Raw genomic sequence first — 72,089 nt, 5'->3', positions numbered from 1 at the left:
CCAATAGGGTAGTTCCCAGAATATAGATTTCTTCTTCCACATGGCTACGTGGTTGTCGGCGTCATTCGGAACAGATTGTGCACCAGGACCCTTACCAAAGATTACTTTTATATCTTTGAACATGTCATATATATCAGTACCTTTAGGGAGGGTTGGCTTCCTCCGTGTATCTGCCTCGCCTTTGAAATGCTTTCCTTTCTTTCTTACGGGATGCCTGTCTGGAAGAAATCGACAATGCCCCGGGTACACATTCTTGCCTATATGTATACTTTCAGTCTCGCCTAAACAGTGTGTGCATGCGCTGTATCCCTTGTTTGACTGTCCTGAGATGTTACTAAGAGCGGGCCAATCATTGATGGTTACAAACAGCAACCCTCGTAGGTCAAATTCCTCCTGTTTGTACTCGTCCCACACACGTACACCTTCGTCAGCCCATAACTCTAAAAGTTCATCAACCAGTGGCCTCAGGTACACATCAATGTTGTTGCCGGGTTGCGACGGGCCTGGGATAAGCACTGGCATCATAATGAACTTACGCTTCATGCATAACCAAGGAGGAAGGTTATAGATACATAGAGTCACGGGCCAGGTGCTATGACTGCTACTCTGCTCACCAAACGGATTCAGGCCATCTGTACTTAGACCAAACCTTAAGTTTCTTGGGTCACGTGCAAAGTCCTCGTACTTATCGTCGATGTTTCTCCACTGCGACCCATCAGCGGGTTGTCTCAGCATATCGTCTTCCTTACGGTCTTCTTTGTGCCATCGCAGCAACTTGGCATGCTCTTTGTTTCGGAACAAACGTTTCAACCGTGGTATTATAGGAGCATGCCACATCACCTTGGCAGGAACCCTCTTCCTGGGGCGGTCGTCGCCCTCAACATCACCAGGGTCATCTCGCCTGATCTTATACCGAAATGCACCGCATACCGGGCAGGCATTTAAATTCTCGTGCTAACCGCGGTAGAGGATGCAGTCATTGATGCATGCATGTATCTTATGCACTTCCAATCCTAGAGGGCAGACAACCTTCTTTGCTTCGTACGTACTGCAGGGCAGCACGTTATCTCTTGGAAGCATCTTCTTCATTATTTTCAGCAGCTTTTCAAATCCCTTGTCAGATATTCCATTCTCTGCCTTCCATTGCAGCAATTCCAGGGTGGTGCCCAGCTTTTTCTGGCCATCTTCGCAATTTGGGTACAACAATTTTTTGTGATCTTCTAACATGCGCTCCAACTTCAACCTCTCGTTTTCACTTCCGCAGTTTATCTGTTCTTCACGAATGACCTGACGAAGATCATCATCAGACTCATCAACAATGTCCTCAAGTTCAGGCTCGTCTTCCCCCATTTTAGTATCACCGTGTTCACCGAACATAGGATAGTTATCATTATCCTCTTCTTCTTCATTGTCTTCCATTACAACCCCTCTTTCTCCGTGCTTGGTCCAACAAAAATAACCGGGCATGAAGCCTTCTTGCAACAGGTGGGTGTGTATGGTTCTTGAGTTAGGGAAATTCCTCTTATTCTGGCATTTTTTACATGGACAAAAAATAAATCCATTCTGCCTGTTTTTCTCAGCCACATTGAGAAAACTATGCATGCCATTAAGGAATTCGGGACGACGTCGATCACTGTACATCCATTGCCGGTTCATCTGCATTATATAAATTTATCAAAAACCATTATGCTAAATCATCATGACTAAATTAATTAATTAATACAAAAAGTTGATCACACGTTAAAACCAAAGTAGCGTAGTGGCCATACATATATAGTTCTCATAAAAACACACACTGAAACCAACCATAAAAACTCTCTCTAATTAATGCATTTAAAAACAACAACAAATGCGATCAAAATCGCAACAAAGGTAACAATTGACCCGACGGCATAATGATACCAAGCCTCTTTACTAATTGCATATTTTCTAATCTTTCTAATCTTCAGACGCATTGCGTCCATCTCGCTCTTGTGACCATCGACGACACCGGCAAGAACCTTTTCCAAGGTCATCTTCTCTCTTTCAGTTTTTTCCAACCTTTCTTCAGTTTTTTTCAATCGTTCTTTCAGGGCAACATTTTCTTGTTCAACTAAGTGTAACTTCTCACCAATAGGGTCGATTGGCATTTCCGGTTCCACTACCTCCTAGATAAAAATATCTATGTCAAGTTGGTCGGCGTAATTAATTGTCATATAATCAGGAAATGAAAATATGTAGTTATAAAAGATAATATACCACATCCGAATCATAGACTGGACGAGGGCCAACGAGGACGGATATCAAAACCATGACGCTATACATATAAAAAAAATCTTACACAATAAGAAAATTATATACAAGTAAATATGTAAATCATACAAATCAAAATTTGTTTTGGTAAATAAAAACAATAGGCTTACCAAGGTTGTGTCGGTGACGGGGCGATCGACGGCGGTGAGGAAGGGGACAAGGCGCGCGACACTAAAAAAAACCACAAATCATAATTTAATTTGAGCTCAAATTGCATATGTATACATAACAAATGATGAACTCTCTCTAGCTTAGGCATTTCATCAAACACCTAGCTAGCACAACAAAAATGAAATGAGCAAGAAAACGAGCAAAACTTGCAATGCCGGAAGAGGGAATGTTGATGCTAACCGTAGGACCGATGGGTGCCAACAATCTTGACAAATGGTGGAGAAAAATGGGGATGGATTAGAGCTCCCAAGAGGAAGGAGAGAGCAAAAATGGAGTTGAGCTCGAGCTAGAAAAAATGGGTGGAATATAGGGTGCTCAGGGAGGAAGGAGAGGAGGGCTTTAGGACCGGTTTGTGTCAAAAACCGGTTCTAAAGGGTCTGACAGCGGGGCACTGCAGTTGCTGCAAAAATGAGAAAACCTTTAGAACCGGTTTGTGATACAAACCGGTTCTAAAGGGTCTGTCCACTGGGCCCCCTCCCTGCAGCAAACGGTCCAAAAACCTTTAGGACTGGTTTGTGTTACAAACCGGTCCTAAAGGCCTTCCGGCCATTTGCTGCAGGGAGGGGGCCCAGCGGACAGACCCTTTAGAACCGGTTTATATCCAATCCGGGTCAAATGTTGTTGGCTCAATGCCCTGTTTTCCACTAGTGCTCTATGTGACTTGGTGAGACCAGCCAATAAATAGTTGAAAGAATTCCTTATATAACACTATTTAAAATCATGTTCCCTATTTGACATTGGTAAAATATTTATTTCTTATCTATCTCCAACTCTAAAATCTGTTCCCAATATAACACTTTTGTTCGTTTTGTGAGCAAACAGTGTTAAATTGCACATGAAAGGACAAAATTACCCCTATAACTGGTATATGCCATTCTTTTAATCCTCTTTCTCATGCCTATGTGTTTTATTTTTGTTTGAAGCGGTTTTGTACAGAGCTTTGTCTAAGTACTTATACTTGGTATTGTAGAAAAAACAACATACAATGTCAACGTTACACACGTGTACTAGCACATTACTACTTCACGTACCCATCCATGCATACAGGCATTGTGAGCAAGTACATGGTGATGACATGCATGACCATGGCCATCTGTACGTACCATAGTATACCTACATACCTGAATACCTGCAGCGGTGGCTGAAGACACACATGTATACGTATCGAATACTGTGCGTGTACTGGCAAGCACACATACATATCGTAATACTCATACACCTGTGCATGTATGGTTAAAGAAAAAAAACAAGTCCACGTACTGTCTGGCAAGATACGTGATTTTTCTGTTTGCTGGCCTGTTGATAGGGAGATACTACAAGGGAGAGCAGAGCACGCACCTAGTTAATGATCAGATAGATGTTTAAGGGTAAAAATGTCATTTCATGTGCAATTTAAAACCGTTACCTCAGAAAATGGATGAAAATGTTATATTGGGAACAAAATTTAAGGTTGGTGTTAGATAGGGAAGAAATATTTTTTCAATGTCAAATAAGGCATCCATTTTATGGTAGTGTTAAATAAGGAATTCTCTCTAAATAGTTTAGGTTAATAATATTAAAGTTGATCTATAATTGTGTACTGGCAATTGGGCTTGAAATTTATGATCTCTGTTTTATGAATAGGTAGTATTAATTGACGAATGTTCCGTTTTATTAACTGTTGAGTGACTCACATTACCTGTTGTCTTTCATGTATGAAAATTAATATCAAGCCACATTCTTACATTATATACTTCTCCTTCCTTTGCTCAGCTCAGTTTACATGAGCTGACGGTTAGTGTTTTTATGCTCGTCAATTGGCAATTGATAGTCATCTTGTTTATTACCTCTCTCGTGTTGTTCTTTCTATAGCTTTGACACATCGATGCTTGTTTAGTTTCTGTTATGTACTGTAGGCAGCATAAAAGAAACACCAGCATGGTTCTAAAATCTTTCTATTTGTTGCAGGTCCTGACAACATGGAGCACCTGAAGAGGATCACCGAGGAGATGCAGAAGCAGGTGGCTGCTGCAGGCGCCATCTAGCCCAAGGAGGAGAACGACTTGGAGTTTGGATGTATTATGTAAACCTGATGTGAACCTGGGAGATGTATTGTGTTATGTAAACCTAGGAGATGTATTATGTGATGTTATATGATGGATGATTTTAATTCGACCTGGAGTTTTCCTAATTTGAATATGAAATAGTGTTGGAATTAATACGGGACAAATTATTGGGTTGAAAAGGCCCAACAAATAGAAATGAAACCAAGTTCTGGAACAAAAAGTTGCTGAATTCAAAAATGAAACTAGATCAAATGTATTTGGGCACTAAAAGGCCAGGGCCCAAATTATAATGATAAAAAAATACTAAAGTGGTTGTAAATAGGCTAAGGCCCAAAAAGAAGCCCAATAAGAAAAAGCGCAAAAAAATAAACCAGCCCATGTGATCAATTGAAATGGGTTGGGCTGATTTCAACCATGACGTTTTAATTTTGTCGTAATTTTTCCACGTAGGACTGCCACGTAGGACTGGGTTTTGATTGCCAACGACGATTTAGGATCGTCGTAAAGGTTATGACAATCCAGGAATCATCGTAAAAGTTACGACGATTTTGATCAAAACGTCGTTGCTGTTCATTTGTGACGCTCCGTTTTTGACGCTTGGTTTTTTGTTGTGAGATCGTCGTAAATTAAAAACCATGACGATGTAGCGACGAAAAAATGGCGTCATGTATTAGCATATTCCTTGTAGTGGGTTTAGGGTTTAGGGTTTAGGGGTTTAAGGTTTAGGGGTTTAGGGTATAATCCCCGTCAAAACTAACTCGATTACATGATAGATCTCATCCAACTCATCACCGTCCAGCAAGCCTACGAGGAGTTTACTCACGAACGGTGAAGAGAATCATGGAATTGGCGATGGAGGAAGGTTGATGATGACGATGGCGACGATTTCCCCTCTCCGTAGCCCAGAACGGACTCCAGATCTGCCCTCCAGATGAAGAACAGGAGGTGGCGGCGCCTCCGTATCGTAAAACGCGATGAACTCTTCTCCTTGATTTTTTTTCGGGCGAGACGGACTATATAGAGCTGAGATTGGAGGAGGTGGAGCCACGTGGGCCCCCACAAGCCTGGTAGGCGCGGCCGGGGAGGTGGCCACGCCTCCTGGGCTTGTGGCCCACTGGCTCACCTCCTCCAGTGGATCTTTGCGCAGGTATTTTTCATATATTCCATAAAAATTCCTCGTAAATTTTCAGGTCATTCCGAGAACTTTTATTTCTGCACAAAAACAACACCACGGCAATTCTGCTGAAAACAGCGTTAGTCCGGGTTAGTTCCATTCAAATCATGCAAATTAGAGTCCAAAACAAGGGCAAAAGAGTTCGGAAAAGTAGATACGACGGAGGCGTATCACCCCCCGGTCTCGGTCCCCCTCCACCTCGGGCTGGTGCTGAGCTCCCCCATTCGGCCGGTTTGAACAACACATAATCAGCAAACAAGGTATCACCCCACTCAAAGTTGGACTCATCGTGCTCCCTTTCTCCACAATCCTCATGCCATTGGACAAACTCTCCGTAGTTATAACAAAAGGTTGGTAGTTTCTCATACTTGACTTGGTACTTGACCCTTTCATCCCCTTTATTTTCGGTGACAAACCTCTTGATCTTTGCATTGATGTCAATGCTCACCCTAACTCTGATAAATTCTCCAAAGAACCCCGCAGGAGCTTCAGCTGCACTTCTTCAACCTCACCAATTCGAGAGGCCAAACCTTCGACAGCCCGCTCGATGATAAACTTGTCCGGTAGGCCATGGATCTATGCCCAAACGGCCAGCTTGACGAGTTTTATTGCGTCCGGGTTCTTAAAACCATCGTACTCCTTTAGGATCAGCGCTTGCTTCGTGAACAACCATGGCCCCTCGAACATCGCCTTGTTCCAGTTCCCAAGGCACCCAAATTGAACCGTGAACGTGTTTTCTTTTATCTTCCTCCACACTACTAGTTTTGCCCGGTTTTAGGCCGCCCTCATGTCGCCATACAAGGCATTAGGACTAAAGGATTTTGTGGTGTTAACCCGTGCGATCGCCACCCACTTCGCCAGTTCCATCAAATCCGGCAGCTCCTCCTCCCAGATGAAATCGTCCTCTTCCTCTTTCTGAAGCATGAGACGAGCCAACAACTCTTCTGCTGATTCCTTGTGATGTCGCACCCTCCGCCATCTTTAGTAGATACGATCTCATCGCCGTAGACCGCTCTGAGGAACCCTCGTTCAAGGCTGGATAGGATCACCAGAAACCCCCTTAACCAGCCCGAGAGTCAGGGAATGCCGCAACACCAACACAGAGGCGAGAGGTAGTGATTCCAACGGTAATCTAAACTACTATTAAATAAGCAAACTAAAACTTTCGTAAAACCACCCGGTAGATGTACCCAGCCTAACTTTCACCGTCAGATTAGCCCCTCTGAATAATATCTAATGGTTACAATTAATTTAATCCCGGGCTATGTGTGCAATTAGTAATTTACTAGGACTGGACGCACTCCACCTGCAGAGAAATATTCCACGCGCGTCCGCGTACAACGCTTCGTCAACGCAAAAGGGATTTCCAAATCGCAAGCATCATGTTGCCTCCATACGTCTCGGGGGAGAACCCTAGCCGCCATTCCTTCCCTCCCCTGCCTCTTCCCGCCTTGCCGTCGTTGGATGGCGTCCCGGGGAAAAGCTATGGCCAACCCCAAGTAGGGAGATGATGGGGCACCTGGTTCCTATTGGCAAGGCACCTGGCGAGGGCACGCGGTGAGCACTTGGTGCAGCGGCGCTGAGGCACGGGCTGCGTTGCGCAGGAGCGTCGCCGGCGTGAGTTGCTGCATGTCTCAACGGTGACGCGGACAGGGAACCATGGTGCGATCTGACCACGCCCCGCCCTGCTCCATTCCATATGCATTCGTCATGTCTGCCCAAGCAAAGGACGAAGTCCAGCCCTAGCCAACAAGCTGTTCGTGAGACACCCACGGTAATATACTGACACTCCCTATCTTTAATCTACATTTTTCTGTTCATCCAATTTCCAAGAAGTCATTTGCATTCCCAATTGTAATATGTGGGAGAAGTTTGAAGAAAGAATCATCAGCTAATTTGAGTGAATTTCATATTACATGACGACATATGCATTAATTTTTTGATAAAAGCAAGAACCAATCCTACTTAATATATGCAAATTACAAGATAGCAAGACATGAACTACTTGATGTACATATGGTCAGTATTACAGGATGGACAATGCAAATCCATTGATGGACTTGCGTCCAAGCGACATAGGATCTCCAACAAAAAACTAAACTGGAATAAACTTTTGGCTAACTGAACTTTTGGGACCTAACTTACAAACTTATAGTTTGGTAATATATAGAAGAAATGAACTTTTGGCTTGCTGAACTTGGTGTTTCTTTTTGCAGCATGATGGTTTCAGTAGTACGGTCAAATAGAAGGCTGGAGGAATATTTTTGAAATGGCAAAGGCGTCAGCAAGGAAATGAGATAAGAGGTACTAAAAATCCATCTATATGTTACCATCTGCTATTAGATTGTACTATTCTTTTTGCAACATGATGATTTCAGAAGTGCAGTCTTTCAATTTGTTTGTTTTTCTCTAGATATATATGCAAATTGGACATATATATGTAGGTCTAACTTGTTTCTTCATATGGGACAAAGGTGTCCTCTTCATAATGGTCAGAGACACAACTGCCAGCTTGACAAATTTGGGTCTTAACTATCTCTTTTGTTTTTTGCCTTCACTGTTAATTCTTTTGTCAGATATCTTATTTCTTAAAGTCAGACTCCAATGTTTTGCTTTGGATATGTGCATTTTATATTAGTCAAGACGTGCATTGACCTTTGATCCTTACTTGAGAAGCTTTAGTAATTATCTATGTTTTATACGACTGACAAGGTATCAATATTCTTCTCTTTCAGCTATATTATATACGACTGACAAGGAGAAGAGGCTATTGATGGAATCATTTTTTGTTGTTTGTCTTGTTTCCTGATATTCGGTAGCATTATAATTAGCAATTTGTGAGTTAGTTTTCCTGCATCGCTATATTAGAAGTTCTCTACATGTAATGGTTACTGATTTTGTGAGGGTCACTATTTTTATATGGTACCTGGGTTGATTTAGCTGAGAATGATTCACGCATTTGAAACTTTTCATATAAGACATGATAATAACATGTTGGTTAGGATAAGAATCTCTTTTTTGTTGCCTATTTGGTTCAGTTAACATCTCTTAGTAATCTATGTTGTATGTGTATCACTTCCTTAATATTTGTAGCCTTGATATCATCAGTCAACTATGTGATGCGCACCTTCTGCCTGAGCAGATGAACCAGCCACTGCCCTGGATGTTGCATCGTCCTCCAGTCCCACTATGGTACTTCTGACCAAGCACATCAACCCAAGACTAATTGCGCTATTGTTGCGATCGGGTAATACAATATTGGTATATATATGCCTTGTATAGTGCCTTTTTGCATTAGTTTCGCTATGTCTACGGAGTGTGCACATGAGTTTCTTGTAATCTTTACTCATTAATAATAGAAGTGAGCATTTTTGTGTGTTTGAGTTATCCATTGGATCAATGTATTGTCTGGATTTTAGGATGTTCATTTTCAAAATGATATTTGTATTATGTTTGAATTTTGATGCAAGTTTTAACATGTTAATTGGATCATGATGACTTGTTTTCTCCACATATGTGTCACGCCCAAGATGCGACCCTATCCTCAATTTGGCACGAGGGCCTCGTCAGGGATAGAAGCGCATCTCGTCGTGTCGCAAGAATGGATATCGTTACAAGTACATGTACTGAAAAGAAGAGATATACATCGAGAGATGGCTTACACTTGCCACAAGCTACATCAGAGTCAAATCAGTACATTACATATTCATCAAGAGTAAGAGCAGGGTCCGACTACGGACGAAAACAAACGAGAAAAGAAAGAACGACGTCCATCCTTGCTATCCGAGGCTGCCGGCCTGGAACCCATCCTAGATCGATGATGAAGAAGAAGAAGAAGAAGCAACTCCAAATGAACCTTTACCTGTACCTGCTATTGGTGTTGTTGTAATCTGTGAGCCACAGGGGACTCAGCAATCTCATTTCCAAAGGTATCAAGACTAGCAAAGCTTATTAGGTGAGGCATGGTTAAGTGGTGAGGTTGCAGCAGTGGCTAAGCATATGTATGATGTGGCTAACTTACGAATACAAAAATAAAGAGGGGGAAGATCTACGCAAAACGGACGTAAACTACTGATGACCAAATGAATGATCCTGAACACCTACCTACGTCAGACATAACCCCACCGTGTCCTCGATCGGAGAAAGAACTCACGAAAGAGACAGTCACGGTTACGCACATAGTTGGCATATTTTAATTAATTAACTTCGAGTTATCTAGAACCAGTGTTAAACAAAGTTTCCACGTTGCCACATAACCGCGGGCACGGCTTTTCGAAAGATTTAACCCTGCAGGGGTGCTCCAACTAGTCCATCACAAATTACCACAAGCCGCATAGAAATCCTCAATCACGAAGCTCGCGATCTCGTCGGATTCCTTAGTGGAAAACCTCAACTCTGAGATTACCCAAAGCATCACCGGAATCCCGATGCACAAGATATCTCGTCAAAGGTAAAACTAATCCAGCAAGGCCGCCCGACGTGTCGACGATCCCGATAGGAGTCGCGTACCTCGTTCTCAGGACACGACGGATGGGTCACACTAGGAGATACCAAACCTCGGGTTGTCCCGCGGTGGCCCCGTAGTCTGCCAATTTGGACCAACACTCATGCGGAGCACTGGCCCGGGGGTTGATTAAATTATCCTCGGGGTCCGGAAAGTCCCTATGCAATTTATTAGGTGTTTAGGCAAATGTAGTACCAAAGTTGAGCCTTGCCAGACCACTCTTAATCTAAAACGAATTATCAAGTGGGTCCCCATAACAACCCCGATTGTGTTAGGAGAGCTCATTTATGGAACATAACACCGGTAGCCGGAAACTAAGGGGGCAAAGGTGGAACAAAACACCAGGCTAGAAATGCCGAGCCTTCCACCTTTTACCAAGTATATAGGTCCATTAAGTTAAATAGCATTAATATGGTGATATAACAAGGAACCCATGCTTTCGCATGGAAGCATCTGCACCTGCAACTAGCAACGCTATCAACAGGGTTAAGCAAGCAGTAACATAGCCAATCAGTGGTTTGCTAGGTCGAACAGGTTGAACGTTTCATGGCATTGTTGAGAGGCTGATATTTAACATGTGGTAGGCAACGAGACATAACGACAGAAACGATAAAACTCGCATGGCAATGATAGTAATGGTATCTAGGGAAATGATCATCTTGCCTGAGATACCGCTTGGAAGAAGAATGCCTCCGTGAAGCAGACGAACCGACGTTGTCGAACTGGTCCACACAATCCGGCACGCTGCGGAACTCTATCGAGACGAAGCAAACCGGAAACAAAAATCAACACACGGAATTCACCACACGATGCACAACACAAATGATGCATGAGCAGCTGAAAACATGCAAGTCACGGCATGACAATCCACACAATCAAACACTACACATTAAGTGAAGTTCAATATGCAACGAGTTGCATATTGACGAAACTCCACGTTAATTTATTTAGTTCTATCCCGATTAGATACACGGCAATATTAAATGTGGCTAAACATGGCAAGAGGTGAAGCGCAATTAATCTACCTATCTAGGCATTTTAAATGAGGTCGGAAATGACATATAGCACCTCCGAGACGACCTCACATGTTAATTTACAATTCTGTCCAGATCTGAACTAATGCATTTAATTAGTTGTTAAACAGAAAAACAAATAGGTTCACGTGAGTCTACGCGTCATTTCAAGCAATCTACACATAAAGAACATCTCCAACGGAGCTACGGATCAAAAGTTACAAACACCGCAAGATATGATGGCATGGATGCAAAATGTGTGCAACGACGGTCACGAGCACTTCAAAACATACAAACAGCAAGAGAAAATGAAACTACACGAGAGTCTAAGCAAGTTTCATGTAGGACACGATCAAAACGGAGCTACGGTTCGAAAACTACGAGCAAAACAAGAAATCACTACAAACTGCCAAAATCAGCCACATAGCATTTTCTACGCCCCACAACTACGAGCTACACAACTCCGATAAACTCAAGTAAGGCATGGCACGAAAGAGGGTAAGACGCACTACTACAAACAACTAACAACAACTAGCATGACATCATGGATCACTAGGGAAAGAAGTCAGAAAATGGCATCCCACACACTGTTTCAGACTTAGTGAAAATTACACCTCATGAAAGTGCAGTTTTTGATTTGAAGCCATAGTGACAGCAGCAAAATCTATACCTACCGGGCTCCAAATGGCATGAAAAGTTACAGCATGCTAGAGAAACACAAGGGGTACAAATAACTCCATTGGACCAACCTCAAAAGAGCTACAGATCACAAGATACAAGCAAGACAAGACAGCAACAAAATATAACAGATTCCAGACTTAGAAATATTTCAGCTCCTCCAAATCAGCACTATTTCTAGCAACTTGAGAGCAAGCAAACCACACCTAAACATGCATTTCTATTGCAACCAAAATTAGCAGGGGCTATACTAAACACCCAAGAACAACTCTCTAGTTGACAACTCCTTTAAACGAAGCACGGAATAAATCCTACGAATTAAACAAAAGGGCATCACGGCAAAATATATCGCGAACTAACTTACTCAAAAGCTAAAACTAATTGCACAGACAAATCCAATGGATTTTTCTACCCGGGAAACATATAAAATATGTGGGGTTGCGCAACAAAAATAAAGTCACACATAAATGCGGGAAAATAACCTATATACGGTAAAATAAACTAGAGGCAATTCCCTACACGCAGAAATACAAATGACCGCTCTAAAATGCATGGAAAAATGGTCCCTAAAACATGGGCATTTATCTAAGGCATTCGGGCAATCCGTACTGCAAGGAAAATAAATATGGGACGTTCCCCTATTGGGACAGCATGCTAAACTAGGCGTTTGGCACGTAAAACTACGTCAAATAATTATGTCAGTTGTAAAATCGTGTTCTACTCGAAAAGTTACACGAGATACATATCTAAATCTTCGCGATCCGACTTACGGGTAAAACGTTACGGGCATTTTAAATAACTAATAATTCCTGAGATAGAATTAAATTCTAAACCTAAAAAACACTAACGGGCCGAACTAACTGGGCGCAGCATAGCAATCATGCTCATAGGATGAGAAATAGTGGCTCGGGGGGGCTCTCACCTTCGGGCCTGGCCCAGGCCGGCGAGGAGGCACAGCCAGGCTGGGGCGATCAGGGCCCACGCGCAGCGCTGGAGAGGAGAAGGCGGTGGGCCGGCGCGGATCTGGAGGCCGGCTCCTGGGCGGCGGACCTGGGCCGCTGGTGGCGCTATGGTAGGCCCACGCGCGGGGTCAACGGAGGCGAGCGGCCTCGTCACCCTGGAGCTCTCCCTCGAACAGGATCCTGACGCGGCGGCGGCTGGCAGGGCCGGGCAGCGAGGGCACGGCGCTGGAAGACGGAAGCCGGCGGGGCGAGGCCGGATCCGAGCGGATCTCGGCTGAGGGGGGGCGTTCCCGGCGACGGAAGGAGCGGGCGACGCGGCGAGGAGCTTCTCATGACGGCCGGTGGTGCAAAGCAGCGGGCCGAGGCAGGAAGGATGATGGAAGGCGGCGGCTGGGGCTCCAGCAGGGAGGAGCGACGCTGCAAATCGGGGCGGCGAAGGAGGGGGCCTCGACGGCCAAGGCAGTCGGCGGCGGCACGTCGACCAGAGGGAGGCGCTCGGGCAGGCAGGGCGTGCTCCTGCGGGAGGAGCTCGGGGAGAGGGAGAATCCCCTGTGGTCGCCCGGACATTGTCCACTAGAGTGGACATTGTCCGGTAGGTGTGATTTTTGGGCAAATCTGGGCCTTTGGATGGATATCCAATGGTCCAGATCTGACCTGAGATTGGATTTCGGGGAGAGAGGAGTTGGAGCTAGCAGGTGGGGTTTTTCTAGGGGGTGGCTGCAAAAATGACTAGGGGGAACCCTAGTGGAGTGAGAGAGGTCTCTCCATGGGGGTGGAGCTTATATAGGGTTGGTCTATGGTGGGGTGGACCTCATCCGTCCGATCGCGATCCGACGACCACGAACGTAGGAAGTGGCTAGGTGGCACTACTGACCTGTGTAGAAGGGCTATGTAGGGATGAGAGGGAAAACGGGCGGCACGGCAACGAGTTTTAAAACACCGGCAAACGTCCGACGAATAACCGGAGACGATGCCGCTACGGTCGACCGTTCGGGTACCAGACAGTCTCCGATTGCGACGAAACTTGACAGGCGGCCTACCTATATTAAAATAACACCGCACGTCAAATCTCAACCCAATCAGAGAAAGTTTTACGCACACTTTGAAAACAGGGTTTCGAACGATGCCGCGGGCGCGTGCGAGTGCGGTCGGACTCAGAACGAACAACGACGAGAACCGGCAACTAACAACGGATGCAAGTTTTGAAAACTGACGGCAACGGAGATGCCGATGCAATGCAGATGATGTGCATGATGCGATGATGACGCGACAAATAAAAATAGACACACGATGGAAACGGAAAGAAAAGGGGAATCTTCTGGAATGTCGGCATCGGGCTATCACAACTCTCCTACACTACAAGAGGATCTCGCCCCGAGATCCAAGAATGAAAGGGGGAGAGGATGAGAAAGAACAAGAGGTAAAAACCTAGTCGCTTCTTTGACAAACGAGTGAAACCAACGATCCTTGAAAGGTTGCAAGGCGATGAGGAGTAAAATGAGAAACAAGCAAGAATTCACGGAAAATTTTGGCAGCACTTCGGTGGGAAAATGGGACAAAAAATTCGATAAGAAGAGAGAATTATACAATATTCACAACAAACAAGTAAAATAGAGCAAGGGACACCATGATCTTGATAGAACGACAAGATTGACCCAAATGAGCAACATCACAATGCCTCCTGAACAATAGAATAGGAACTAGCTCAAGCGGAAGGAGAGAATGAAGAAAGGAATGACAACTATCATCACGATAGAATTGAAGAGCCTCCGGATAGAAGAATAGACGGAGTAGTTGGAAAACCAACAACGAAAAGAACAAGATAGTAGTGTGCTTATGAAAATCAACTCAACAAATATCAGGTGACAAACAACCACTAAAAGAAACAAGGATAGATTGGGAGCAACAAGAATCAAAACTTCTTACACCAAGAGGGTGCATGAGAACTGGGATTAATGACAAGCACCATGATAGCACAATCCATAGGAAAAGCTTTAGGTGAAATCCAAACCAAGATAGCTCAATGAAGAAATCATGGGTTGAAAATATCTCACGAACATAGAATTGGTGGGTTTAATTATCTCATTCTTGAAAGGAAAACTCTACTAGGCTCCTACACTAACAAGAATGCTATAATACCACCTCAAAGATAAAGGAAGAACAATGCACTTGGAAATGCAAGAGAAGAAAACTTGAGGTACTCCAATAAGAATCTTGAAGAACACTTCAACACAAATGAAATCTTGATGAACCACCAAGAAGGACCTCCGTTTACAAATGAATGATGCAACGATATGAAGGTAGAAAAGAATAAGACTATGACCTTACCAATATTTAGATGAAGCCTCACAAGAGATACTTGATAGAACTTGGAACTCCGGAAAAGAAAGATAGGAACACTTGAGAAAAGAATTGATATCGAGAGCCACTCCGGACGAAGAATTGAAATCATTTGATGAAACAAGAATAAGAATTATGTTATGCTTATCCTTCACCAAATTAAATTGATGACAAGCAACGGATTTAGCATACAACTTATTATTCTTGAAATAATCTTGAAGAGACAGAGAGATAATCACCACTTGAAGCATAAACGAAGGAAGCACCGATAAGAATTCACAATTGGATGGAAAAACTAAGAATTAATGAAGATACATGAAAATTAAGAGCTCATGAGCCACCTGAGAGAAAAACTTGAACAAAGCGCCGGAATAACCGAGAGACGAACGAAGAGACGACAATGGAGAAGAATTGAGGATGAAAGCTGAAAGCTGAGAACGAAGAATCTTCTGAAATGATGGCCTTCGGAGGAACGAGAAATAAAAACAACTCAGAGAAGCACCGGATAGCACGAAAGGGATTACTCATGATTGGGAATAATTCAAGACGATGCCAGAAGGCTAAAACGAAGAATCATGAAGATAATGGACCAAGATTGAGAAAAACACTCCTTCGACTGCAAGCTTAGAATGATGACGAGAACAACACCAAGAATTACTGAGACACTCCGGAATAGCGAAGAATGAAAGGTTGAGCCAAATAAGAGAATTAATTCTAATTGATCCTGAAGAAGGAATATGACTGATGAAATTCATACTTACGTCATAGTTGAAAAGAGTTAAAGATCTCCGGATGATTACAAGAGCCAGACAAGATCCTGGGAAAACCTGTGGGTTATGGGCCCACTCGAAGAAACCACCGTTAGAAAAGATTGCTTGGAAGATAGATATTGCACCGGTATGAAGAGAACTAGATGAGGTTGAGAACCTCGAAATACTTAAAAGAATTGAAAACACGAAACTTCCGAGATATCTTCAACACCCCGGATAGAAGAAAAAAATGAGGAATGAATAACCAAAATAGGTTGACAAGAAACTCCAACATAGGAAGAATTACAAGGGTGAAAAGGATATAATGAACACGGATAGCTGAATTAAATTCATCGGTAAAGATGACAAGAATGAACAAATATGACACGAAGGTCCTGAGAATCTTCACGTTGAATCACCGGTTACGAAAGAAAGAAGAGATAGCGAAAGCATCACTCAAATGAAATGCAGTTGGATGAAATCCAACCACTGAAGAAAAAGGGCGGGAGGGCGGGAAAAAACAAAGACAACTTGGGACGGATGAGATGAACTCCGGAATAAAATGAGAGAATGCTCTTGCAAAATTGGCGAGGATTGAACTCACTTGAGGAGAAGCACACCGGTTGGAAAAGAATTAACATCATGACCCCGGTCGACAAGAATTTATCAAACAATTGATTAAGCAAAAGGATTAGCACTCTCATATGAATATGAGAACACTGCTCAGAAAAGATCTGAAATCACCACTTGACATCGAAGCAACTGAATTACCACATTAAAACAAAACAAAGGGTGAGGATTTGTTGGAAGATTGTCCTATAAGCAACTACTTGAATTCCCACCTATGAATTCCCGAAATTTCTGGTCATGCAATCTGGTACACGGATACAAGGAGTAATATCACACAACTCCTATACTAACCCGTCACTTGTATCACATCCGTCAACACACGACCAGAATCTCGGACCTTCATCTACAATAGACCCTCGTGATCACAACGATACAAAGTATGGCAGTACTCCCGAACAATCTGCACCAGTACTGGGGACATCGGGGTTATCTCGCCACTACTAGTATTGAAGCAATTACGAACATCCTTCGTTCTGAGATACTAAGAAATCTGAATGATAACGATGTGCTCAAGAATCCCCTGGAGCTCAACTCCCCTGAGACTTAGAGCAGATAGGAGGCACCAAGACAGAACTCCATCACATCGGCATCATATAGATCTCAAAAATATCCGCGTGATCCTAAAAAAATTTGAGTGAGAAGAGGAGTAGAATAAATTATTACATCAAGATTCCTCACCAGAGCATAGAAGAGGAGAAAAAAGAATCCTACTCTCCGATATATAACTAGACTCAAAGCAGTTTTTCACTAGACTCAACTCGGCCAAGTTCGATCAATCAAGGGGGCTCCTAGGTCGGTACTGCTCTGATACCAACTTGTCACGTCCAAGATGCGACCCTATCCTCAATTTGGCACGAGGGCCTCGTCAGGGATAGAAGCGCATCTCGTCGTGTCGCAAGAATGGATATCGTTACAAGTACATGTACTCAAAAGAAGAGATATACATAGAGAGATGGCTTACACTCGCCACAAGCTACATCAGAGTCACATCAGTACATTACATATTCATCAAGAGTAAGAGCAGGGTCCGACTACGGACGAAAACAAACGAGAAAAGAAAGAACGACGTTCATCCTTGCTATCCCAGGCTGTCGGCCTCGAACCCATCCTAGATCGATGAAGAAGAAGAAGAAGAAGCAACTCCAAATGAACAATCAACGCGCTCGCGTCAAGGAACCTTTACCTGTACCTGCTATTGGTGTTGTTGTAATCTGTGAGCCACAGGGGACTCAGCAATCTCATTTCCAAAGGTATCAAGACTAGCAAAGCTTATTAGGTGAGGCATGGTTAAGTGGTGAGGTTGCAGCAGTGGCTAAGCATATGTATGATGTGGCTAACTTACGAATACAAAAATAAAGAGGGGGAAGATCTACGCAAAACGGACGTAAACTACTGATGACCAAATGAATGATCCTGAACACCTACCTACGTCAGACATAACCCCACCGTGTCCTCGATCGGAGAAAGAACTCACGAAAGAGACAGTCACGGTTACGCACATAGTTGGCATATTTTAATTAATTAACTTCGAGTTATCTAGAACCAGTGTTAAACAAAGTTTCCACGTTGCCACATAACCACGGGCACGGCTTTTCGAAAGATTTAACCCTGCAGGGGTGCTCCAACTAGTCCATCACAAATTACCACAAGCCGCATAGAAATCCTCAATCACGAAGCTCGCGATCTCGTCGGATTCCTTAGTGGAAAACCTCAACTCTGAGATTACCCAAAGCATCACCGGAATCCCGATGCACAAGATATCTCGTCAAAGGTAAAACTAATCCAGCAAGGCCGCCCGACGTGTCGACGATCCCGATAGGAGTCGCGTACCTCGTTCTCAGGACACGACGGATGGGTCACACTAGGAGATACCAAACCTCGGGTTGTCCCGCGGTGGCCCCGTAGTCTGCCAATTTGGACCAACACTCATGCGGAGCACTGGCCCGGGGGTTGATTAAATTATCCTCGGGGTCCGGAAAGTCCCTATGCAATTTATTAGGTGTTTAGGCAAATGTAGTACCAAAGTTGGGCCTTGCCAGACCACTCTTAATCTAAAACGAATTATCAAGTGGGTCCCCATAACAACCCCGATTGTGTTAGGAGAGCTCATTTATGGAACATAACACCAGTAGCCGGAAACTAAGGGGGCAAAGGTGGAACAAAACACCAGGCTAGAAATGCCGAGCCTTCCACCTTTTACCAAGTATATAGGTCCATTAAGTTAAATAGCATTAATATGGTGATATAACAAGGAACCCATGCTTTCGCATGGAAGCATCTGCACCTGCAACTAGCAACGCTATCAACAGGGTTAAGCAAGCAGTAACATAGCCAATCAGTGGTTTGCTAGGTCGAACAGGTTGAACGTTTCATGGCATTGTTGAGAGGCTGATATTTAACATGTGGTAGGCAATGAGACATAACGACAGAAACGATAAAACTCGCATGGCAATGATAGTAATGGTATCTAGGGAAATGATCATCTTGCCTGAGATACCGCTTGGAAGAAGAATGCCTCCGTGAAGCAGACGAACCGACGTTGTCGAACTGGTCCACACAATCCGGCACGCTGCGGAACTCTATCGAGACGAAGCAAACCGGAAACAAAAATCAACACACGGAATTCACCACACGATGCACAACACAAATGATGCATGAGCAGCTGAAAACATGCAAGTCACGGCATGACAATCCACACAATCAAACACTACACATTAAGTGAAGTTCAATATGCAACGAGTTGCATATTGACGAAACTCCACGTTAATTTATTTAGTTCTATCCCGATTAGATACACGGCAATATTAAATGTGGCTAAACATGGCAAGAGGTGAAGCGCAATTAATCTACCTATCTAGGCATTTTAAATGAGGTCGGAAATGACATATAGCACCTCCGAGACGACCTCACATGTTAATTTACAATTCTGTCCAGATCTGAACTAATGCATTTAATTAGTTGTTAAACAGAAAAACAAATAGGTTCACGTGAGTCTACGCGTCATTTCAAGCAATCTACACATAAAGAACATCTCCAACGGAGCTACGGATCAAAAGTTACAAACACCGCAAGATATGATGGCATGGATGCAAAATGTGTGCAACGACGGTCACGAGCACTTCAAAACATACAAACAGCAAGAGAAAATGAAACTACACGAGAGTCTAAGCAAGTTTCATGTAGGACACGATCAAAACGGAGCTACGGTTCGAAAACTACGAGCAAAACAAGAAATCACTACAAACTGCCAAAATCAGCCACATAGCATTTTCTACGCCCCACAACTACGAGCTACACAACTCCGATAAACTCAAGTAAGGCATGGCACGAAAGAGGGTAAGACGCACTACTACAAACAACTAACAACAACTAGCATGACATCATGGATCACTAGGGAAAGAAGTCAGAAAATGGCATCCCACACACTGTTTCAGACTTAGTGAAAATTACACCTCATGAAAGTGCAGTTTTTGATTTGAAGCCATAGTGACAGCAGCAAAATCTATACCTACCGGGCTCCAAATGGCATGAAAAGTTACAGCATGCTAGAGAAACACAAGGGGTACAAATAACTCCATTGGACCAACCTCAAAAGAGCTACAGATCACAAGATACAAGCAAGACAAGACAGCAACAAAATATAACAGATTCCAGACTTAGAAATATTTCAGCTCCTCCAAATCAGCACTATTTCTAGCAACTTGAGAGCAAGCAAACCACACCTAAACATGCATTTCTATTGCAACCAAAATTAGCAGGGGCTATACTAAACACCCAAGAACAACTCTCTAGTTGACAACTCCTTTAAACGAAGCACGGAATAAATCCTACGAATTAAACAAAAGGGCATCACGGCAAAATATATCGCGAACTAACTTACTCAAAAGCTAAAACTAATTGCACAGACAAATCCAATGGATTTTTCTACCCGGGAAACATATAAAATATGTGGGGTTGCGCAACAAAAATAAAGTCACACATAAATGCGGGAAAATAACCTATATACGGTAAAATAAACTAGAGGCAATTCCCTACACGCAGAAATACAAATGACCGCTCTAAAATGCATGGAAAAATGGTCCCTAAAACATGGGCATTTATCTAAGGCATTCGGGCAATCCGTACTGCAAGGAAAATAAATATGGGACGTTCCCCTATTGGGACAGCATGCTAAACTAGGCGTTTGGCACGTAAAACTACGTCAAATAATTATGTCAGTTGTAAAATCGTGTTCTACTCGAAAAGTTACACGAGATACATATCTAAATCTTCGCGATCCGACTTACGGGTAAAACGTTACGGGCATTTTAAATAACTAATAATTCCTGAGATAGAATTAAATTCTAAACCTAAAAAACACTAACGGGCCGAACTAACTGGGCGCAGCATAGCAATCATGCTCATAGGATGAGAAATAGTGGCTCGGGGGGGCTCTCACCTTCGGGCCTGGCCCAGGCCGGCGAGGAGGCACAGCCAGGCTGGGGCGATCAGGGCCCACGCGCAGCGCTGGAGAGGAGAAGGCGGTGGGCCGGCGCGGATCTGGAGGCCGGCTCCTGGGCGGCGGACCTGGGCCGCTGGTGGCGCTATGGTAGGCCCACGCGCGGGGTCAACGGAGGCGAGCGGCCTCGTCACCCTGGAGCTCTCCCTCGAACAGGATCCTGACGCGGCGGCGGCTGGCAGGGCCGGGCAGCGAGGGCACGGCGCTGGAAGACGGAAGCCGGCGGGGCGAGGCCGGATCCGAGCGGATCTCGGCTGAGGGGGGGCGTTCCCGGCGACGGAAGGAGCGGGCGACGCGGCGAGGAGCTTCTCACGACGGCCGGTGGTGCAAAGCAGCGGGCCGAGGCAGGAAGGATGATGGAAGGCGGCGGCTGGGGCTCCAGCAGGGAGGAGCGACGCTGCAAATCGGGGCGGCGAAGGAGGGGGCCTCGACGGCCAAGGCAGTCGGCGGCGGCACGTCGACCAGAGGGAGGCGCTCGGGCAGGCAGGGCGTGCTCCTGCGGGAGGAGCTCGGGGAGAGGGAGAATCCCCTGTGGTCGCCCGGACATTGTCCACTAGAGTGGACATTGTCCGGTAGGTGTGATTTTTGGGCAAATCTGGGCCTTTGGATGGATATCCAATGGTCCAGATCTGACCTGAGATTGGATTTCGGGGAGAGAGGAGTTGGAGCTAGCAGGTGGGGTTTTTCTAGGGGGTGGCTGCAAAAATGACTAGGGGGAACCCTATTGGAGTGAGAGAGGTCTCTCCATGGGGGTGGAGCTTATATAGGGTTGGTCTATGGTGGGGTGGACCTCATCCGTCCGATCGCGATCCGACGACCACGAACGTAGGAAGTGGCTAGGTGGCACTACTGACCTGTGTAGAAGGGCTATGTAGGGATGAGAGGGAAAACGGGCGGCACGGCAACGAGTTTTAAAACACCGGCAAACGTCCGACGAATAACCGGAGACGATGCCGCTACGGTCGACCGTTCGGGTACCAGACAGTCTCCGATTGCGACGAAACTTGACAGGCGGCCTACCTATATTAAAATAACACCGCACGTCAAATCTCAACCCAATCAGAGAAAGTTTTACGCACACTTTGAAAACAGGGTTTCGAACGATGCCGCGGGCGCGTGCGAGTGCGGTCGGACTCAGAACGAACAACGACGAGAACCGGCAACTAACAACGGATGCAAGTTTTGAAAACTGACGGCAACGGAGATGCCGATGCAATGCAGATGATGTGCATGATGCGATGATGACGCGACAAATAAAAATAGACACACGATGGAAACGGAAAGAAAAGGGGAATCTTCTGGAATGTCGGCATCGGGCTATCACAACTCTCCTACACTACAAGAGGATCTCGCCCCGAGATCCAAGAATGAAAGGGGGAGAGGATGAGAAAGAACAAGAGGTAAAAACTTAGTCGCTTCTTTGACAAACGAGTGAAACCAACGATCCTTGAAAGGTTGCAAGGCGATGAGGAGTAAAATGAGAAACAAGCAAGAATTCACGGAAAATTTTGGCAGCACTTCGGTGGGAAAATGGGACAAAAAATTCGATAAGAAGAGAGAATTATACAATATTCACAACAAACAAGTAAAATAGAGCAAGGGACACCATGATCTTGATAGAACGACAAGATTGACCCAAATGAGCAACATCACAATGCCTCCTGAACAATAGAATAGGAACTAGCTCAAGCGGAAGGAGAGAATGAAGAAAGGAATGACAACTATCATCACGATAGAATTGAAGAGCCTCCGGATAGAAGAATAGACGGAGTAGTTGGAAAACCAACAACGAAAAGAACAAGATAGTAGTGTGCTTATGAAAATCAACTCAACAAATATCAGGTGACAAACAACCACTAAAAGAAACAAGGATAGATTGGGAGCAACAAGAATCAAAACTTCTTACACCAAGAGGGTGCATGAGAACTGGGATTAATGACAAGCACCATGATAGCACAATCCATAGGAAAAGCTTTAGGTGAAATCCAAACCAAGATAGCTCAATGAAGAAATCATGGGTTGAAAATATCTCACGAACATAGAATTGGTGGGTTTAATTATCTCATTCTTGAAAGGAAAACTCTACTAGGCTCCTACACTAACAAGAATGCTATAATACCACCTCAAAGATAAAGGAAGAACAATGCACTTGGAAATGCAAGAGAAGAAAACTTGAGGTACTCCAATAAGAATCTTGAAGAACACTTCAACACAAATGAAATCTTGATGAACCACCAAGAAGGACCTCCGTTTACAAATGAATGATGCAACGATATGAAGGTAGAAAAGAATAAGACTATGACCTTACCAATATTTAGATGAAGCCTCACAAGAGATACTTGATAGAACTTGGAACTCCGGAAAAGAAAGATAGGAACACTTGAGAAAAGAATTGATATCGAGAGCCACTCCGGACGAAGAATTGAAATCATTTGATGAAACAAGAATAAGAATTATGTTATGCTTATCCTTCACCAAATTAAATTGATGACAAGCAACGGATTTAGCATACAACTTATTATTCTTGAAATAATCTTGAAGAGACAGAGAGATAATCACCACTTGAAGCATAAACGAAGGAAGCACCGATAAGAATTCACAATTGGATGGAAAAACTAAGAATTAATGAAGATACATGAAAATTAAGAGCTCATGAGCCACCTGAGAGAAAAACTTGAACAAAGCGCCGGAATAACCGAGAGACGAACGAAGAGACGACAATGGAGAAGAATTGAGGATGAAAGCTGAAAGCTGAGAACGAAGAATCTTCTGAAATGATGGCCTTCGGAGGAACGAGAAATAAAAACAACTCAGAGAAGCACCGGATAGCACGAAAGGGATTACTCATGATTGGGAATAATTCAAGACGATGCCAGAAGGCTAAAACGAAGAATCATGAAGATAATGGACCAAGATTGAGAAAAACACTCCTTCGACTGCAAGCTTAGAATGATGACGAGAACAACACCAAGAATTACTGAGACACTCCGGAATAGCGAAGAATGAAAGGTTGAGCCAAATAAGAGAATTAATTCTAATTGATCCTGAAGAAGGAATATGACTGATGAAATTCATACTTACGTCATAGTTGAAAAGAGTTAAAGATCTCCGGATGATTACAAGAGCCAGACAAGATCCTGGGAAAACCTGTGGGTTATGGGCCCACTCGAAGAAACCACCGTTAGAAAAGATTGCTTGGAAGATAGATATTGCACCGGTATGAAGAGAACTAGATGAGGTTGAGAACCTCGAAATACTTAAAAGAATTGAAAACACGAAACTTCCGAGATATCTTCAACACCCCGGATAGAAGAAAAAAATGAGGAATGAATAACCAAAATAGGTTGACAAGAAACTCCAACATAGGAAGAATTACAAGGGTGAAAAGGATATAATGAACACGGATAGCTGAATTAAATTCATCGGTAAAGATGACAAGAATGAACAAATATGACACGAAGGTCCTGAGAATCTTCACGTTGAATCACCGGTTACGAAAGAAAGAAGAGATAGCGAAAGCATCACTCAAATGAAATGCAGTTGGATGAAATCCAACCACTGAAGAAAAAGGGCGGGAGGGCGGGAAAAAACAAAGACAACTTGGGACGGATGAGATGAACTCCGGAATAAAATGAGAGAATGCTCTTGCAAAATTGGCGAGGATTGAACTCACTTGAGGAGAAGCACACCGGTTGGAAAAGAATTAACATCATGACCCCGGTCGACAAGAATTTATCAAACAATTGATTAAGCAAAAGGATTAGCACTCTCATATGAATATGAGAACACTGCTCAGAAAAGATCTGAAATCACCACTTGACATCGAAGCAACTGAATTACCACATTAAAACAAAACAAAGGGTGAGGATTTGTTGGAAGATTGTCCTATAAGCAACTACTTGAATTCCCACCTATGAATTCCCGAAATTTCTGGTCATGCAATCTGGTACACGGATACAAGGAGTAATATCACACAACTCCTATACTAACCCGTCACTTGTATCACATCCGTCAACACACGACCAGAATCTCGGACCTTCATCTACAATAGACCCTCGTGATCACAACGATACAAAGTATGGCAGTACTCCCGAACAATCTGCACCAGTACTGGGGACATCGGGGTTATCTCGCCACTACTAGTATTGAAGCAATTACGAACATCCTTCGTTCTGAGATACTAAGAAATCTGAATGATAACGATGTGCTCAAGAATCCCCTGGAGCTCAACTCCCCTGAGACTTAGAGCAGATAGGAGGCACCAAGACAGAACTCCATCACATCGGCATCATATAGATCTCAAAAATATCCGCGTGATCCTAAAAAAATTTGAGTGAGAAGAGGAGTAGAATAAATTATTACATCAAGATTCCTCACCAGAGCATAGAAGAGGAGAAAAAAGAATCCTACTCTCCGATATATAACTAGACTCAAAGCAGTTTTTCACTAGACTCAACTCGGCCAAGTTCGATCAATCAAGGGGGCTCCTAGGTCGGTACTGCTCTGATACCAACTTGTCACGTCCAAGATGCGACCCTATCCTCAATTTGGCACGAGGGCCTCGTCAGGGATAGAAGCGCATCTCGTCGTGTCGCAAGAATGGATATCGTTACAAGTACATGTACTCAAAAGAAGAGATATACATAGAGAGATGGCTTACACTCGCCACAAGCTACATCAGAGTCACATCAGTACATTACATATTCATCAAGAGTAAGAGCAGGGTCCGACTACGGACGAAAACAAACGAGAAAAGAAAGAACGACGTTCATCCTTGCTATCCCAGGCTGTCGGCCTCGAACCCATCCTAGATCGATGAAGAAGAAGAAGAAGAAGCAACTCCAAATGAACAATCAACGCGCTCGCGTCAAGGAACCTTTACCTGTACCTGCTATTGGTGTTGTTGTAATCTGTGAGCCACAGGGGACTCAGCAATCTCATTTCCAAAGGTATCAAGACTAGCAAAGCTTATTAGGTGAGGCATGGTTAAGTGGTGAGGTTGCAGCAGTGGCTAAGCATATGTATGATGTGGCTAACTTACGAATACAAAAATAAAGAGGGGGAAGATCTACGCAAAACGGACGTAAACTACTGATGACCAAATGAATGATCCTGAACACCTACCTACGTCAGACATAACCCCACCGTGTCCTCGATCGGAGAAAGAACTCACGAAAGAGACAGTCACGGTTACGCACATAGTTGGCATATTTTAATTAATTAACTTCGAGTTATCTAGAACCAGTGTTAAACAAAGTTTCCACGTTGCCACATAACCGCGGGCACGGCTTTTCGAAAGATTTAACCCTGCAGGGGTGCTCCAACTAGTCCATCACAAATTACCACAAGCCGCATAGAAATCCTCAATCACGAAGCTCGCGATCTCGTCGGATTCCTTAGTGGAAAACCTCAACTCTGAGATTACCCAAAGCATCACCGGAATCCCGATGCACAAGATATCTCGTCAAAGGTAAAACTAATCCAGCAAGGCCGCCCGACGTGTCGACGATCCCGATAGGAGTCGCGTACCTCGTTCTCAGGACACGACGGATGGGTCACACTAGGAGATACCAAACCTCGGGTTGTCCCGCGGTGGCCCCGTAGTCTGCCAATTTGGACCAACACTCATGCGGAGCACTGGCCCGGGGGTTGATTAAATTATCCTCGGGGTCCGGAAAGTCCCTATGCAATTTATTAGGTGTTTAGGCAAATGTAGTACCAAAGTTGGGCCTTGCCAGACCACTCTTAATCTAAAACGAATTATCAAGTGGGTCCCCATAACAACCCCGATTGTGTTAGGAGAGCTCATTTATGGAACATAACACCGGTAGCCGGAAACTAAGGGGGCAAAGGTGGAACAAAACACCAGGCTAGAAATGCCGAGCCTTCCACCTTTTACCAAGTATATAGGTCCATTAAGTTAAATAGCATTAATATGGTGATATAACAAGGAACCCATGCTTTCGCATGGAAGCATCTGCACCTGCAACTAGCAACGCTATCAACAGGGTTAAGCAAGCAGTAACATAGCCAATCAGTGGTTTGCTAGGTCGAACAGGTTGAACGTTTCATGGCATTGTTGAGAGGCTGATATTTAACATGTGGTAGGCAACGAGACATAACGACAGAAACGATAAAACTCGCATGGCAATGATAGTAATGGTATCTAGGGAAATGATCATCTTGCCTGAGATACCGCTTGGAAGAAGAATGCCTCCGTGAAGCAGACGAACCGACGTTGTCGAACTGGTCCACACAATCCGGCACGCTGCGGAACTCTATCGAGACGAAGCAAACCGGAAACAAAAATCAACACACGGAATTCACCACACGATGCACAACACAAATGATGCATGAGCAGCTGAAAACATGCAAGTCACGGCATGACAATCCACACAATCAAACACTACACATTAAGTGAAGTTCAATATGCAACGAGTTGCATATTGACGAAACTCCACGTTAATTTATTTAGTTCTATCCCGATTAGATACACGGCAATATTAAATGTGGCTAAACATGGCAAGAGGTGAAGCGCAATTAATCTACCTATCTAGGCATTTTAAATGAGGTCGGAAATGACATATAGCACCTCCGAGACGACCTCACATGTTAATTTACAATTCTGTCCAGATCTGAACTAATGCATTTAATTAGTTGTTAAACAGAAAAACAAATAGGTTCACGTGAGTCTACGCGTCATTTCAAGCAATCTACACATAAAGAACATCTCCAACGGAGCTACGGATCAAAAGTTACAAACACCGCAAGATATGATGGCATGGATGCAAAATGTGTGCAACGACGGTCACGAGCACTTCAAAACATACAAACAGCAAGAGAAAATGAAACTACACGAGAGTCTAAGCAAGTTTCATGTAGGACACGATCAAAACGGAGCTACGGTTCGAAAACTACGAGCAAAACAAGAAATCACTACAAACTGCCAAAATCAGCCACATAGCATTTTCTACGCCCCACAACTACGAGCTACACAACTCCGATAAACTCAAGTAAGGCATGGCACGAAAGAGGGTAAGACGCACTACTACAAACAACTAACAACAACTAGCATGACATCATGGATCACTAGGGAAAGAAGTCAGAAAATGGCATCCCACACACTGTTTCAGACTTAGTGAAAATTACACCTCATGAAAGTGCAGTTTTTGATTTGAAGCCATAGTGACAGCAGCAAAATCTATACCTACCGGGCTCCAAATGGCATGAAAAGTTACAGCATGCTAGAGAAACACAAGGGGTACAAATAACTCCATTGGACCAACCTCAAAAGAGCTACAGATCACAAGATACAAGCAAGACAAGACAGCAACAAAATATAACAGATTCCAGACTTAGAAATATTTCAGCTCCTCCAAATCAGCACTATTTCTAGCAACTTGAGAGCAAGCAAACCACACCTAAACATGCATTTCTATTGCAACCAAAATTAGCAGGGGCTATACTAAACACCCAAGAACAACTATCTAGTTGACAACTCCTTTAAACGAAGCACGGAATAAATCCTACGAATTAAACAAAAGGGCATCATGGCAAAATATCTCACGAACTAACTTACTCAAAAGCTAAAACTAATTGCACTATTTCCCATGGATTTTTCTACCCCGGAAACATATAAAATATGTGGGGTTGCGCAACAAAAATAAAGTCACACATAAATGCAGGAAAATAACCTATATACGGTAAAATAAACTAGAGGCACTTCCCTACACGCAAAAATACAAATGACCGCTCTAAAATGCATGGAAAAATGGCTCCTAAAACATGGGCATTTATCTAAGGCATTCGGGCAATCCGGACTGCAAGGAAAATAAATACGGGATGTTCCCCTATTGGGACAGCACGCTAAACTAGGCGTTTGGCACGTAAAACTACGTCAAATAATTATGCCAGTTGTAAAATCGTGTTCTACTCGAAAAGTTACATGAGATACATATCTAAATCTTCGCGATACAACTTATGGGTAAAAAGTTACGGGCATTTTAAATAACTAATAATTCCTGAGATAGAATTAAATTCTAAACCTAAAAAACACTAGCGGGCCGAACTAACTGGGCGCAGCATAGCAATCATGCACATGGTATGAGAAATAGTGGCTCGGGGGGCTCTCACCTTCGGGCCTAGCCCAGGCCGGCGAGGAGGCAGAGGCAGGCCGGGGCGATCAGGGCCCAGGCGCAGCGCTAGAGAGGAGGAGGCGGTGGACCGGCTCGGATCTGGAGGCTGGCTCCTGGGCGGCGGACCTGGGCCGCTGGTGGCGCTGCGGTAGGCCCACGCGCGGGGTCAACGCGAGGCGAGCGGCCTCGTCACCCTGGAGCTCTCCCTCGAACAGGATCCTGACGCGGCGGCGGCTGGCAGGGCCGGGCAGCTAGGGCACGGCGCTGGAAGACGGAAGCCGGTGGGGCGAGGCCGGATCCGAGCGGATCTGGGCTGAGGGGCGCCGTTCCCGGCGACGGAAGGGGCGGGCGACGCGACGAGGAGCTTCTCAAGGCGGTCGGTGGTGCAAAGCAGCGGGGCGAGGCAGGAAGGATGATGGAAGGCGGCGGCTGGGGCTCCAGCAGGGAGGAGCGGCGCTGCAGATCGGGGCGGCGAAGGAGGGGGCCTCGACGGCCAAGGCGGTCGGCGGCGGCACGGCGACCAGAGGGAGGCGCTCGGGCAGGCAGGGCGTGCTCCTGCGGGAGGAGCTCGGGGAGAGGGAGAATCCCCTGTGGTCGCGCGGGCATTGTCCACTAGAGTGGACATTGTCCGGTAGGTGGGATTTTTGGGCAAATCTGGGCCTTTGGATGGATATCCAATGGTCCAGATCTGACCTGAGATTGGATTTCGGGGAGAGAGGAGGTGAAGCTAGCAGGTGGGGTTTTTCTAGGGGGCTGGCTGCAAAAATGACTAGGGGGAACCCTAGTGGAGTGAGAGAGGTCTCTCCATGGGGGTGGAGCTTATATAGGGTTGGTCTATGGTGGGGTGGACCTCATCCGTCCGATCGCGATCCGACGACCACGAACGGAGGAAGTGGCTAGGTGGCACTACTGACCTGTTTAGAAGGGCTATGTAGGGATGAGAGGGAAAACGGGCGGCACGACAACGAGTTTTAAAACACCGGCAAACGTCCGACGAATAACCGGAGACGGTGCCGCTACGGTCGACCGTTCGGGTACTAGACGGTCTCCGATTGCGACGAAACTTGACAGGCGGCCTACCTATATTAAAATAACACTGCACGTCAAATCTCAACCCAATCAGAGAAAGTTTTACGCACACTTTAAAAACAGGGTTTCGAACGATGTCGCGGGCGTGTGCGAGTGCGGTCAGACTCAGAACGAACAACGACAAGAACCGGCAACTAACAACGGATGCAACTTTTGAAAACTGACGAGAACGGAGATGCCGATGCAATGCAGATGATGTACATGATGCGATGATGACGCGACAAATAAAAATAGACACACGACGGAAACGGAAAGAAAAGGGGAATCTTCTGGAACGTCAGCATCGGGCTGTCACAATATGTTAGTGTTGTATAGTTAGCTAGCAATGGATACCCAATATCTCATATATACTACAATTTTTTTAGAAATACAAGAGTAAAAAAAAGCATGACTACAATTGTGCTCCTATTTCTTAATATACCAAGTAAAAATAAATACAATGGCCTACAACACAGAGTTTATGTGTTTTGCAAGAAACTGAATAAAGATTGTTCATGGTCTTCGCTTCGGCGGCCATGATAGAGCGCCGAATAAAGATTCTTCCGATCCTTCTTTAACGAGGCCATCGGTCCTATGGTCGGGGATGGATTTGGAAATCAGTCTGTTCAAGCAAAGATGATGTGTTGATGGTGGCATCCTTGTGGTGGACCTATATGCTCGGGCTTCGCTATTGCGACGACGTTTGCTCCACCATGGCGCGGAGCTTGTGAGGTAATCTAGAAGCGGATGCATATTGTAGTCTGCATCGATGACATCTCAAAGACGTAAATGTGTGCTGGGTTCATGGTTCGTGGATGACATATATAGTTTCCCCCTTCGACGTCTTAGACGTGATGAGGTGCCAGATCTGGAGTTCGATGGCATGTCCGGGGTGTTACCCCGGTCTGATTCGTTCAATGGTAGGGGTTTCACTTTTGGTGAGCCACCTTAAAGGTCCGCAAAGCTGCAAATCAGCGATGGAGTCATGTCGAACTCGGTTGACGAGGTGATTCGTCATTCTTTTCTTCGGTGGTTGCTCTAGTGGTGCCAGAGAGACGTGATGGACGTTGGTGTCAAGCTCAGAGTTGTTCTGCTATCTTTTTAGTTCTGTCATGTCGGTCCTTATGTGACTTGTACTTTGATCTTTATGATATAAATGAGACACATATTACCATGCAAAATAATAATTATATACATGTTCCATGTAACTATGTATAATTTTATTTCAAATATATGTTTCATTTTCACAAATTAGACTAAAAAAAGAATTATGTTGATTGCTATGAAAATGTTGACCTGATTAAGCATGGATGCAACGATAACGGGTCGGAGGTTCATATAAGTAAATATTAATTTTTCTATGCATGAATAGTTACTTGGATCATTGCACTCCATGCATACTTGGTCAAATCACAAAATTTTGTGGAAATACGTTTCAAGTGAAGTGGATTTAATTGCTTTCCTAATAATAGTGGTTATCTTTCATATACACATAAAATTTGACATGTATTACGCCTACTATAATATTTTGCATTCATTTAACATATATTTTTCAGGAATCATTTTAATTTTATACCACGTCAACTTAGTTGATCAACATTTGAGACGTGTGTTACACGTGCATACTTACTAGTCACCGAAAGATATCAAAAGCGTAGGGTTTTTTGCCCAGAGGAACCTATTCGACGGCGAGATAGATGGATCAATCTCGGAAGCTCTCTACTGCTACCGAGCCCGGTTGTCTACTTGCAAATGGGCTCGATGAAATTTTTGGGCCTTGTTCCTGGGTTAGGCGTCTATGGGCGGAAGGGGCCCACCGTGCACCTTGTTGGGTCTTGTTACTCTTCCCGTGGAGGTATCGCCGCCGGCCTCGCCGATCCGAGGCCGCCGGCGTCTCGGCGCCTCGGCGTCGGCCCTCCGCGTCTCCGTCGGCGGTGACCACACCCCACCGCCCCTCCGCGCCTCCTCCGACGGCGCCGCATCCCGCTGCCGTAAAACCAACCCTTCGCAGCCGCTGCATCCCCAAAGACAGTGCCGGCGCCGGCGCCGGCCGAGCGGATCCCCCTACCTCGTGTCGCGGATCGGTGTGCCTGCTTCAACTCTCTCACTGCTGTAGCTTCTGTGTTTCCACATTTCAATTAGTTTCTTGGTGATAGTCGGATAGATGCTTCTGCTAGAAACCTGAAATCAGTTTGCCCCCATGCCTTGAGGTCCGCCTCCGAGTCTTAGGGAGTTCGTCTTCTGTCATGCTCAAATATATCACTCACAGTGAAAGTTGCACATCATACAACCCATCACATTCGAACTTACTAGTACAACTTAATTAGCAGAGGCACACGTCCCTATACCTAATTGTAGAGTTTGTATCACCTGCATAAAATGTACATGGTCAAAGAAGAAGTTGCTATTTTTGTATCACCTGCATAACCATCCTTGTACCGCAAATGCCACATGTTCTAGATTGGCCATGCACTAGTATTTCCAACCGTATCTGGAAGATATGTAAATATTGCAGGCCGTATTTAGCACAGTTCAGAATCTGTCTTGAAAATTTCAGATAGTGTGAACGGTTCAATGCCATGTGCACGTGCCGATATTTGTCAAAAGAATGTTCTATTTGTTTTGCTTGCCTTAACAATTCATTTCATAGTAAGTTAACAACAGTTAGCAAAAGTGTGTTTCCTCTTTGCATAATGATAGATATGCTTGTTTTCTGCAACAGATCTCGTTTCTTATTTTAAGCAATTATTCGCATCGTAATCTGGCTATTTAACTATTAATATTTATGGTAACCTTACATCGCACCACCTGCAGGATTGTCCTGCCTTATGCCATGCTCAAATTTATCACTTATTTATCACATTTGAGCTTACAACTTAGCAGAGGCACATATGGTGTCTGACTGTCCGTTGCTAGACATAATTGTTGGGTTTCCTTGGTGCTGCAGAAATACATGCTCAAGGAGAAGTTTCTATTTTTATAGCACCTGTCTAACCCATCCATGTATGACAACTATCATTTGCTGTGGATTGACCATGTAGTATTTCTGCCTGTATCTGACAAATATGTAAATATTGGGTGTCGTATTTAGTACAGTTCAGAACGTGTTCAAAATGGATATTTCCCATGGCTCAATGTTATGTGCATGTACCAGTATTTGTCAAGAACATGATCTATTTGTTTTGCTTGTCTTAATAAAAAATCTACATAATAACAGATAGCAAAAGTGTGTCTCCTTTTAGCATAATGAGAGTTATGCTTGTTTTCTGCACCAGGTCTCTTATTATTTTTCAACTTCCTGAGACTCTAAGAAAGCAATTATTTGCAACCGTAATCTAGCTATTTAACTATATATGTTCGAACATTTTCAGGTGCTGCGGTTTCTGTAACTTGGTTACACTTTACTGAGCTAGTAATTTATCTTTCGGTGAGGATAAGATAGTATTTCTGTGTGTACGAAATTACTATACTAAATTTGGTTGGATACTTTAGAGCAAGGATAAATGGTGCAGATCAAGATTCAATAACAGGCTCGCGTAATTATTATTTTGTTGAGTAGTTTGCACAATGTTTCTGGCAGTGTGTGAAGCATTTTCTGATTTACATATAGGAAAGCTAAGCAAGTCAACCTCGCTTTTCCTTAGAGAGCAGAAAGCCTTATAATAGGACCTTATAGGGAATATGATTAGAGAAATTGGCCGAATTCCACAACATAACTAGTACGCCATCTGATCCATAACTTTGTACGAAGTTAGCGAAAATTAATATGGATCGGAGGGAGTACTACATTTTCCCCTCGATACCTACCTTACTGCAATGCCAATGCAAGCTGAAACCCAAACCTTCTTCAGTTTGAATGGCTTGAAAGATACAAAGTTTTTCAATACAGGAAAATTGGACAGTAGACAGAAAGCCTTGCGGCAATCTTTCATCTTTTTCTTCAAATGCTATAGCTAGCTAGCCACAAGCAAAGAATTCATTTTTGTCTTTAATGAAAGCAAAAGGTGATTCTCTCAGTGAAAGAGAAAAAGGAAAGCAAAAGCTAAGGATGCTACTGCTTGCTTTTATTCCTCTAAATCATCTGTACACCCACAAGCATAAAGCACCCCAAATATTTCGTTGCAGCATGTACTACGTCGCTCTTTTGCTCTCCAATCTGGCCATCTCGTTGTCACACCTGATGACCTGAACGATCGATTCAGCAGATACCATGAAAAGGTGCAAAACCTGTGTGTCCATTTAGTACAGTTCAGAGTGTGGCTGGACAACTCTTGATACTTTCAAAGTGTCAATGTTCATGTATCCACGTACTGATGTTTTTCAAGATCACAATCTATTTGTTTCCCTTCTCTTAACTATAATTCAAAATGACAGTCAGCAAAAGTTTTATGCAGCAGACTTGTTTTCCTTTAGTGCCACGTCTTTGAACTCTTAGAAAGCAACTGGGTCACAATGTAGGGGAATTGCTTAACTATATACTATAGTCTTAAACGTTTTGGGGTATGGTCGTTTATGTATTTTTCTATTACACTTTACCGATGCAGTAACTTTTATCTTCTTGAGGACAAAATGGGCACTCCTAACATATTTGCATTATTGCTATATGTATTAAATATCGTTTCATGGTAGAGATTTGATAACATGCTCGAATACAATAAGTTCCTCTTTTTTGCGCATAGTTGGATTAAAGTTTCTAGTAGTGTAGGAAAAAATATGATTTGTGTAGTAGTTTAGAATATGAGCCTCACAAATTTCCTCCAAAGAAAGAGCAGGAATTTTCGATAAAACAAAGAGAGAGCAGGAACCATGTGAGCAGCACGTAAGCTGTAACTAGGATTAGAGATATGAGCCACGTTCCTGAACCTGACGTGCACGACATCCTTGTTCCTGATGCCATTGTACCTTACTGCAATTTGTTTATTAGAAAACGCGAAATCCTTGTTTCTGGATGCATTAATAGAAGGAAAAAGTTATTTACTAACCTATCAATTGGCTAAGTAAACACAATGCACTCTACACTTCTAAGCGCTAACCTACCAGTAGTGATATTTGGAGGCGGACCGATATTGTGCTGTACACCACATATTGCAATGCAAGATAAAAATAAAGCTGCTCAATTAGTGAGCAGCAAGATCGTAGAGTGAGTGGACAAGCCTTGCAATATTTTATCTTTATCTTTGAGTCTTGCAGCCAGCAAGCTTCAAGCAAAGAATTGATTTCTGTCTTTAGCAAAAGCAAAAGACAATCCTCACAGAAAAGTAAAAGGTAAGAATAGTACCGCTTTGAGCATGCACACAAGTATGAAGCGCCACAAATGTTTTGTCGCAGCAATGTATCAGTCCCTTGTTTTGCTCTCTTATCCGACCATCTTGTAGTGTCATATGAGCTATCTATTTGGCTTCTGTCTAGCTACACACCATCTATCTCGAACACAAACTGCATATTATCTACATAGTACAAGTTATTCAACTTAACCAAGGTATTTAACTAGCTCACCTCATGCCTCTACTAAATCTATCTGCATGCTTCTCCGGATTTATATAAGCTAGCTTCATACTGTGCTACTGCTTATGAATTCTCAATGTCAGGAACCAGTCGACGACTGGCCGAGAGAAAAACCTGCAGATTGTTAATGGGCTTACTGACAATGGAATTAATCTAGTGGCTAGATTTTCCAAGTCCTACCAACTAATCATGCGTACGGAGGTATGGATACACTTTGCAATCACATTTTCTTCTTTTCTGCCTGTGATCTTGTTTATTCCATTTGAGCTCAATTTGCAAACTGCTTATTTTAGTTTCTTATTCCTTCTTCTTTGCATCAGTTGTCGTAAATTATGGGCTTAATTTTTATATGTCAGGTCTGCAATTAGTTAATCACTCAATCACATCATCCATGTGTAGCCATGCCAAAGTTATTACTTATGATCCTCGGTTATAGTCATGATTGAGAATATTGTCAATGCCAATGCCGATTCGCATGCTTAATTAATTAAGATGAAATGTATAACAAGCTCATTTGAACTGGTGGTCCTTAGTACAGCTGCATACATGCATGCAGGTTATCAAGGCAGACACCATTGATGAGGCCATTGAAGGACTTCTCAATGAACTCAATAAAAGTAGACAGAACGTCATCTACTTTGATGGCTGGGAAGGACTGGGGGCATGTGCCGTCCTGCGAGCCATAGCTCGATGCTTGGAATTAAAGGAACCGAGTAGGCCTCCTGGACTGGATTTTGAGCAAGTCATCCACATCGACTGCTCAAAGTGGGAGAGCACAAGAGCACTGCAGAGAGAAGTGGCAAAGCAGCTGAAGCTTTCCAATTGGGTGATGAAGATGTTTGACAAGCAGGATGAGGAGGATGATTTCAATGGGATTACTGATCAAGGCTCTCGCGCAGAGATAGCAGATGTTGCAATAGAGATCCAGAGGAGCATGCAGGGCCGCAGGTTTCTTGCTGTTCTTCACAACGGAGGCAATGAGGAGATTGACATATCTAGACTTGGTCTTGCACTATACCCGTATTTAACCAACAAGGTGATATGGACCTTCCAAGGGAGGTTTCGGATGGACCCCAAGATGAAAGACAAGGTCACGAAGAACACAACAGATGTTCTTCTCTCAGCTTCATGCTCCAAGTGTGATCCACGAGTGCTCTGGTTCTATCTACTGGATAAAGAGGCTGCACATGTTGCTTGCAAGCATGGCATCAGTCTCACAATAGTTGTTCGATGTTTCCTGTGTTTGTTGGATCTGAATTGCATCCGCGGCCATCATGTCGACACTGAGTATGATTTGACTATACATACTTGCAACTATTGGATATGTGATGGTATCATACCGAAAATCCCAGGTTGCGGTGAAGAAGCATGGCAAGATGGTGAGAATCTCCAGGGTGAGATCCGACTGGATATGCACTACCACCAGAATGATTTGCCCCCTCACTTGCTAATGTATAATGAGAAAAGGCCACACTGGACTTCACCAGCTTATGGATATGTACTGGTTCAGGATAGAGTTGTCCCTAGTGGAATGCTCCAACATTTTGACAAGCTTAGCGTGATAAAACTCTCAAGTTGTACCTTTAGCTTTTCATCACCTCCATTTCTCTGCTGCCACAGCCTTAGATTCCTATGCCTTGAACATTGCCAAGACCTCAGAAAAACATATGCAGAACAAAGGGAAGAGGAGGAAGACACCACTAGATCGCGGGCATGCTTCCAAAGCTTGTGGGTGCTTGACCTGCGATACACAGATTGTGATTGGATCTTATCCGTGAGGGTGATGGATCTCATGACCCAGCTCAGGGAGCTAATTGTGATGGGAGCCAAGGACTGGCACATGAACCATTTGAGGGGACGGCTGCGTAACATTCAGAAGCTCCGTGTAACAAAGTCCACATGCTTCTTCAATGGCAATTTGTTATCAGAGATGGAAAGCATTGAGCTTCTTGATTTTTCGGGAAATATCGTCAATGGAGGCACAAGTAGCCTATCTGGGCGAGCAAGCAACAGTAGCCTATCTGGGCCAGCAAGCAACAGTAGCCTTAAGACCGTCTTTATTGATGGATGTGATGGGTTGGGAAAGATCTCTTTTGGGGGCTGCAAAGAATTGAAAAATCTTTTCTTGAAAGGGTTATTGAGGGGTCTCGAGGAGTTGGACATCTCGTACACAGGAGTGAAAACCCTCGACCTTGGAGAAGTCAGAGCCAGCACACTCCCTAAGCGGTTCATCCTGGTAGGCTGTGAGAAGCTTCGTGCAATATTGTGGCCACAGGGAGCAGAAAAATGGTATGGTGTGCTGTTTATTCACCAGACCTCAGCATTAGCATCAAGTAATGGATGGGAAGAACCACATGCCGATCGATCTCTCCAGCAGCAGAAAGAAAAAAAGTTTGAGTTTGGATCACGGATTTCTCTTATGGATACAAGGCTCCTTAGGTCGCTTTCTGCTGTAAGAATTTGTTTAGAGAACTCATCCGTACACATCGACATCTATACTGCAGCTACTGTTGGTCGTAGTAGCGTCAATCTACCGCAAGCCCAACCACATACAGGGATAACAATGGATTCCATGTACATAGATGTCTTGAAGGATGGCCCGGTTACAGCAATGATGATGTGGGGCTGCCCCGAGATATTGCCCGGGCAACCCTTACAGACATGTATCATGAAGGTGATCCTGCACGGGCATGGTAGCAAAACATTGGAGGATGCCGCAACTTCTAGTACCACCAGTGCTTTATCACTGCCTGAATTTATCTTTCAAGTGGTTAGATCGCTGCACATGTACGATAACTCGTCCACCACCACTATCCTTGCACCTCCCAAAGACCCAGCATGGACGAATCTAAGATGGTGCCGAGTTGAGAGGTGTCCTGCATTACGCACAGTCTTCAATGTTCCCCAGGACAGTGATAGAAGCAGTTTTTCTCTTCTGGAGACATTCTGGGCATCCCAGCTCCCCTCGGCATGCTACATCTGGACTATTGCATCAGTTGGTACCTTTTCATGCCTGACATTGTTGCACCTAGACCGTTGCCCCAGGCTCATACATGTCCTCCCCCTGTCTACCGCCCCAGGCTCGTGCCTGTCCTCCCCCATGTCCCCCCCTTGCTTGTTTAGGCTGGAGACACTAGAGATAGTGTACTGTGGTGATCTCAGAGAGGTCTTCCCTTTGAGCCCTGAGCTCCGAGAGCAGGACACACCTATACTATTCCCCCAGCTGAGGCGCATCCACCTGCACGGGCTCCCCTCACTGCAGCGCATCTGTGGGCGCAGGGTGTTTGCACCGAAAATCGAGACCATCAAGATCAGGGGCTGCTGGAGCCTCAGGCGTCTGCCGGGCGTCCGAATCAACACTGCAAAACCGCCCAAGGTGGACTGTGAGAAGGACTGGTGGGACAACTTGGAGTGGGACGGGGTGAAGGAGAACCACCACCCTTCCCTCTACGAGCCAAGCCACTCGCTGTATTACAAGGCCAAGGTGCCCAGAGACACCGTCCTCAGGTGAGCTACTATCTCTCCCTACTAAGTGAATAAGCTTAATTTTATGCACAATCGAGTTAGTACCTCTAATTTTCTAGAACAAGAACAAACTTACTACTGCTGTATTCATGAAAGTATGTCCATCTAGTTAATCATCCCTATCCATATTGGTTCATCTTGCTGCAGGTAATCCATCCTCCCGTGGATGGATATGTACGTCATCAATGCAGACCTGCATGACTCGGCTTTCCTGCCGTGTGTATCTGCTTGCTTGCCTTGGTGTGGTGTTTTCACTACATCTGCATTGTCTTGGTGTGATGGTGCGGCTACAGTTTGATTTGGTTTGATTTTATTTGGTGTGGTTTGATCATCCCTGCCCGATCGAGCCCTTGAGCAAATGAGAAATGAACCAGAGCTGGCGTTCAGCTTCTGCAGCATGAGCTCATGAGCGCTCGTGTTGCTGTGTGTATGTGGTGGTGCTTATTACGGTATGAATTGTCAGTATGGACTTATTGTAATTTGTAAGCGTAAACGATGATGATGATGATTTATGTGTGATGGTGCTTGATACGGTACGAATTGTCAAGTATGGCGTGATTGTAATATATAAGCATAAAGGATGATGGTGATGATTTATGTGCGTGGTGGTGCTTGTTCTGATATGATTATGAACTAGAATTGTGATCTGTAAGCATAAAGGATGATGGTGATGATTTATCTGAGTGGTGGTGCTTGTTGTGATATGATTATGAACTAGAAGGAAACATCTTATACTTGTGAAGGGATGGGGTATTAGTTGCCATTTATCTACCCAAGGTATTACTCCCTCTGTTAAGAAATATAAGACCGTTTAGATCACTACCTTATATTTCTTTGCGGAGGTATTACAATCTATTCTCTAATTTTATACGGTTCATCTGCCTGAAGGTGGAACCTGAATTTCTCAACTACATGGAAATCTAAACTGAATTTGCCATTGCAACTTGGGAAGCAAAGTTAAAGAATGCATCAAAACATGTCTTAAAGCTGTCCAGTTTTATTCTTTAAAAAATATGCTTTTGGTCCTGCATGCCTCCAAGATATAGTTCATGGCCTGATATTCTCCATTCGAAAGCATGTGCATCTTACATTTGTTTTGGCCGTAACAGTTGTAAGCTAAGCTTCCATACTTTTCTCCATGCAAAAAAAAAAAAAGTTCATCTTGAAGTTCTCTTTTTGATCAAGAGAAACCCTACTACAAAGTTGTGGTGGATGCATTACATGTTTTGGTTGTCTGAACTCAAAAGATGCAGCATCTGTACAGGAAAACATATTGCCGGAGGCAAATACAAATTCAGTTACAAGTGTCAAATTTGGTCAGAGTGAATATCCAGTCCTCTTGCTTAACCAAGTTCACTAGTTCAGGGTCAGGGGCAATGCCCTCTTCATCTAAAAATTTAAAATTCAGTTCAGGATTACAGGCGACAAAAGAAAACAAAAATTTCTAAGAACATGACAGCTGCCATTTATTGACCTACACAATGTATTACAGTAGCACAATATATATCCTCTCTAATTGAAAAAAATATATCAAAATCACTGTGTATTTCTTGTCATCTGTCCCAAGGTGTACTAGTGTGCTATTTCTTTTCATCTGTCTCAAGGTGTACTTTTCATCTGTCTGTCTGAAGAAGGTGAAACCTGTATTCTGTCAACTCCACACCATTGCAACCCCAAACTGAATCAACTAACCAATTAACGAACACTGACTGAAACAAGAGGCTGATAAAACCCGCGGAGCATTCACATGAGTTCCAGATCCTTGGCACTAGCCGCCAACCTCGCGTTGTCGCGGTCGCGCTTGAACACAAAGTAGAGTGGGGTGTAGAAGAGGCAGCACAGACCGAAGGGAACGATCATCATGGTCAGCAGTCCCCTTGAGAGCGCGTACGCCCCTGCCACCGACCCGTCCGCTAGATTCACCGTCTTGGCGTTGTAGCCATAGACTTTCTCTGTCACCATGCCGACGGCGGGAGCAGCCAGCGACGAGAAGGAGCCCTCGAACGCGCGGTCGAATGCGTAGATCATGGTGCGGTGCTTGGGAGGGACCACCTCCGCGAACATCGGGTTGTTGGCGCAGGTGGCGCACCAGCTTATGGTGAGCCCCATCAGGAACAGCGTGACGGCGTAGCTGTACCAGTAGTCGACCGACTGCGGGATGACCGTGAGGAGGATCCATGTGAAAGGGATGCCCATGAAGGCGCTGAACTGAGCGCACATGATGCGACCTGAGTCTGGGTAGCGTCTTGACACGCGGTCTGCGATTACTCCACCAAGAAATGATCCACTCGCGCAGCCGATGGCGAACAGGCTGTTTAACCCCGCCGAGCTTTTGTTGTCGAAACCTACGAGGTTTCAAGACTTTGTTAATGTTCAACCCCAGGAAGGAGTTATTGTCAGTTCAAATATTGGAAATCTCCGTTTGTTTGTACCCGTACCAATTAGCTCAAACCACATTGTGAAGAAAACAACAGCAGTCCATGGCAAGGAGCCGACTATGCCTTGCAGGACGATGATTTGAAATGTCCGCACTTTCATGACAGATCTTGCTGTTATCCATGAATCCTTCCAGATGGACAGTGGAGGGAAAACACTGTTGCCAACCAAACGTGACCTGCCATTTACATGAGACAGCAACGTTATGTTTTAAGGACAGATACACATACTGTTATATGGAAAATCAAGGTACAATCAAGTGGTCATCCAACACATCGGCTTAGAAAAAGAAAACAAGGCACACTTCCTCAAAATTCAAGGTCATCTGGATATTTTAGATCTGCGAGGAAGTTGAATGAGAGAAGTTGCAATCATGATGCTGGATATATTGAAAACAGAAAATAAATATCAGCACCTGATCACCAGCAATACTACTACATGCTAATTATGCTTTCATGATACATTCGAACTATTGAAAGTCTATCAAAGAATTTATCTATAATCCGAAGAAAACCATACCTCTCATGAGTGTCGTCGTCACCAAAATTGCCTGGAGATGTTTTTCTAGGATCAACGGTGTAGAAGTAAACAAGAAACCCAATCAACAAGCTTGCAAACGCGACCACAATAAATGCAAACCGCCATCCAGGAAATCCCCAATAATCCCTTCCAGCCATGACAGTTGCGACAATACTTCCTCCTATACCACCTATTGAGCCAATGAGGCTCAACAAACCAAAACCGGCGCCACGGGTGCCATCTCTGTAGCTATCAGCAATGAAGGACTGAAGTGATGGTATGACAATGGCAAGTCCAACACCATTTACACCTCTCCAGAACGCAACCTGCTGAAAATACTGGCTGACGCCAACGGCCCCTGTTGATAGAGCCCAGAAGACAGTTCCGATGGCAAGAATAGTGGGGCGGTCATACTGAAGAGCAAGGACACCTGCCAAGGGAGATGCTATGGACTTCAGAAAGTTCATTATAAAGGTAAGGTACCCCAGATCAGTAGGACCAGCATCGAAGGCGGCACTGACTTCCTTGTAAACAGCGGGGAGGAGATTCTCATCAGCCCGCTCCATTATGGAGGCCAGGTTGATGAGGATAAGGGAGATGGAGAATCCATAAATCATCTTTCTTCCCCTGAAAGAAGGCAAAATGACCAGGGAAGCATTCAATATCCGTCGATGAATGCCAGATGACACTGATGGAATCCAGGGGATATTTCTGTGACAGAGCAGAGTAAACATGTTTCAATCTAGTATTCGCATCGGTACAATTAAACTTATATTCGCTCCTTAAGACCTTGGAAATGATATATAGGGTGTCTCTCATGTGCGCGCTATGTTTTGAGGGGTGGCATGCAGACGGATGCAAAAGATCTACAATGAAACGATAATAATGAGTGAATACTCAACTCTGCTGCAAAAGAGTTGATTGCATTCACACCACACAGGAATTGTCGACACAAATACCTAGAAGAGTTCCTGTCTTTCATGCTTCAATCTATACGCATGAATTGTGTCTATTATATGGTGAGTTTTCCGCTAATTGCAAGGGTGTGCTAAAGAAAAGCATTCGAAGATTTCCACATAATAAAACTGCAAACCAGAGTATCTGAACTGCTATACTAGTTGGTGTAGACTAATGATTAATGAAGTGTCTTCCCTGGAAATGAAACTTAGGACGTAGCACTAGTAGTTAACATGCCAATCCATCTAAAAACAAAGCTGTATACGTTCGGTCGATGGCACGATGCTTGACGCGGTCTCGCAGAGGTACCAAGAGTCAGCCAGCCGTGGTGGTCGTCATGAGATCCCGGCTTTGAGGCTACATCAGCATCCGAAAAGGGAAGGGGGGTAACCATGGAAGAACAAGAATATTGCTGTTTCCCCTGTTTCGCGCTACCGGATTGGAGTCACGATAACGTCCCCCAGTCTGTCTCACTTGAGGAATCTCTAGCATTCTGCAGGCGCGGGGAGCTGGATGCGGCCTAACGGGTACTGCCACCCGTCTGGTGGAGCAGGCAACCGGCCGTCGTCAGCAACCCCGACCCCAGGGCAGAAGGTCAACGGGGTCGAGCTCATGCGGCCAGCGTCCATGGATCAGATTCACTCCGGCCATCAAATCAAAATGGCACTCCCTGGACGCACATCCGAGTCGCTCGCTCCGGCGCCTGGCTGGCTGAAGGCCACTGCTGGAACACGCATCCGCCTTTACCGGATATATGCAGAGCCTGATCCACTGACCAATCCTGCTCCAGCCTGCCTCGTTCGCCCAGGCACGCATGCAACCAGCGACAAAATCGTCTAGATTGGCCTAATCAGCTGGAGATGGGTGTCGGTTTGAGCACCATCGACGCGTGCATCTAGCCTAGCGCTAGCAGCATGAATGAAAGGAAATTCCCCCATTGGCGCGCGCGAGGAAGCTGTGCGGCAGTGCTGGAATCGAAGGGGAGGGGAGGAACCAGGAGCTCACCTCATGCTGGAAGAGCTTGGAGGAGCGGAAGGCCGGAGCCTCGCGCAACTGGTGGTAGATCCGCGGTTGAGAGGAGAACCTCTCGGTTTGGTGCTTGGCTCCCCGGGTGTTTTGGCCCGCGGATTGTGGGTGGAAAATCGGAGCAAGCAACGACTAGCCTGCCGCGAGGGGAAGCTGCCGGCGTGCGTGGGCGCGACCAATGGAAGGGAGGGTCACGAGGTGGCCTGCTTTTCGGGCCTTGCGTCCCCGTCACATCCAGTCTTGGCAGTAATGCCCCTTGGCTCAAGGATTCTCTACGCTCGACATGTCTAGAGTTTTGGGGATACTGGTGCGATAATTTAACTCTGCTCCGAGGCTCTGCTGCTCCCGCTCATGGAAAAAATTAAAAATCTAAAAAATCTAAAAAACAATTCTGGTAGATAATTTGATGTGCATGGTCCGTTCCAAATTTTATCTTATTTGTACGATCAGCTCTCAGCAAAAAAAAAAGTCGGATCAAAAAAGTTCGTGAACATTTAACCTTTTTTAAAGACACGGATTTGTCTTTTTGGCTGAGAGTTGCACAGATGTTTAAATAAGATGAAATTTGGAGCGGACCTCACGCATCAAATTATCTACCACACAAAAAATAATTTATTTTAAATTTTTCTAGTATTTCTTTTGATTCTTTTTGTGAACGGGGGTGTAGATGAGCCCGGGAGCAGAAACGCCGCTCCCATACTGGTGTTCTTTGTTTGCATACAATTCTTCCAAGACTCTTTTTTTTGTATATACGGTTCTTGGGAGATTTTATTTTAGGAAATTTCGCATACAATAAGACAACTGCAACACGAACCTGCGAAAAACCATGAGAAATAGCGAGAGGACACATGTCGAGAAACATTTGTAAGAAAACCTCCACACGAAAAGAAAATAGCATTAAAACCATGGATTTTATTGCAGCCACCGTCCTCATCACCTGTTGTCGTCGGATACGAAGAAGCACCATCGCCACGTGAGTGCTCTATGAGCCGAAGAAGAGTCAAGTTGCCGACAAGGCCATTGTTGTTGTGGTGCATCGACCGGCAGCTCATCCTCATACTCCTCGAAACTTGGATCCGCCCCCATGTCGTTGACGTCATCATAGCAAAATGCTTGAACGCCACCCTCGACCCTTTGGCCTTGTTCTTCAACCTCTGTCATCCCCCAAAGAAAGATGGCATTGCACGAGACGGGATCCACAGTAGACACAACACACACTACACGATATATTTCACTAAGGTAACGATGGAATAAGGCTCCCACAGATCCTCAAGTTTACCACCGGGGGGCATCGTTGGAATGGGCTAGGATTGGAAAATATGTTCCAAAAGTCGGCATCACTGCCATCCAAACGCCACATGGGACATACTAATCAGAACCTCAACTATAGTTGAGGCACAAAACTAGAGTTCTCCCACTCTTTCGATGCGGGAGTGGCAACCGCAGAGGGAGAGAACCCACAACCTTGCTGACGCGGCGAGGGTTGTTGCCTCCTTATTCTCTTTTTCTCGAAGAATTATCAGATGTTCATGTTTTTAGAGAAGAAAAAAGTTAGTCATGGAGAGGAGTGAAATGAGCGATATGTCAACACTGCGATGATGAAGAAAGAGGGGTGGGAGAACCACCTCATACAATTCCGACAACATGTTGGTCTTACTGAATGAGCTTATGTTGGATCGGTCTTCAATACGCGCCATCCATCATGGAAAACAACCGAAAAATACCTCAATAGCACATGGGTGATGATCCTGTTGGGGAACGTTGCATGAGAAACAAAAAAATTCCTACGCACACGTAGACCTATCATAGTGATGATCATCTACGAGAGGGAGATTGGATCTACATACCCTTGTAGATCGCTAAGCGGGAAGCGTTAAGAAACGCGGTTGATGTAGTAGAACGTCTTCGTGGTCCAAATCGCCGTCGTCCCACGATCCGTCCCGATCTAGCAGCGAACGGATGACACCTCCGCGTTCAGCACACGTACAGCTCGATGATGATCTCCGCCTTCTTGATCCAGCAAGAGAGACAGGGGTGTTGGAAATATGCCCTAGAGGCAATAATAAAATGGTTATTATCATATTTCCTTGTTCATGATAATCGTCTATTGTTCATGCTATAATTGTATTAACAGGAAACAGTAATACATGTGTGAATAAATAGATCACAATGTGTCCCTAGCAAGCCTCTAGTTGGCTAGCTCGTTAGTCAATAGATGATCATGGTTTCCTAATCATGGGCATTAGATGTCATTGATAACGGGATCACATCATTGGGAGAATGATGTGATGGACAAGACCCAATCCTAAGCATAGCACTAGATCGTATTGTTCGTATGCTAAAGCTTTTCTAATGTCAAGTATCTTTTCCTTCGACCGTGAGATTGTGCAACTCCCGAATACCGTAGGAGTTCTTTGGGTGTATCAAACGTCACAACGTAACTGGGTGACTATAAAGGTGCACTACGGGTACCTCCGAAAGTGTCTGTTGGGTTGGTACGAATCGAGATCGGGATTTGTCACTCCGTGTGACGGAGAGGTATCTCTGGGCCCACTCGGTAGAACATCATCATGAGCTCAATTTGACTAAGGAGTTGGTCACACGATGACGTGCTAAGGAACAATTAAAGAGACTTACCGGTAACGAGATTGAACAAGGTATAGGTATACCGACGATCGAATCTCGGGCAAGTTCTATACCGACAGACAAAGGGAATCGTATACGGGATTGATTGAATCCTTGACATCGTGGTTCATCCGATGAGATCATCGTGGAGCAAGTGGGAGCCACCATGGGTATCCAGACCCCGCTGATGGTTATTGGCCGGAAAGGCGTCTCGGTCATGTCTGCCTATCTCCCGAACCCGTAGGGTCTACACACTTAAGGTTCGATGATGCTAGGGTTATAGGGAATTGTTATATTAGGTTACCGAAAGTTGTTCGGAGTCCCGGATGAGATCCCGGACGTCACGAGGAGCTCCGAAATGGTCCGGAGGTAAAGATTGATATATAGGACGGATGGTTTCGCATACCGGAAGTGTTTCGGGCATCATGAGTAACGTACCGGGACCACCGGAGGTGGCCCCGGGGGTCCACCCAAGGGGGGCAACGACCCCGGGAGGTAAGGTGGGCCAAGAGGGGAAGGGAACCAGCCCCTAGGTGGTCTGGTGCGCCTCCCCACTCAGCCCAATGCTTGGGGGAGAGAAAAGGGGCGGCAAACCCTAAGCCGGGTGGGCCTAAGGCCCACCAGGGGTGCGCCACACCCCTCCTCCCCCCCCTTGGCCACCACACCAGCCCCATCTAAGGCTGCCCCCCCCCCAGGGGAGGGAAACCCTCAAGGGGGCGCAGCCCCTCCCTCCCCCTATATATAGTGGGCACTTTTGGCCATTGGAGATCAGTTTTTGCCTCTCTCTCGGCGCAACCCTGCCCTTCTTCCTCCTCCTCTCTGTCGGTGCTTGGCGAAGCCCTGCCGGGAGACCTCGTCTCTCCATCGACACCACGCCGTTGTGCTGCTGGAGTTCTTCCCCAACCTCTCCCTCCTCCTTGTTGGATCAAGGTGCAGGAGACGTCACCGGGCTGCACGTGTGTTGAACGCGGAGGTGTCGTAGTTCGGCACTAGATCGGAATCGCTCCGAGTACGACTCCATCAACCGCGTTCTAGCAACGCTTCCGCTTAGCGATATTCAAAGGTATGAAGATGCTCTTACCCCTCTCTCGTTGCTGGCCTCTCCATAGGAAGATCTGAATATGCGTAGGAAAATTTTGAATTTATGGTACGTTACCCAACAATGGTATCAGAGCCAGGTTTTCTATGCGTAGATTCTATGCACGAGTAGAACACAAAAGTTGTGGGCGATGATTTGTCAATTTGCTTGCCGCTACTAGTCTTATTCTTTTTCGACGGTATTGTGGGATGAAGCGGCCCGGACCGACTTTACACGTACGCTTACGTGAGACTGGTTCCACCGACAGACATGCACACCGTGCATAAAGGTGGCTAGCAGGTGTGTGTCTCTCCTACTCTATTCGGATTGGATTTGATGAAAAGGGTCCTTATGAAGGGTAAATAGCTTTGGCATATCATCGTTGTGGCTGTCACGTAGGTAAGAAGGCGTTCTTGCTAGAAACCCAAATCAGCCACGTAAAACTTGCATCAATAATTAGAGGACGTCTAACTTGTTTTTGCAGGGTTTGACATGTGATGTGATATGGCCAAAGTTGTGATGTTGCATGTATGATGTATGAGATGATCATGTTATTGTAATAGGTTTCACGACTTGCATGTCGATGAGTATGACAACCGGCAGGAGCCATAGGAGTTGTCTTAATTTATTGTATGAGATGCAACGCCATGTGCTTACTACCTTTGCTTCATTGCTAACGGTTAGCTATAGTAGTAGTGATAGTAGTAGTTGGCATGACGACTTCACGGAGACACGATGATGGAGATCATGGTGTCACGCCGGTGACGATGATGATCATGCGATGCCTGAAGATGGAGATCGAAAGAGCAAAGATGACAATGGCCATATCATGTCACTATATGATTGCATTGTGATGTTTATCATGTTTTACATCTTATTGCTTAGAACGACGGTAGCATAATAAGATGATCCCTCTTAAAATTTCGAGAACGTATTCCCCTAAGTGTGCACCGTTGCGAAGGATCGTTGTCTCGAAGCACCACATGATGATCGGGTGTGATAGATTCTGACGTTCGCATACAACGAGTGTAAGCCAGATTTACACACGCGAAACACTTAGGTTGACTCGACGAGCTTAGCATGTACAGACATGACCTCGAATACAAGAGACCGAAAGGTCGAACATGAGTCATATGGTTGAATACGATCAGCATGAAGTTGCTCACCATGGTGACTAGTCCGTCTCACGTGATGATCGGACACGGGTTAGTCAACATGGATCATGTAACACTTAGATGACTAAAGGGATGTCGATTTAAGTGGGAGTTCATACTTAATTTGATAAAATGAACTTAATTGTCATGAACTTAGTCTAAAAGGTTTGTCTCTATAAATATTATAGATGGCCAACGTCAACCTCAATTTCAACGCATTCCTAGAGAAAAACAAGCTGAAAGATGATGGCAGCAACTATGCGGACTGGGTTCGCAACTTGAAGCTCATCCTTTAAGTGGCTAAAAAGGCTTATGGCCTTGATGCGCCGCTAGGTGACCCTCCCTCTCCTGCAGCAGCCCAGGACATTCTGAACGTCTGGAAAACGCGGAGTGATGACTACTCTCTGGTTAGGTGTGGCATGTTATACAGTTTAGAAACGGGGCTCCAAAGGCGTTTTGAGCAACACGGAGCATATGAGATGTTCCAAGAGCTGAAGCTAGTTTTTCAAGCTCATGCCCGTGTCGAGAGATATGAAGTCTCCGACAAGTTCTCTTGCTGTAAGATGGAGGAGAACAGTTCTGTCAGTGAGCACATACTCAAAATGCCTGGGTTACACGGTCGTCTTGTTGGGTAACGTAGCATAAATTCGAAATTTTCCTACGCATGTTCAGATCTTCCTATGGAAAGACCAGCAACGAAAGAGGGGTAAGAGCATCTTCATACCTTTGAAGATCGCTAAGCGGAAGCATTGCGAGAACGCGGTTGATGGAGTCGTACTCGCAGCGATTCCGATCTAGTGCCGAACAACGGCACCTCCGCGTTCAACACACGTGCAGCCCGATGACGTCTCCCGCACCTTGATCCAGCAAGGAGGAGGGAGAGGTTGGGGAAGAAGACCAGCAACACAACGGCGTGGTGTTGGTGGAGAGACGAGGTCTCCCGGCAGGGCTTCGCCAAGCGCCGGCACAGAGGAGGAGGGAGAGGAGCAGGGCTGCGCCGAGAGAGAGAGAGATTTTACCGTGTCTCAAACAGCCCCGAACCTCATCTATATATAGGGAGAGAGGGAGGGGCGCAGCCGTTAGGGTTCCCACCCCTAAGGGGTGCGGCAGCCCTTAGATGGGAGAGGGGTGGCGGCCAGGGCAAGGGGGGGTGGCGCACCCCTCTGGTGGGCCTAAGGCCCACCTAAATTAGGGTTCCCCCCTCTCCCCTTTTTTCTGGTGCACATGGGCTGGGTGGGGGGCGCACCAGCCTACTTAGGGGCTGGTTCCCTTCCCCACTTAGCCCATCTAGCCTCCCGGGGTCGTCACCCCCTTCGGTGGTCCCCCGGGACCACCTCCGGTGGTCCCAGTGGTCCCGGTACGTTACCGGTGATGCCCGAAACACTTCCGGTGTCCGAAACCATCCGTCCTATATATCAATCTTTACCTCCGGACCATTCCGGAGCTCCTCGTGACGTCCGGGATCTCATCCGGGACTCCGAACAACTTTCGATAACCTCGTACAACAATTCCCTATAACCCTAGCGTCATCGAACCTTAAGTGTGTAGACCCTACGGGTTCGGGAGACAGGCAGACATGACCGAGACACCTCTCTGGCCAATAACCATCAGCGGGGTCTGGATACCCATGGTGGCTCCCACTAGCTCCACGATGATCTCATCGGATGAACCACGATGTCAAGGATTCAATCAATCCCGTATACGATTCCCTTTGTCTGTCGGTATAGAACTTGCCCGAGATTCGATCGTCGGTATACCTATACCTTGTTCAATCTCGTTACCGGTAAGTCTCTTTACTCGTTTGTAGCACGTCATCATGTGACTAACTCCTTAGTCACATTAGCTCATGATGATGTTCTACCGAGTGGGCCCAGAGATACCTCTCCGTCACACGGAGTGACAAATCCCGATCTCGATTCGTGCCAACCCAACAGACACTTTCGGAGGTACCCGTAGTGCACCTTTATAGTCACCCAGTTACGTTGTGACGTTTGATACACCCAAAGCACTCCTACGGTATCCGGGAGTTGCACAATCTCACGGTCAAAGGAAAAGATACTTGACATTAGAAAAGCATTAGCATACGAACAATACGATCTAGTGCTAGGCTTAGGATTGGGTCTTGTCCACCACATCATTCTCCCAATGATGTGATCCCGTTATCAATGACATCCAATGTCCATGATCAGGAAACCATGATCATCTATTGACTAACGAGCTAGCCAACTAGAGGCTTGCTAGGGACACATTGTGATCTATTCATTCACACATGTATTACTGTTTCCTGTTAATACAATTATAGCATGAACGATAGACGATTATCATGAACAAGGAAATATGATAATAACCATTTTATTATGGCCTCTAGGGCATATTTCCAACAGTCTCCCACTTGCACTAGAGTCAATAATCTAGTTACATTGTGATGTATCGAACACCCATAGCATTATGGTGTTGATCATGTTTTCTCGTGGAAGAGGTTTAGTCAACGGGTCTCCAATATTCAGATCCGTGTGTACTTTACAAATATCTATTACTCCACTCTGGACATGGTCCTGGATGGAGTTGTAGCGGCGCTTGATGTGCTTCGTCTTCCGGTGAAACCTGGGCTCTTTGGCTATGGCAATGGCTCCAGTGTTATCACACAAGAGTGTCATAGGACCCGACGCGCTTGGAACCACTCCAAGGTCGGTGATGAGCTCCTTCATCCAAATTCCTTCATGAGCCGCTTCTGAAGCAGCTATGTACTCCGCTTCACATGTAGATGCCGCCACGACTTCTTGCTTGCTGCTGCACCAGCTCACTGCCCCACCATTCAACACATATACGTATCCGGTTTGTGACTTAGAGTCATTCGGATCTGTGTCGAAGCTAGCGTCGACGTAACCCTTTACGACGAGCTCTTCGTCACCTCCATAAATGAGAAACATTTCCTTAGTCCTTTTCAGGTACTTAAGGATATTCTTGACCACTGTCCAGTGTTCCGCACCGGGATTACTTTGGTACCTCCCTACCAAGCTTATCGCAAGGTTTATATCAGGTCTGGTACACAGCATGGCATACATTAGAGAGCCCACGGCTGAAGCGTAGGGGACAGAACTCATCTTCTCTCTATCTGCTGCCTCGGTCGGCGACTGAGTCTTACTCAATCTCATACCTTGCAAAACTGGCAAGAACCCTTTCTTTGAGTTTTCCATATTGAAATTTTTCAATATCTTGTCAAGGTATGTACTTTGCGAAAGACCTATGAGGCGTCTCGATCTATCTCTATAGATCTTGATGCCTAATATGTATGCAGCTTCTCCAAGGTCCTTCATTGAAAAACTCTTGTTCAAATAGGCCTTTATGCTCTCCAACATCTCTATATCATTCCCCATCAATAATATGTCATCCACATATAGTACGAGGAAAGCTACAGAGCTCCCACTCACTTTCTTGTACAGACAGGCTTCTCCGTAAACCTGTATGAACCCAAACGCTTTAATCACCTCATTAAAGCGAATGTTCCAACTCCGAGATGCTTGCACCAGTCCATAGATGGAGCGCTGGAGCTTGCACACTTTGTTAGCACCCTTAGGGTCGACAAAACCTTCTGGTTGCATCATATACAACTCTTCCTTAAGGTTCCCGTTAAGGAACGCTGTTTTGACGTCCATTTGCCAAATTTCATAATCATAAAAGGCGGCAATTGCTAACATGATTCGGACTGATTTCAGCTTCGCTACGGGAGAGAAAGTCTCTTCGTAGTCAACTCCTTGAATTTGTCGAAAACCCTTTGCGACAAGTCGAGCCTTGTAAACGGTTACATTACCGTTTGCATCAGTCTTCTTCTTGAAGATCCATTTATTTTCTATGGTTCGCCGTTCATCGGGCAAGTCCACCAAAGTCCATACTTTGTTCTCATACATGGATCCTATCTCGGATTTCATGGCCTCAAGCCATTTGTTGGAATCCGGGCCCGCCATCGCTTCTTCATAGTTCGAAGGTTCACCGTTGTCTAACAACATGATTTCCATCACAGGGTTGCCGTACCACTCTGGTGCGGAGCGTACCCTTGTGGACCTTCGTGGTTCAGTAGTAACTTGATCCGAAGCTTCATGATAATCATCATTAACTTCCTCTTCAGTCGGTGTAGGCACCACAGGAACAACTTCTTGCGCTGCGCTACTTTCCTGTTCGAGAGGGGGTGTAATTACCTCATCAAGTTCTACCTTCCTCCCACTTACTTCTTTCGAGAGAAACTCTTTCTCTAGAAAGGATCCGTTCTTGGCAACAAAGGTTTTACCTTCGGATCTAAGATAGAAGGTATACCCAATAGTTTCCTTAGGGTATCCTATGAATACACATTTCTCCGCTTTGGGTTCGAGATTTTCTGGTTGAAGTTTCTTCACATAAGCATCGCAGCCCCAAACTTTAAGAAACGACAACTTAGGTTTCTTGCCAAACCACAGTTCATACGGTGTCGTCTCAACGGATTTAGACGGTGCCCTATTTAAAGTGAATGCTGCAGTTTCTAATGCGTATCCCCAAAATGATAGCGGTAAGTCGGTGAGAGACATCATAGATCGTACCATATCTAATAAAGTGCGATTACGATGTTCAGACACTCCGTTGCACTGCGGTGTGCCAGGCGGCGTCAGTTGTGAAACAATTCCACACTTCCTTAGGTGTGTGCCAAACTCGTGACTCAAATATTCTCCTCTACGATCAGATCGTAGACATTTAATTTTTCTGTCACGTTGATTCTCAACCTCACTCTGAAATTCCTTGAATTTTTCAAACGTCTCAGATTTGTGCTTCATCAAGTAGATATACCCATACCTACTCAAATCATCGGTGAGAGTGAGAACATAACGATAACCACCACGAGCTTCAACATTCATTGGACCACACACATCAGTATGTATTATTTCCAATAAGTCGGTTGCTCTCTCTATAATTCCTGAGAATGGAGTCTTAGTCATCGTGCCCATGAGGCACGGTTCGCATGTGTCAAATGATTCAAAGTCAAGAGACTCTAGCAGTCCATCAGTATGGAGCTTCTTCATGCGCTTTAACGCCGATATGACCAAGGCGGCAGTGCCACAAGTATGAGGGACTATCATTATCAACTTTGCATCTTTTGGTACTCACACTATGAATATGTGTAACATCACGATCGAGATTTATCAAGAATAAACCATTCACCAGCGGAGCATGACCATAAAACATATCACTCATATAAATAGAACAACCATTATTCTATGACTTAAATGAGTAGCCGTCTCGCATTAAGCAAGACCCTGATACAATGTTCATGCTTAAAGCTGGTACTAAATAACAATTATTAAGGTTCAAAACTAATCCCGACGGTAGATGTAGAGGTAGCGTGCCGACGGCGATCACATCGACCTTTGAACCATTCCCGACGCGCATCGTCACCTCGTCCTTGGCCAGTCTCCGCTTATTCCGCAGTTCCTGCTTTGAGTTGCAAATGTGAGCAACATCACCGGTATCAAATACCCAGGAGCTACTACGAGCGCTGGTAAGGTACACATCAATAACAAGTATATCACATATACCTTTAACGTTGCCGGCCTTCTTGTCCGCTAAGTATTTGGGGCAGTTCCGCTTCCAGTGACCTTTTCCCTTGCAGTAGAAGCACTCAGTCTCAGGCTTGGGTCCGTTCTTTTTCTTCTTCCCGGCATCTGGCTTACCGGGCGCTGCAACAGCTTTGCCGTCTTTCTTGAAGTTCTTCTTACCCCTGCCTTTCTTGAAACTAGTGGTCTTGTTGACCATCAACACTTGATGCTCCTTCTTGATTTCTACTTCTGCAGACTTGAGCATCGAGTACAACTCGGGAATGGTTTTCTCCATCCCTTGCATGTTGTAGTTAAGCACAAGGCCTTTGTAGCTTGGTGGGAGAGACTGGAGGATTCTGTCAATGATAGCATCATCCGGAAGTTCGACTCCAAGTGAAGTCAGACGACCGTGTAACCCAGACATTTTGAGTATGTGATCACTGACAGAACTGTTCTCCTCCATCTTACAGCTGAAGAACTTGTCGGAGACTTCATATCTCTCGACACGGGCATGAGCTTGAAAAACTAGCTTCAGCTCTTGGAACATCTCATATGCCCCGTGTTGCTCAAAACGTCTTTGGAGCCCCGTTTCTAAACTGTATAACATGCCACACCTGACCAGAGAGTTGTCATCACTCCGCGCTTGCCAGACGTTTAGAACGTCCTGCGCTGCTGCGGGAGCGGGAGGGTCACCTAGCGGCGCATTAAGGACATAAGCCTTTTTAGCTGCTTCAAGGATGAGCTTCAGGTTGCGAACCCAGTCTGCATAGTTGCTACCATCATCTTTCAGCTTGTTTTTCTCTAGGAATGCGTTGAAGTTGAGGTTGACGTTGCACATCTACAATATTTGTAAAGACAACTTTTAGACTAAGTTCATGACAATTAAGTTCATTTAATCAAATTAAGTATGAACTCTCACTTAAATCGACATCCCTCTAGTCATCTAAGTGATACATGATCCATGTTGACTAACCCGTGTCCGATCATCACGTGAGACGGACTAGTCACCATGGTGAGCAACTTCATGCTGATCGTATTCAACCATACGACTCATGTTCGACCTTTCGGTCTCTTGTATTCGAGGTCATGTCTGTACATGCTAAGCTCGTCGAGTCAACCTAAGTGTTTCGCGTGTGTAAACCTGGCTTACACCCGTTGTATGCGAACGTTAGAATCTATCACACCCGATCATCACGTGGTGCTTCGAGACAACGAACCTTCGCAACGGTGCACACTTAGGGGAATACGTTCTCGAAATTTTAAGAGGGATCATCTTATTAGCTACCGTCATTTTAAGCAATAAGATGTAAAACATGATAAACATCACAATGCAATCATATAGTGACATGATATGGCCATTATCATCTTTGCTCTTTCGATCTCCATCTTCAGGCATCGCATGATCATCATCGTCACCGGCGTGACACCATGATCTCCATCATCATGATCTCCATCATCGTGTCTCCGTGAAGTCGTCACGCCAACTACTACTATCATTACTACTATGGCTAACCGTTAGCAATGAAGTAAAAGTAGTAAGCACATGGCGTTGCATCTCATACAATAAATTAAGACAACTCCTATGGCTCCTGCCGGTTGTCATACTCATCGACATGCAAGTCATGAAACCTATTACAATAACATGATCATCTCATACATCATACATGCAACATCACAACTTTGGCCATATCACATCACATGTCAAACCCTGCAAAAACAAGTTAGACGTCCTCTAATTGTTGTTGCAAGTTTTACGTGGCTGATTTGGGTTTCTAGCAAGAACGCCTTCTTACCTACGTGACAGCCACAACGATGATATGCCAAAGCTATTTACCCTTTATAAGGACCCTTTTCATCAAATCCAATCCGACTAGAGTAGGAGAGACAGACACCCGCTAGCCACCTTTATGCACGATGTGCATGTCTGTCGGTGGAACCAGTCTCACGTAAGCGTACGTGTAAGGTCGGTCTGGGCCGCTTCATCCCACAATACCGCCGGAAAAGCATAAGACTAGTAACGGCAAGCAAATTGACAAACCATCGCCCACAACTTTTGTGTTCTACTCGTGCATAGAATCTACGCATAGAAAACCTGGCTCGGATGCCACTGTTGGGTAACGTAGCATAAATTCAAAATTTTCCTACGCATGTTCAGATCTTCCTATGGAAAGACCAGCAACGAGAGAGGGGTAAGAGCATCTTCATACCTTTGAAGATCGCTAAGCGGAAGCGTTGCTAGAACGCGGTTGATGGAGTCGTACTCGCAGCGATTCCGATCTAGTGCCGAACAACGGCACCTCCGCGTTCAACACACGTGCAGCCCGGTGACGTCTCCCGCACCTTGATCCAGCAAGGAGGAGGGAGAGGTTGGGGAAGAAGACCAGCAACACGACGGCGTGGTGTTGGTGGAGAGACGAGGTCTCCCGGCAGGGCTTCGCCAAGCGCCGGCAGAGAGGAGGAGGGAGAGGAGCAGGGCTGCACCGAGAGAGAGAGATTTTACCGTGTCTCAAACAGCACGAGAAAAAAGGGGAGAGGGGGCGCAGCCCTTAGGGTTCCCACCCCTAAGGGGTGCGGCAACCCTTAGATGGGAGATGGGTGGCGGCCAGGGCAAGGGGGAGGGGTGGCGCACCCCTCTGGTGGGCCTAAGGCCCACCTAAATTAGGGTTCCCCCCTCTCCCCTTTTTTCTGGTGCTCATGGGCTGGGTGGGGGGCGCACCAACCCACTTAGGGGCTGGTTCCCTTCCCCAATTAGCCCATCTAGCCTCCCGGGGTCGTCACCCCCTTCGGTGGTCCCCCGGGACCACCTCCGGTGGTCCCGGTGGTCCCGGTACGTTACCGGTGATGCCCGAAACACTTCCGGTGTCCGAAACCATCCGTCCTATATATCAATCTTTACCTCCGGACCATTCCGGAGCTCCTCGTGACGTCCGGGATCTTAGTCGGGACTCCCAACAACTTTCGATAACCTCGTACAACAATTCCCTATAACCCTAGCGTCATCGAACCTTAAGTGTGTAGACCCTACGGGTTCGGGAGACAGGCAGACATGACCGAGACACCTCTCTGGCCAATAACCATCAGCGGGGTCTGGATACCCATGGTGGCTCCCACTAGCTCCACGATGATCTCATCGGATGAACCACGATGTCAAGGATTCAATCAATCCCGTATACGATTCCCTTTGTCTGTCGGTATAGAACTTGCCCGAGATTCGATCGTCGGTATACCTATACCTTGTTCAATCTCGTTACTGGTAAGTCTCTTTACTCGTTCCGTAGCACGTCATCATGTGACTAACTCCTTAGTCACATTGAGCTCATGATGATGTTCTACCGAGTGGGCCCAGAGATACCTCTCCGTCACACGGAGTGACAAATCCCGATCTCGATTCGTGCCAACCCAACAGACACTTTCGGAGGTACCCGTAGTGCACCTTTATAGTCACCCAGTTACGTTGTGACGTTTGATACACCCAAAGCACTCCTACGGTATCCGGGAGTTGCACAATCTCACGGTCGAAGGAAAAGATACTTGACATTAGAAAAGCATTAGCATACGAACAATACGATCTAGTGCTAGGCTTAGGATTGGGTCTTGTCCACCACATCATTCTCCCAATGATGTGATCCCGTTATCAATGACATCCAATGTCCATGACCAGGAAACCATGATCATCTATTGACTAACGAGCTAGCCAACTAGAGGCTTGCTAGGGACACATTGTGATCTATTCATTCACACATGTATTACTGTTTCCTGTTAATACAATTATAGCATGAACGATAGACGATTATCATGAACAAGGAAATATGATAATAACCATTTTATTATTGCCTCTAGGGCATATTTCCAACACGTCTGACTTCACTTGGAGTCGAACTGCCGGATGATGCTATAATTGACAGAATCCTTTAGTCTCTCCCACCAAGCTACAAAGGCTTTGTGCTTAACTACAACATGCAAGGGATGGAGAAGACCATTCCCGAGTTGTACTCGATGCTCAAGTCTGCAGAAGTAGAAATCAAGAAAGAGCATCAAGTGTTGATGGTCAACAAGACCACTAGTTTCAAGAAGGGCAAGGGTAAGAAGAACTTCAAGAAAGACAGCAAAGTTGTTGCCGTGCCCGGTAAGCCAGATGCCGGGAAGAAGGAAAAGAATGGACCCAAGCCTGAGACTGAGTGCTTCTATTGCAAGGGAAAGGGTCACTCGAAGCGGAACTGCCCCAAATACTTAGCGGACAAGAAGGCCGGCAACGTTAAAGGTATATGTGATATACATGTTATTGATGTGTACCTTACCAGCGCTCGTAGTAGCTCCTGGGTATTTGATACCGGTGTTGTTGCTCACATTTGCAACTCAAAGTAGGAACTGCGGAATAAGCGGAGACTCGCAAAGGACGAGGTTACGATGCGCGTTGGGAATGGTTCAAAGGTCGATGTGATCGCCGTCGGCACGCTACCTCTACATCTACCGTCGGGATTAGTCTTAAACCTTAATAATTGTTATTTAGTACCACTTTAAGCATGAACATTGTATCAGGGTCTTGCTTAATGCGAGACGGCTACTCATTTAAGTCATAGAGTAATGGTTGTTCTATTTATATGAGTGATATGTTTTATGGTCATGCTCCGCTGGTGAATGGTTTATTCTTGATGAATCTCGATCGTGGTGTTACACATATTCATAGTGTGAGTATCAAAAGATGTAAAGTTGATAATGATAGTCCCTCATTCTTGTGGCACTGCCGCCTTGGTCATATCGGCGTTAAGCGCATGAAGAAGCTCCATACTGATGGACTATTAGAGTCTCTTGACTTTGAATCATTTGACACATGCGAACCGTGCCTCATGGGAAAGATGACTAAGACTCCATTCTCAGGAATAATGGAGAGAGCAACCGACTTATTGGAAATAATACATACTGATGTGTGGGGTCCAATGAACGTTGAATCTCACGGTGGCTATCGTTATGTTCTCACACTCACCGATGATTTGAGTAGGTATGGGTATATCTACTTGATGAAGCACAAATCTGAGACATTTGAAAAGTTCAAGGAATTTCAGAGTGAGGTCGAGAATCAACGTGGCAGAAAAATTAAGTGTCTACGATCTGATCGTGGAGGAGAATATTTGAGTCACGAGTTTGGCACACACCTAAGGAAGTGTGGAATCGTTTCACAACTAACGCCGCCTGGCACACCGCAATGCAACGGAGTGTCTGAACATCGTAATCGCACTTTATTAGATATGGTACGATCTATGATGTCTCTTACCGACTTACCGCTATCATTTTGGGGATACGCATTAGAAACTGCAGCATTCACTTTAAATAGGGCACCGTCTAAATTCGTTGAGACGACACCGTATGAATTATGGTTTGGCAAGAAACCTAAGTTGTCATTTCTTAAAGTTTGGGGTTGTGATGCTTATGTGAAGAAATTTCAACCAGAAAAGCTCGAACCCAAAGCGGAGAAATGCGTATTCATAGGATACCCTAAGGAAACCATTGGGTATACCTTCTATTTTAGATCCGAAGGTAAAATCTTTTTTGCCAAGAACGGATCCTTTCTAGAGAAAGAGTTTCTCTCGAAAGAAGTAAGTGGGAGGAAGGTAGAACTTGATGAGGTAATTACACCCCCTCTCGAACAGGATAGTAGCGCATCGCGGGAAGTTGTTCCTGTGGCGCCTACACCGACTGAAGAGGAAGTTAATGATGATGATCATGAAGCTTCGGATCAAGTTACTACTGAACCGCGAAGGTCCACAAGGGCACGCTCCGCACCAGAGTGGTACGGCAACCCTGTGATGGAAATCATGTTGTTAGACAATGGTGAACCTTCGAACTATGAAGAAGCGATGGCGGGCCCGGATTCCAACAGATGGCTTGAGGCTATGAAATCCGAGATAGGATCCATGTATGAGAACGAAGCATGGACTTTGGTGGACTTGCCCGATGACCGGCGAGCCATAGAAAATAAATGGATCTTCAAGAAGAAGACTGATGCAAACGGTAATGTAGCCGTTTACAAAGCTCGACTTGTCGCAAAGGGTTTTCGACAAATTCAAGGAGTTGACTACAAAGAGACTTTCTCTCCCGTAGCAAAGCTGAAATCAGTCCGAATCATGTTAGCAATTGCCGCCTTTTATGATTATGAAATTTGGCAAATAGACGTCAAAACAGCGTTCCTTAACGGGAACCTTAAGGAAGAGTTGTATATGATGCAACCAGAAGGTTTTGTCGACCCTAAGGGTGCTAACAAAGTGTGCAAGCTCCAACGCTCCATCTATGGGCTGGTGCAAGCATCTCGGAGTTGGAACATTCGCTTTAATGAGGTGATTAAAGCGTTTGGGTTCATACAGGTTTAGGAGAAGCCTGTCTGTACAAGAAAGTGAGTGGGAGCTCTGTAGCTTTCCTCATACTGTATGTGGATGACATATTATTGATGGGGAATAATATAGAGATGTTGGAGAGCATAAAGGCCTATTTGAACAAAAGTTTTTCAATGAAGGACCTTGGAGAAGCTGCATACATATTAGGCATCAAGATCTATAGAGATAGATCAAGACGCCTCATAGGTCTTTCGCAAAGTACATACCTTGACAAGATATTGAAGAAGTTCAATATGGAAAACTCAAATAAAGGGTTCTTGCCAGTTTTGCAAGGTGTGAGATTGAGTAAGACTCAGTCGCCGACCACGGCAGCAGATAGAGAGAAGACGAGTCATGTCCCCTACACATCAGTCGTGGGCTCTCTAATGTATGCCATGTTGTGTATCGGACCTAATATAAACCTTACCATAAGCTTGGTAGGGAGGTACCAAAGTGATCCCGGTATGGAACACTGGACAACGGTCAAGAATATCCTTAAGTACCTGAAAAGGACTAAGGAAATGTTTCTCGTTTATGGATGTGACGAAGAGCTCGTCGTAAAGGGTTACGTCGACGCTAGCTTCGACACAGATCCGGATGACTCTAAGTCATAGACCGGATACGTATATGTGTTGAATGGTGGGGCAGTGAGCTGGTGCAGCAGCAAGCAAGAAGTTGTGGCAGCATCTACATGTGAAGCGGAGTACATAGCTGCTTCAGAAGCAGCTCATGAAGGAATTTGGATGAAGGAGCTCATCACCGACCTTGGAGTGGTTCCAAGCGCGTCGGGTCCAATGAAACTCTTCTGTGATAACACTGGGGCCATTGCCATAGCCAAGGAGCCCAGGTTTCACCGAAAGACGAAGCACATCAAACGCCGCTACAACTCCATCCAGGACCATGTCCAGAGTGGAGTGATAGATATTTGTAAAGTACACACAGATCTGAATATTGCAGACCGGTTGACTAAGCCTCTTCCACGAGCAAAACATGATCAACACCATAATGCTATGGGTGTTCGATACATCACAATGTAACTAGATTATTGACTCTAGTGCAAGTGGGAGACTGTTGGAAATATGCCCTAGAGGCAATAATGAAATGGTTATTATCATATTTCCTTGTTCATGATAATCATCTATTGTTCATGCTATAATTGTATTAACAGGAAACAGTAATACATGTGTGAATAAATAGATCATAATGTGTCCCTAGCAAGCCTCTAGTTGGCTAGCTCGTTAGTCAATAAATGATCATGGTTTCCTGATCATGGGCATTAGATGTCATTGATAACGGGATCACATCATTGGGAGAATGATGTGATGGACAAGACCCAATCCTAAGCATAGCACTAGATCGTATTGTTCGTATGCTAAAGCTTTTCTAATGTCAAGTATCTTTTCCTTCGACCGTGAGATTGTGCAGCTCCCGGATACCGTTGGAGTGCTTTGGGTGTATCAAACGTCACAACTTAACTGGGTGACTATAAAGGTGCACTACGGGTACCTCCGAAAGTGTCTGTTGGGTTCGTACGAATCGAGATCGGGATTTGTCACTCCGTGTGACGGAGAGGTATCTCTGGGCCCACTCGGTAGAACATCATCATGAGCTCAATGTGACTAAGGAGTTGGTCACACGATGACGTGCTACGGAGCGATTAAAGAGACTTACCGGTAACGAGATTGAACAAGGTATAGGTATACCGACGATCGAATCTCGGGCAAGTTCTATACCGACAGACAAAGGGAATCATATACGGGATTGATTGAATCCTTGACATCGTGGTTCATCCGATGAGATCATCGTGGAGCAAGTGGGAGCCACCATGGGTATCCAGACCCCGCTGATGGTTATTGGCCGGAGAGGCGTCTCGGTCATGTCTGCCTGTCTCCTGAACCCGTAGGGTCTACACACTTAAGGTTCGATGACGCTAGGTTTATAGGGAATTGTTATACAAGGTTACCGAAAGTTGTTCGGAGTCCCAGATGAGATCCCGGACGTCACGAGGAGCTCCGTAATGGTCCGGAGGTAAAGATTGATATATAGGACGGATGGTTTCGGATACCGGAAGTGTTTCGGGCATCACCGGTAACGTACCGGGACCACCGGGACCACCGGAGGTGGCCCCGGGGGTCCACCGGAGGGGGCAACGACCCCGGGAGGTAAGGTGGGCCAAGAGGGGAAGGGAACCAGCCCCTAGGTGGGCTGGTGTGCCTCCCCACTCAGCCCAATGCTTGGGAGAGAGAAAAGGGGGGGGGGCAAACCCTAAGCCGGGTGGGCCTAAGGCCCACGAGGGGTGCGCCACACCCCTCCTCCCCCCTTGGCCGCCGCACCAGCCCCATCTAGGGCTGCCGCCCCCCAGGAGAGGGAAACCCTCAAGGGTGTGCAACACCTCCCCCCTATATATAGTGGGCACTTTTGGCCATTGGAGATCAGTTTTTTGCCTCTCTCTCGACGCAGCCCTGCCCTTCTTCCTCCTCCTCTGTGCCGGTGCTTGGCGAAGCCCTGCCGGGAGACCTCGTCTCTCCATCGACACCACGTCTTCGTGCTGCTGGAGTTCTTCCCCAACCTCTCCCTCCTCCTTGCTGGATCAAGGTGCGGGAGACGTCACCGGGCTGCACGTGTGTTGAACGCGGAGGTGCCGTAGTTCGGCACTAGATCGGAATCGCTGCGAGTACGACTCCATCAACCGCGTTCTAGCAACGCTTCCGCTTAGTGATCTTCAAAGGTATGAAGATGCTCTTACCCCTCTCTCGTTGCTGGTCTCTCCATAGGAAGATCTGAATATGCGTAGGAAAATTTTGAATTTATGCTACGTTACCCAACAGGGGGAGTAGATGAGTTCTCCAGCAGCGTGACGACGCGCCGTTGATGGTGGTGATCTATTCCTGTAGGGCTTCGCCTAAGCACCGCAGAAATCCGATCTAGAGGAGGAACTACAAACTAGAGGAGAGGGTTGCACGTGGCTGAAATTGTGTCGCAAAAACCCTAAAACCTTTAGTACATATATATGAGGAAGGAGGGGCTAGCCTTGAGCACCAAGGAGAACCTCCTTGGGCTCGGACGAATCTAGAGAGGAGGAGTCCTCCTCCAATCCTACTTGGAGTAGGACTCCTCCCCAAGTTGTCCACCTCTTTTGGGTTTTTCCACTTTTACATCACGGGCTTTCTTTGGTTGACTAGTCAGCCCACTAAAAGCTCTTGGGGAGTGGTGGGCCCACCTGGTGGGCTCCCGGTACCCATTCGTCACTCCCGGTACATGATGTCAGCTGTGCTTCCTTGGCAACGGCGACAGGAATAGTCGTGTCGACGGCACGAGGAATCCTTCTGCTACGGCTAAGGAGCCTTGCGTTGGTGTTCCCTCGAAGCGGAAAGGGTGATGTAGCACAGCGGTGGTAAGTATTTCCCTCATTTTGAGAACCAAGGTATCAATCCAGTGGAGGAGTATCACAAGATCCTGCACAAACACAAAGAACCTGCTCCCAACGCTATAAAGGGGTTGTTAATCCCTTATAGATTGTTTGCCAAGTGAGAACTGAAAGCAACAAAGTAACAAAGCAAAGTAAAAGCGGAGGTGTAAACGATGGATGTGAATAGACCCGGGGGCCGTAGTGTTTACTAGTGGCTTCTCTCATGAAAGCAAGTAGACGGTGGGTGAACAAATTACTGTCGAGCAATTGATAGAACCGCGCAAGTCGTGATGATATCTATGGCAATGATTATATATATAGGCATCACGTCCAAAACAAGTAGACCGATACTGTCTGCATCTACTACTATTACTTCACACGTCGACCGCTATCCAGCATGCATCTAGTGTATTAAGTCCAAAAGAACAGAGTAACGCCTTAAGCAAGATGACATGATGTAGATGGACAATCTCATATCAACGACAGAGCTCATCTTGTTACCCTTAATGGCAACTACTTAATGTGTGCCTTGCTGCCCCTACTGTCACTGGGAAAGGTCACCACATGGTAGAACCCAAAACCAAGCACTTCTCCCATTGCAAGAATCATAGATCTAGTTGGCCAAACAAAACCCAAGACTCGGAGAGACTTACAAAGATATCAAATCATGCATAAAAGAAATCAGCAAAGACTCAAATATATATCATAGATAATCTGATCACAAATCCACAATTCATCGGATCTCGACAAACACACCGCCAAAGAAGATTACATCGGATAGATCTCCATGAAGATCATGGAGAACTTTGTATTGAAGATGCAAGAGAGAGAAGAAGCCATCTAGCTACTAACTACGGACCCGTAGGTCTGAAGTGAACTACTCACGAGTCATTGGAGGGGCGATGATGATGATGAAGAAGCCCTCCAACTCCAAAGTCCCCTCTGGCAGGGCACCGGGAAGGGTCTCCAGATGAGATCTTGCGGAAACGTAAGCTTGCGGCGGCGGAAAAGTATTTTCGTGGATCCCGTGATTTTTTGCTGTATTTTAGGGAATATATAGGCCAAGGATCTAGGTCAGGGGCGCCAGGGAGGCCACAAGCCTGCCCACCGCCGCCTCCCCCTAGTGGCGGAGTGGGGGCTTGTGGGCTCCCTGTAGCCCTCCTGGCTTGGCCCACGGCCCCCCTGACCTTCTTCCGTTCGGGAAAAAATCATTTCAGGGATTTTATTCCGTTTGGACTCCGTTCCAAAATCAGATCTGAAAAGAGCCAAAAACATAGAAAAAACAGGAACTGGCACTTGGCACTGAATTAATAAGTTAGTCCCAAAAAAGATATAAAAGGTACATAAAACATCCAAAGATGACAAAATAACAACATGAAACCATCAAAAAGTATAGATACGTTTGAGATGTATCAGTACACTGTCGGCAATGCCCGAAATTCTTCCGGAATCCAAATACCAACTTCCTATATATCAATCTTCATTTATGGACCATTCCGGAACTCCTCGTGACGTCCGGGATATCATCCGGGACTCTGAACAAAACTTCGGTCACCAGCACATATAACTCAACTATATCGAAACGTCACCGAACCTTAAGTGTGCAGACCCTGCGGGTTCGAGAAATATGCAGACATGACCTGAAACACTCTCCGGTCCATATCCAATAGCGGGACCTGGATGTCCATATTGGATCCTACATATTCTACGAAGATCTTATCGGTTGAACCTCTATGTCAAGGATTCATATAATCCCGTATACCATTTCCTTTGTCCTTCGGTATGTTACTTGTCCGAGATTCGATCGTCGGTATCTCCATACCTATTTCAATCTCGTTACCGGCAAGTCTCTTTACTCGTTTCGTAATACAAGATCCCGTGACTAACTCTTTAGTCACATTGCTTGGAAGGCTTATATGTGATGTTGTATTACCGAGTGGGCCCCGAGATACCTCTTTGTCACACGGAGTGACAAATTCCAGTCTTGATCCATGCTAACTCAACGGAACCTTCAAAGATGCCTGTAGAGTACCTTTACAGTCACCCAGTAACGTTGCGACATTTGATACACACAAGGCATTCCTTCGGTGTCAGTGAGTTACATGATCTTATGGTCATAGGAATGAATACTTGACATGCAGAAAACAATAGCAACAAAATAACACGATCATATGCTACGTTCATAGTTTGGGTCTTGTCCATCACATCATTCTCCTAATGATGTGATCCCATCATCAAGTGACAACGCTTGTCTATGGCCAGGAAAACTTAACCATCATTGATCAATAGGCTAGTCAACTAGAGACTCACTAGGGACACAGTTTTGTCTATATATCCACACATGCATTTATGTTTCCATTCAATATAGTTATAGCATGGATAACAAACGATTATCTTGAAACAAGAAATATAATAATAACTATTTTATTATTGCCTCTAGGGCATATTTTCAACAGATCCATCTTGTCATGGCCGCTCATCCTAGATGCGAACACAATCCTAGACCTAAGATCAACACAGGTACCCCCCCCCCCCCCCGTCCTACCCCATCCTCACTCTGACTGGCGTTGCCGCCAAAGGAGAGATGGAAGTGGGAAGGGATTGGGGGAACCGAGAGAGTGATTCTCAACAAGCTCAGGGATTCGCAGCTCTACCACCTTTCAATCTTTGTCGGGTTTCCTTGACATATGCAAAGTTTGTCCGGGATGCACGACGCCCTCATGAGTAAAGTTATTTGAAGCAACCGTCCTCGATTCTCGCTCCTTCACTGCTCGAGTGTGTCCCTTTTCTTATACTACCCTCCCCACATACACACCGCCCCTCCCTTGTAAATTAAAAAAAAGCAGAAAAGCTAACCGGCAACCGTTCGCGAGGAGCTCAACCATGTGAACACTTACTCTACCGTTGCACGGATATTGGTGCAAGGCCCACGACACGTAGATCAGTTGGAGGTATTCATTGTGAAACGTTTTCCCCGGTGAACGATTCCTTTTATCCTTGCCAAAAAATGTGGGCATAGGGGGAGTCAAACCCGAGATCTCATGCACCTCATGCGCACCATTTACCACTTGGACTGAAACAGGTTCTCTGTACAAATGCACTTAAAAAATTGCGGCCAGCACTTAAATATATTTATGTATATTTTAAAGCTAAAACTCTTTTTAAATATTATTTGAAAAAAATACGAAAATCCATAATTGTTTTCGTTATTGGTAGAACAAAAAAATCCTTTTTAGTTTTTTTAATTTTCTGTGTGCATTTTTTATATATGTAGCATGGAGATTTCTAGGTCTTTTCAATGCCCCCGTGACAATTTTCTATTAAGAACATGACATTTTAATAATTAGTAACAGAACATTTTATTATTAAGAGGATGAAAATTTATTATAAGAGTATATGGTATTTTTATTATTAGTACCATGGCATTTTTATTGTCAAGAGGATGGCATTTTTATGATTATGAGCATATAATTTTTATTATTAATAGCATGAAATTTTTATTATTAGGAGGATGTCAGTTTTATTATTGAGAGCATGACATTTTTATTTTTGTTGGCATGAATTTTTTATTATAAAAAAAGAGGGTGGCATTTTTAATGTTGAGAGAATGGAACTTGTTTTATTTTTAGTGGCATGGTAGTTTTATTTTGAGGCTTATCCAAATATTTTAAAGTAGAACCGAAATATTCACAAAAAATAATAATCAGACCATGGCATTTTATAAACTTGTGCTTATATTTTTATTCATGGCAGTATTTTGTATAGAGGATGGCAGTTTTAAAGTTGTTGGCATTTTTTTTATGGAGGATGACAATTTAAAAGCATAGCATGGCACAAATATATTATAGATTACTCGGCCTTTTCTTGTTTTAAAGTTTAATGTGACAACTTTAAATGAAAAATAGTTGACTGGTCCTTCTCGATCGGCCCCGGGGGTCGCCCTGGGCCCTGGCTGCTCTCCTGACGAATGGACCAGAAATGGATGTTGTTTCTCAAAAAAACGAAAAAGCCAGAAATGGTCGCTGAGAGCTGCCCAGCCGGAGGTCTCTACTGCTGCCCTATCTTCCACCTCCATCGATTCATGGTGGACGCTCACAACCATGTGCAAGACCAAGCATGACAATCTGCACGTTGCGACGGTGGCGACTTGACATCGCTTGGAACATTTGGAACGAGCGAAATCGCCGTGTTTTCAAGCAAAAGACTGCTACTGTGCATGGTCTGCATGCCATGATCAGAGAGAAGAAATCGGCCTCTTTGTTGGGGCCCGGGAGTGTTAGTAGATGCTGTTAAAGGGGCCTCGTTGGCTTTGGTCATCTGGCTCCTGTTTTTTCCCCTTTTCTTTCATCTGCTTTCTTGCATTTCCCCGGCTGGTTTGTACAGTTCTTCCCCTTTCTCAATGAAAAAGCAGAGCATCTGCCGTTGCTCGTCAAAAAAATTAAAAATCGTGCCCTACCTCTGTTTCAGTCTGGCCGTTTGATTGCCCGCCAAGAAGAAAATCAGGGGCGTGGAGCACGTTGGAATACTAGTATATCTTAGATGGGATACTACGATCATGGACAGTTTCAGCTAACACATATTTTATGCAGTTCAAGACAGAGCATTCCTTTTACGCTGCAGTCCCGGAGACGTAGCACAGTACCTCCCAAATCCCTAGTTTTATTTCATTCCAATTTCCAAACGAAATCACGTGCAGGAGCTTTACGCTTACAGTTACATGACTAATTGCACTAAACTATGGCTCCAGCTCAAGAGATCTCACTTGCGACCTCCGGCTCAAGGTCTCTTCTTCTTCTTCTGCTGCTGCTGCTGCTGCTGCTGCTGCTTCAGAAGAATCGCAGCCGGCTGATTGAACCGAACAACGTATAGTAGTAGGTAAGAAAAACCCCGTCTTGCTGACTCAAGTAGCATCAGGGAAAGGGGCATCTGAGATATGGAATGCTTGTGACGAAGAAGATGATCCGTCCGACTCCGATCACTTCACTTCACTTCACTTCACTTGGAGTCGTCGGTGGGCAGGTAGTGCCTGTTGGTGAGCCAGACGGAGTCGGCGACGGCCTTGGCGCCGTCGTGGTTCCGGTGCCACGCGTAGTATGCGTGCGTCCTGTTCTTGATCTCCAGCGTCGCGTGCCCGAAGCTCGCCTCCCTGAACGCCGAGTAGGCCGGCTGCGGCTCCGTGAAGCTGCATTCATTCATATTGTCAGCAATGCATGGCCGCAGCAGAGCAGCCTACATAAAATCAATTCAGAGCTTGTTCACGTACTTGTTGGCGATGCCCTCGATGTTGCCGCCGTCGCCGATGGTGACGTAGACGGGCGCGTCCATGTCGCGCACGGGCGTGGCCTTGCCGTTGACGATGTTGTAGGCGACGTTGGAGAAGCGGCGGCTGCGCTCGTACGAGTGGACGTGGCCGGCGAGGACGAGGTCCACCTTGGCGCCCACGAGCCACTGCTCGAACTGCACCCGCATCGTCTCCCCCTCCATGTAATGGTAGTTGTTGCTGTTGTACCAGGGCGAGTGCATGAGCACGATGAGCCACGGCGTGGCCCTGCGGTCGACGCGGCCCAGCTCGTCGCTCAGCCACGTCCACTGCGGCGTGTACTTGCCGTAGGAGGAGTAGGAGGAGAGCACGATGATGTGGGCGGAGGCGATCTTCACCGAGTACCAGAGCGGCTCCGTGCTGCCGGCGGCGAGGTACGGCGTGCGGTAGCGGTGGGTGAAGGGCTTGAAGGGCACCGTCTCGCCGATCTCCGGCGCGTAGTCCAGCTCGTGGTTGCCGGCCGTCCAGATCCACGGCTGGTACGCCACGCTGCGCTCCACGAAGCGCGCCCAGCTGTCCCACCGCCGGTTGTCGTGCAGCGGGTAGGCGTCGGCGTAGGAGAGGTCGCCCACGAAGAGCACCGCGTCGCCGCCGTTGGCCTCGTAGTGCGACAGCGTGCTGTTGGAGTCGAACGTCTGGCCCAGGTCACCTGGGATCAATATCAATAGATACTCCATATTTAGAAAAAATTCACCACAAAAGATGGCCAGCTTGATTATTATTTATTTCCGCCAAGCAAAATAGAGTAATTCCTTAAACCAAAATGAATATACAGATTTTTTGGAAATAAGTAAATAAATATCCAGCTAACTGAGCAGAGTAGTGTTATCAACCAAATTGTTACCCCAGCTTTTCTTTCCATATTCATTTCAGACAGCTATGGCATTGGCTCACTGTCTCACTGTCTCACCGGGCTGGAGCAGGCATGGTTGTGCACAGCACAGAACAGGAGTGCACATTGTTTCCTGAGGCAGTCAACATGGGCATCTGCATCTTGTCTTGATCGATACATCCCAGGAAATACAGGCCCCAAGGAAGTGGACGTGTCAGCTACTTGCACGTCGGACGCCGGCCCAAGTACGCATCTTAAAATTTTAATCGTCATACGGCGGGCATATGGGTCGACTGACATGGATTGGATGCTAGTAGTAGCTTAGAGTCTATCGACGAGACGACAACGATGACTGACGACCGATGCTGGCCTTCGCCTTCCTCATCTTGTCCTAGATCGATCCTACCAAACCATCTTGTTTCTATTGATCCATGTGGTAGTAACTAATTAACCAAATGTAACTAGTACAACATGGATCTTACAGTATCTTCCACTCCATGAACAAAAGAAAAGTAGTACGAACTGGTTATCATATTCATACCGATGAGTCCGAACTTGAAGGGGACGTCGGGGCCGGGCTTGGGGAGGGTGGTGAAGGAGAAGGTCCGCACCGTGTGGCCGAACCCCATCGCGTAGTAGTACTTCACGCCATGCTGCAAGCACCAACACGATCGAAATTAATGGCGGCCGGCGTGACGGCGTCCATGGCATGATGCGTCTCAAGCTGTGGGCTCGTTTTCGTCGTTGGTTGGACTGGTGGTGGTTACCTTGAGGTTCCTGAGGGTGCAGTGGTGGATGAAGCCGGAGGTGTAGTTGAAGTAGTCGTAGCGCGTGTGCGTGGCCCGCGCCGCCATCTCCATCTTGTCCGGCGACGGGCCGTACCTGACCGTGCCGTTGCCCAGCTCGCTCGCCGTCACCCACGACACCGTCATGGCCGTGCCCGTCTGGTCGCCCAGCGTGATGTGCACCTGCGCACGCAACGAACCGCCAAGAAAGAACCAGATGAGGGACGACCCCAAGAAGAACCCGCTGCGGACCGGGGGAGGGAGGGAGGCGGCGGACCTGCTGGGGCGCATTGTAGCCCGGCGGCACGCGGAAGACGTCGGCGTCGAACGGCATGTCCGCCGTGGCCTCCAGCTTGCGCCGGTACGCGCTGGTCACGCCGGCCTCGCAGCCCGTGGTGACCGCCGCCGCCGCGGCGACGACCACGGCCAGCGCGAGGAGCGCCATGCTGCGAGACCCTGCTTCTTGTAGTGTGGAAGCAGAGAGGAGAGGACGACGAAGCAGAGTGGGAGGCCGAGGAAGGAAGGCAGGAAGGAGGATGGGGTAATATAGGAGGGAGAGCGGGGGAATCTCTTCTCGTCTGTCAGGCTCTAACTCAGAAGCCAGTAAAGCCCTAATAACAAATCAGAGATTTTTAAGCCCGGGTCGTATGATTTGCGGGGAATATCCGGGGATTGTGCTCGCCGGACTAGCCAAGTCGGACGAACTAGTATTAAACTAGCAGTCCGAAGT

General features: G+C 45.6%; 3 protein-coding genes across 6 annotated transcripts in view; 1 reads left to right on the top strand and 2 right to left on the bottom strand.

Annotated features, from left to right (window-relative positions):
- The first annotated feature begins 35,570 nt into the window (after positions 1-35,570).
- On the top strand, positions 35,571-39,886 carry LOC123452905. Of its 3 annotated transcripts, XM_045129640.1 has the most exons (4): positions 35,572-35,738; positions 35,848-35,965; positions 36,321-39,271; positions 39,437-39,886. In XM_045129640.1, exons 2-4 carry the CDS (start codon positions 35,954-35,956, stop codon positions 39,438-39,440), a joined length of 2,967 nt encoding a protein of 988 aa, XP_044985575.1. In that variant the 5' UTR covers positions 35,572-35,738; positions 35,848-35,953; the 3' UTR covers positions 39,441-39,886. The 3 variants fall into 3 exon arrangements, with proteins under 3 accessions (XP_044985577.1, XP_044985575.1, XP_044985576.1); XM_045129642.1 differs by lacking the exon at positions 39,437-39,886 and having other exon boundaries at positions 35,571-35,738; positions 36,321-39,275; XM_045129641.1 differs by having other exon boundaries at positions 35,572-35,965.
- Positions 39,887-40,649: 763 nt separating this feature from the next.
- Positions 40,650-44,402, bottom strand: LOC123452906. Of its 2 annotated transcripts, none has more exons than XM_045129643.1 (4): positions 44,207-44,402; positions 42,245-42,955; positions 41,728-41,903; positions 40,650-41,634 (listed from the first exon to the last, which is right to left on the bottom strand). In XM_045129643.1, exons 1-4 carry the CDS (start codon positions 44,209-44,211, stop codon positions 41,033-41,035), a joined length of 1,494 nt encoding a protein of 497 aa, XP_044985578.1. In that variant the 5' UTR covers positions 44,212-44,402; the 3' UTR covers positions 40,650-41,032. The 2 variants fall into 2 exon arrangements, with proteins under 2 accessions (XP_044985578.1, XP_044985579.1); XM_045129644.1 differs by having other exon boundaries at positions 42,245-42,871.
- Positions 44,403-69,061: 24,659 nt separating this feature from the next.
- Positions 69,062-72,089, bottom strand: part of LOC123452904 (purple acid phosphatase 2-like) — a 3,218-nt gene continuing 190 nt past the window's right edge. The window contains exons 1-5 of the mRNA XM_045129639.1: positions 71,637-72,089; positions 71,342-71,542; positions 71,116-71,227; positions 69,686-70,391; positions 69,062-69,604 (exon numbers count right to left, since the gene is read on the bottom strand). The exon at positions 71,637-72,089 is cut by the window's right edge and continues 190 nt beyond it. Of these exons, the coding sequence (XP_044985574.1) occupies positions 69,418-69,604; positions 69,686-70,391; positions 71,116-71,227; positions 71,342-71,542; positions 71,637-71,804 (1,374 nt within the window). The 5' untranslated portion in view covers positions 71,805-72,089 and the 3' untranslated portion in view covers positions 69,062-69,417. The remainder of the gene's footprint in view (positions 69,605-69,685; positions 70,392-71,115; positions 71,228-71,341; positions 71,543-71,636) is intronic.

This window comes from Hordeum vulgare, chromosome 5H (assembly GCF_904849725.1).
Source record: "Hordeum vulgare subsp. vulgare chromosome 5H, MorexV3_pseudomolecules_assembly, whole genome shotgun sequence".
Classification (NCBI taxonomy): domain Eukaryota; kingdom Viridiplantae; phylum Streptophyta; class Magnoliopsida; order Poales; family Poaceae; genus Hordeum; species Hordeum vulgare.
This window is presented reverse-complemented; position numbering and strand designations above follow the sequence as displayed.

What these genes read in the sequence shown, in the direction of transcription:
- LOC123452906 (XM_045129643.1), bottom strand. An exon ending in GACGACGACACTCATGAGAG is followed by an intron (nt 41,904 to 42,244) that starts GTATGGTTTTCT and finishes TGTAAATGGCAG; the next exon opens with GTCACGTTTGGTTGGCAACA. An exon ending in AATGTGGTTTGAGCTAATTG is followed by an intron (nt 41,635 to 41,727) that starts GTACGGGTACAA and finishes GAAACCTCGTAG; the next exon opens with GTTTCGACAACAAAAGCTCG.